This window comes from Marmota monax, unplaced genomic scaffold (genome assembly GCF_021218885.2).
Source record: "Marmota monax isolate L192 unplaced genomic scaffold, Marmota_monax_Labrador192_F-V1.1 WCK01_AAM20220418_F8-fsc00260, whole genome shotgun sequence".
Classification (NCBI taxonomy): Eukaryota; Metazoa; Chordata; class Mammalia; order Rodentia; family Sciuridae; genus Marmota; species Marmota monax.
Window position 1 is genome coordinate 634,731 of NW_026694062.1, and position 72,089 is coordinate 706,819.

General features: G+C 36.8%; 2 protein-coding genes and 2 pseudogenes across 2 annotated transcripts; 2 read left to right on the forward strand and 2 right to left on the reverse strand.

The window, feature by feature from the left end:
• Positions 1 to 659: 659 nt before the first annotated feature.
• Positions 660 to 36,604, forward strand: LOC124106576 (U2 small nuclear ribonucleoprotein auxiliary factor 35 kDa subunit-related protein 2). The gene is made up of 10 exons (XM_046464254.2): positions 660 to 1,032; positions 1,493 to 1,572; positions 2,772 to 2,847; positions 5,228 to 5,336; positions 5,662 to 5,745; positions 10,115 to 10,233; positions 12,962 to 13,175; positions 15,335 to 15,390; positions 16,135 to 16,244; positions 35,372 to 36,604. The coding sequence occupies exons 1-10, from the start codon at positions 992 to 994 to the stop codon at positions 35,839 to 35,841; spliced, it is 1,359 nt and encodes a 452-aa protein (XP_046320210.1). The 5' UTR covers positions 660 to 991; the 3' UTR covers positions 35,842 to 36,604.
• On the reverse strand, positions 29,443 to 32,074 carry LOC124106575 (zinc finger and BTB domain-containing protein 44-like). The gene has a single exon (XM_046464253.2). It carries the CDS (start codon positions 32,005 to 32,007, stop codon positions 30,646 to 30,648), a length of 1,362 nt encoding a protein of 453 aa, XP_046320209.1. The 5' UTR covers positions 32,008 to 32,074; the 3' UTR covers positions 29,443 to 30,645.
• Positions 36,605 to 48,746: 12,142 nt separating the features above from the next.
• Positions 48,747 to 50,474, forward strand: LOC124106567 (transcription factor 24-like; annotated as a pseudogene).
• Positions 50,475 to 64,213: 13,739 nt separating this feature from the next.
• On the reverse strand, positions 64,214 to 64,934 carry LOC124106585 (glycerol-3-phosphate dehydrogenase 1-like protein; annotated as a pseudogene).
• Between the last annotated feature and the right edge of the window lie 7,155 nt (positions 64,935 to 72,089).

Sequence of the window (72,089 nt, forward strand, 5' to 3'; positions counted from 1 at the left end):
ATGATCTTGACATATCATACATTTGAATCAGATGGGATATAATTTCTCATTTTCTGGTTTTATTTCTTATCTAGCATTATTTTTTAATCATTTACACAACCCAAAAGAATTATTAAACATTTTACTATCAAAGGTCACCTCCTAAAAGCTTTCAATGTTTCCCTTCTTAGCTGTTTCCCCTCTTAGCTATCGAAAATTCAGTTCTCTTAAAAAGATGTACCAAGCTTTCATCCATAACCTAGCCCTACTTCATTTGTACAGCTATATTCCTTGAGATTTTTTTTTAATGACACATGAAGCTTTATTGTCAAAGTCCTTGCTATTCCGGGCAGATTCCATTAACTATCTTGTGCTTTGAAATACAGGCAACCTGTTTCCTACCATTCTCCACTCAGATATCTGTCTTCCCTCAGTCTAGGCTGAAAGGATTATGTTAGGAACAAACCTTTCCGCAAACCATATTATCTATATAAGCACTTCTTCTCTGCTTCTCAATTGTAAACTTGTTGGAGACAAAGGTTCTAATTTAGCATCTCCCGGGGTTAAGGTGGTTTTACAGGAGACTACTGGAGCAAAGAGAAGGAGGTGGAATCTGGAGCTTTGTCCGAGTAGCTGATAGGTGGAGCAGAAGGAGGAGGCGGAGTTTGGACAAATCTAAAGGGTGTCAGTCCCTCTAATGGTGGAGTTTTCGTGAATAAACGAGATTAGGGGAGAAATAGGACTTTAACCTCCTGCTAAACAGCCTACTAGAGAGTGAAGGAATATAGTAATACGCTGAGAAATCATTGAGGACTAAAGGATTACTTTTGGAGTGCAATAAACGGAGTCTGGCGGAATTACGGTTTTGCCAGATGCCAGCGGAATCTCCGACTACTGGCCTTTGCTTCCACCCGGGCTGAGACCTTGAAGCGCCAGCTTTTCCGTTCTCCAGCTTCTCTCTTAATCCCACCTCTTCAGGCCACATCCTGGTTTCCTAAACCGTGTGTGTCTAATGGCGGCGTTGGTGAAGATGATTTTTCCTGAGAAAAAGAGGTAAGAAATGAGGTAGATGATTTGGTGAGAATGGTGGTCGGAATAGACTGAGCATATATTTGGAGAATGCGTAGGCAGGAAAGAAAGAGAAAGCAGGTAACTATGAGCAAGTTTCTCACAACACGTCCTTTGCGCCCAGATTTTACCGGGATCTCTGCCCTCCTTGTTGGAAGGAAACGTTGGAGTTGGCTTGCCCTGGGCGTGGGTGGGTGAAGCGATATTAGGTAGGTGCATTGTAATCAAAACATTAGAGATCATATTTCCCTCCTGAGCACCCCAGTGATTTCCTAAGAGGCGCCGAGAGGGAAGCTCCGGGGAACAGTGTGGTAGGTATGGCCACTTGGTAATGGAGATATGTCACCACTATTAATCTGTTAATTTATTAACGTTAATCTAATTAGTGGTGATATCACCATTATTTTATATCTCATATATATGCGTGTGTGTGTAATCTTTCCAGCCATAAAAAATACAGAGCTTCCCTGAAGAAACAGAAACGAAAAAAACGTCGACAGGAGCTCGCTCGATTGAGAGATTCAGGTAATTCATTGCTTATCTAACTGTGTGTGTGCCCTCTTACTCTTTGGAATTTCAGGTCCAGAGTCAGAAGTAGTCAAATAAGTATCTGATGAAGAATAGATGAGGCTTCTCAATCCTAAATAAACCCAAGAAACGATTGCCACAGAAAGAAAGTCAGGATGATTCATCCATGCATCGTTCATACCTATTCGTAATGTATCTAATGTTTTAAATGCAAGTAATATAGAGCTAACACTCTGTCATAGAACATATTTATGAATGTTTTCCTTTGTAAAACTAGCACTGGTTGTGCGTTTTCTCAGGTAAAATGCAGGAAAGCAGGGAGCTAAAACTCCAAACCTGAGTTTTTGTGTTCCCACCAAAGAAAAATTAAATGCAGACACTGAAAGTCATGCAAAAGCACTCTGGAGAGAGAATGAGTCATCTCCAAGCAGAGAATATCAAAGGTGACAGAACTGTCTCCAAATTTATTATTGTTTGATATTTACCAGGAAAACTGGGGACAATCTTCCATACTCTGCCAATTCAGGTGTTCAGTTCCTCCAGAAGGCCTTTATTGATCATCTCTGGAATTGTCACATGCACATTCTATTCAGGGAACTTCATCTACAAGTCAGTCCCATGTTAATGTGGGCACTGATCAGAAGTTACCTTACTCTACCAGCACTGGTAAAGGAATCTTCCTTCTCGATCAATTGGAGAGCTTATACCCATAATTCCTAACTTCACATGAACTTCAATGGACACTATCAATAATTAGTCTTGTTTATTCTTTTTCTCTTGGCATGTTTTACAAATAGCTGTCTCCTTTTTTTTTTCTGCAGATTATCACCATTTGATTTCTTAAGATGGTTTAAAGAAGGACCCTAAAGTAATTTAAAGAACACTTTATGATGTTACCTACATTTTACTGCTAATTGCTAGCTGCTACCTAACAGTGTGGATGTTGTATGTTTACTCACATGGCAATATGTGTTAAGGTTTAAGTATAAGCCAGCATGACATTTAGTTTACTATAAAACAATATATCTACAAATAAGATCAAATTTGATATTTGGAGAATTTAATCTTAAGGAGCAAATTTAGAAAAGTTTTTATCATCGTTGTAGAGAATAACAAGTTTATGTGTTAAGTATTTGAATACTGAAATATTCAAAATTTTGCAGCATTTGGTTTAATAAACCTTTAAATTCTCTCAGAATGGTTAAAAACAGAAGAGGAAGAGGAAGTCTTTATTGAAAAGCAAGGAGAAGAAGAACTATTGGACGCAGAAAGGTTAGCACTGATTCAAAAATTAACCATCTAAGGTATTTTATTTGAATTTTGTGGAGTTTTTTAATTAAACATTTGAACAGTTTGAGGAAAGTGAAGAGTAGGGGGTTTACAAGCATGGGTAAATCTAAATTGATGCTCATTTTTTTCCTCAAAATACTATATAAATAATTGTTTTAAGGGAAATGAGCTTAATGAAAGAACTGTTCTCTTTTAATACTAAACAACAGCTGAGTCACACCACTTAAGTTCAATGAGGATTGAGTGAATAATGTAAGAATAGGCCACAAGAAGTCATTATTTAGATGAGACCTTGATAAATTTACTTATTTATACATAGTGATAAGACTGTCTTTGGTATAAATCATATAAGTAAATCATACAAGTCAAAGTAAATGATTTGACTGTTTAATGCTTGTCTTCATCTTCTCTAAAATGAAGAATCATATGTAATTGTTTTTTTATAAGTTTATTATATGCCTCTGAATTATTTCTAGGTACTGTATTTACTAATTTTCTCTCAAAGGTTTTTTTTCCTCTTATTAATGATGAATTAATGATATTATGTTTCAATTTATGTTGTAACTTTGAAAAATCAACTTGGTATAAAAAAAAGTGTACAAAACATGTTGCTCATTCTGCACAACATCAAGTATTTATATTTCTAGCTAATAGGCTAATAGTAGATGTTATTATTTACCCAAAGTATAAATGCTTTGTAAAGAGTGGTTCTACCCTGGTTTAGGAAATAATGACAGGAAAAAAGTACATACTTTTCAAGAGTAAATACACAGTATATTTTTTTCAAATTTTTTTCTGTCTGCAGTTAATTGAAACCAAAAAACAGTATTTAAATACTATGGAAAGGGCTGGGGCTATGGCTCAAGCGGTAGCGCGCTGGCCTGGCATGCGTGTGGCCCGGGTTCGATCCTCAGCACCACATACAAACAAAGATGTTGTGTCCGCCGAGAACTGAAAAATAAATATTAAAAAAAAATTCTCTCTCTCTCTCTCTCTCTCTCTCTCTCTCTCTCTCACATCTCTCTCTAAAATATATATATATATATATATATATATATATATATATATATATATATAATGCACAAGGCCCTGGGTTTGATTGAAAAAAAAAATGATAGCATGGCTATATAAATAATCAGACAATTAGATTTTAAAAATAAATAAATAAATACTATGGAAAGATAGGTAAATTGTCTGAAAATATCTAGACTTAATGTACTATTTTAAAGTGAAATTGCATTTTAGTTTTTAATATTGTATTTTTTGTAGTCTAAAATTTATGTACAATGAATGTATATAAACTTTGAATTCAAGTTCTACAAATTAAATCCCTATGTGTTCTGTAGGTACTGCATGTATGCACATGAACATGTTACATTTAGTGATCTAGCTTATGCCATGGCTAAAACATGAGTTCTTGGCATTCACAGTTGGAAATTGTAGTTCCTCCTAATACATTTCTCTATATTCCTAAGCTAGACATTAAATCTTATTTTAATGAATAATATTACTAGTAATATTAGAGTTGTTATTAGTATTGAAAATAATTTAAAACACTTTATATTTATTGCCATCTTACTTATTCAGTGGAAAAATCCTTTCTAGATTCTAAATACTTACTGGTAAATAAAATTTTGAAGTATAACCTATGTTCAGAGTTAAGATTTACAATATTGTTGTCTTGGCCCTTACTATAAGTAATATCCCTTTTTATAATATATTATTTTTTACAAAAGGCACACTTGGTTGATTTTTATAACTTGATATCTTAAGACCTATAGCATTCCTTATTTTTAAAAAAGCATGACCACAGTATACCTTTATTTTCCTTGTTTCAGCAGATGAAGTATTTGGAAGCAAACTACAGGAGTCCCTTTTACTATGAAATTAGTAATTTAAAGCCCATTGCAAAAGAGTCAGATTTTTTTTCATAGGACTATAGTCCTAAAATTAAGACTTTAAAGACTTTAAATACATATTCAATAAGAAGTGTACTGTTTCTGAATGTGGAAACCTAGGTGTTCTTCTGAAACTCAATACCCACATTATTGCCATCCAAATATTCGTATGAATGGATGAAAAGAAGTGATAGTGTTATTTTTTGAAATTTGAACAGTACTGTAGCACATAAACATTTGAACCGAGTAATGATTTTAAATTACTATCCTCTATGAAGTTAGATTTATTTATGGTTCTTCCAAGAGTTCTATTTATGTTTGTTAGTTGTTTTTATTCTTACTTAACCATTCAAAGTGTTTTAATCACTTCCAAAATGTGACATATCGCTATTATGTGTGTTTATGTATATTTTTAAATTAATGACTATTTTTTAGATTATTTGATATTATTGTTACATTGATAGGCAAAACTTACATGAGGAATGGTTGTTAAGGGAACAGAAAGCACAAGAAGAATTCAAAATAAAGAAGGAAAAGGAAGAGGCAGCTAGAAAACAGCAAGAAGAACAAGAGGTATACCACCAAATTTATTTGCCAGTTAACTAAAGTCATTTCTAATTAATGTTCACAATGACCTTACCACATTCAAAATTGAATGTGTTAGGGCTAGGGAAGTAGCTTAGTGATAAAGTGTTTACCTAATATAGGAGTTTAATTACTAGTACCAAAAAATTGAACAAATAAATAAAATAAAAATGGAATATCTTGAACTTTTTTTAAAAAAATCAAAAACTAATGTTATGATTACTACTGTTACATTTAAATTTTAAATTTATTTGTTCTATAAATTAAATGTTAATAGTGAATCTGAAAAAACTTTTTTTGTTTCCATTTGGAGAGAAAAATGAAAGAATTGGAAGAACAGCTGAGAAAAGAGAGAGAAGAGGAAGAGCAAAAACTACAGGAGAAAAGAAAAAGAGAGGTGATTGCTCTCACAGGAACAGACACACTGCGTATCTCAGAGTGTGCAGTTGTCTGTGTTGATGAATCTGAAGCTATAGGCATGTGAATGCTGGCAAATTTTGTCCTTTGTTCTATTTTGTTTTTACGTATTTTTAGTATTCTAATCTTGACTTTCTTTCCAATCTGTAATTAACAAATAATCACATTTAAGAAAATTATCTGTAAGTTGTCCATATGTTATTTTTCATATCCTTCAGGATTCCAGGGTTGATATGGCATATTTTCCCATGTCCTTATGGAATATCTATTTTTTATCAATGTATTGTAGTTTCACATAACATTGGGTTTCATTATAATCATATGAACATGGATTATAATTTGCTTCAATTCAGTCCCCTGTATACCCCTTTTTCTTCTCTGCTTCCTTCCCATTTTCCTTCCTCTGCTCCAATGGTCTTCCTACTATTTATTTAATTTTCAAAAATTAGTTCTTTACCAACATACATAAAGATGAAATTCACTGTGGTATATTCATAAATGTACATAATTTAGTTTAGTCAGTTTCAATCCAGTGTTCCTGCCTTTTCTGGTCCCTTCTCTTTTCTCATCTATCCCCTGTCTCTGCTCTACTAATTTGCCTTCTATTTTCGTTGGGTTCCAATCCCCAATCTTCCCACATCTTTTTTTTTTGGTCTAGTTTCAATAGATGACAGAAAACATTAAAACCTTGACTTTCTGAGTCTGACTTATTTCATTTGATAACATGTTCTCCAATTTCATCCAGGTATCATAATTTTATTCTTCATTATAGCTGAGTAAAACTCTGTTGTTTATATATACCACATTTTCTTTATCTTAATGATCTATTTCTTTCAGAAATATCACGGTTCATCTTTCTAATTAGTTTGTAGTTTCTTCTTAGTGGCTTATTTTGAATTAATTAATTTTATGATTAACTATGTCAGATTAGTTTCTTTAATATTGTTTTCTGTAATATTTTCAGAAATATGTTTTCTTATAATATTTTTAAGTTTGAATACTGCCAAGTTTCAAGGATATCACAAGCCATCTTTCTTGACTCATTCATCAGGATGTAGCTTTATTATAAATTACTAAGTTTGACTACTGCTAAATTGAACAAAATTTTTAAGTTAACCATCTTAGTGGGAAAAATGCATTTTATTGCGGTGTAGTCATGACAAGTTTTAAGCAGCTTCATGAAATTTTTTGTTGTTGTTGTTACATGGATTCATTAATTTCAAAGCAAATTTTGGGCACCCTTATTTTCCAGATGAGGCAAAAACAACAAAGTTTTTTTAAAAACCAAAAAGTTTTTTGGAAAAATCTCATTTTTACTAAAAAGGAATCAGTTCCCATCTTAACAGAAAAATGTTCTTCAACTGAAAACTTTCAGGTGTTCCTATCTTAACAGAAAAATGTTCTCCAACTGAAACTTTAAATGCTTTATTTAAGAAGTCTGGTGAGACATGAAGTAGTAGATAAAATGAAATGAATTCAAGGTATGTATAATGTGTGCTTCTGCTGTGTGCTTGTGAGTCCTCTGAGTTAGCTTTCTAGAGTCAAAAAACAGATCATTTTAAATGATGTTAAGAGGTGTAACAAATAAATAGAAGATGATAGGATAAGATTGATGGGCCAAATAATTCTTTTCCTAGGAGATGATTTGAGCTCACACTCAAGTTCAAACATACGGAAGAGGTCAAACTGTGGAAGCCAAAAGAATGCCAGGGTGCTGAAACCTAGAAACCAAAATAGAAAGGGCAGTGGCATAGAAGGAAATCAAGAAGGGAAAGCAGGGTCAGATTATGCAGTGTTCTTGGTATTTGAAGGAAGAGTTTGGATTTTATGTAAGTGTGAAGAGAAACCATTGTCTAATTTTTATATAGGAATGGGAAGTGATAATCAAATCATTTATGCAGGAGTGTAAATATGATCACTTAAGTGAAAACTGTTGCAGGTAGAAGAAAATAGATTCTTCATAGAGTAGTGCTCAATATTAAAATAAGTGCACATATTTGGCATATATTGAAACAGAGCTAGTATGATTCTAGGTGTGAGTTAAGGGACATTAGAAGGAACAGAGACCAAAAAAAAATTGTACTCTTAGGTTGTTAGTATGAAAAAAAATGAGCAAATGGCAACCACATTTAATCATTGGGGCATGTGGGTAAGAAAAGAAGCAAGAATAAGAATTCTGTTTTAAGTACATTAAGTTACAAAGGATTCTTAGGTAACCAGAAGAACTGTTCGGTCTTTTATTTAATATATGTTTTAAGCGGGTATATAAAGGTAAATTTCTTTAACATAATTTAAAATGTTGAAATGTCAGGTAGAATATTACTGGCAGATGGCAGAATTCCTTTGCCTTATGAAAAACTTTTAAATAATCTCATAAACCGTAATTACTACTGTTCATACCACATTTTAACTTCTGTTAAATGTTAATTATGCTCTAATTAACCCTGCATTTTATAGTATTCACTAGTATGTCATCTACAATATTGTTTTAATTGCTGTGGACATTGAACATTTTTTTTTATTTATTCATGGACCATTGTATTTCTTATTTTGAAAATTTTCTGTTTGGCTCTTTTGCTCATTTGTTTTTGTGTGTGTATGTTAAGTTTTTTGAGTTCTTTGTATAGAATGATGGCATTTATTGGTAGAGATTTTCTCCCATTCTTTAGACTCTTTTCACACTCTTTGTTTCCTTTGCTCTGCAGAAGCTTTGTCTTTATGGCATCCCACTACTTGATTTATTTCATTTTTGTTTTTTTAAAATTTCTTGAGCTTATAAGTCTCATTAAGGAAGTTGATTCCTATGCCAATATATTTCTTTTTTAAAGAAAACTGTGTTTTCTTTAAGTTATTTGGGGTTTCTGGTTTAATTCCTAAGCCTTTGATTCACTTAAGTTGGATTTTGTGGAAGTTATAAGAAGGGATTAAATTTGATTCTTCTACGCATGAATTTCCAGTTTTCCTAGCACTGTTACTCATCCATAAAGAAATGAAATGGCATTTGTCATGAAAAGGATGGAACTAGAGAATATCATGCTAAGTGAAACAGCCAGTCCCCACAAGTTAAAAATAGAATATTTTCTCTTGCTATGTAAAGATAATACAAAATAAAGAATTGGGAAAAGAAAAATAGACGGAAGATCACTAGAAAAATAGACGGAAGATCTTCTCTTCTCATTAGAAGAGAAGAATTCAAGGAGGGAGGAAGGATGGAATAAAGAACAGTAGAATGAATCTGACCTAATTTTCCTGTATACATATGTGAATACACCTTAGTGAGACTCACCATCATGTTCTCTACAACACACTAATCAAAAGCATAAATAAAAAAATAAACTTAGTAAATAGCAAAAAGATCAATAGAATAGAGTGAAGGAATAGGAAGTACCAAGGCTGAATTAGAAAAAGTTATAATCCCTTCTTATTTTTATAGGAATTAATCCTATTATTGTTTTAACTAGAAAGAACCATTAAAAAGAAAAAAATGAGAATGTGGTATTTATGCTTACATACATATATACTGTAACTGAAGTGGTTTGGGATTGTAATTAAAATTTGTAAGGTGTGCTTCTTTCCATTTTTATTTGGATAAAAATTGTCAGCTACTTACTCTTTTTGGAAGCTTATAGGAAGATCTGTGCTATAGAAAGAAAATTAAAACCAAAGCGTTATAGGTGCAGGGTTTTCAACATTGTTATACATGTGATTCTTAATGTGATAAACTTTCACTAAAGTGTCCTTTAGTCTTATGTTTATGCCATTTGTAAGAAGCTATGCAAAGATGTTGGAACAAGCTAAAATGAGGTATTTTAAATACCTGCCATTAAAATTTTAGACAGATTACTGTTTTTTGGGGGGACATGGCAGTTCCAATAATGTTTGTTTTATGATATACTATTTAGATCATGTCATCATATCTGGAATTAATTTTATGGCTTTTGAATTTATACAACTACCACCACAAAAGCTTATGGGTAAACAAAAACAAATGATACTGAATGCTTAAACTATTTGTTAGCAATATCATATACTAATAATCCAAAGTGGTCAGTAGCTCTGATTCTGGATAACTTCTTTTTTCAGTTGTCCTTGGGCACTTTTCAGAATGGATGGACAGAAGGGAAACTTTGGTGATTTTCCTGGTTGCCTAATAAAAGAAAGTGACCTGAAACCAAAGTAGAAATACAGCTCTTATGTTTATGAAATATTCATTGCCTGTTGTAACCTAAATGTGGATGTTTTTAAATGAAACCATTTTTATTTTTGACAAAAGCTATTTGCTTTGATTAGAAACATTTAGTCTTTCATGGGTTTTTAAACAATCAGTAAAATTATGATGTTTTCAACAGATGGAAAATAGTGACACATGGCAAAACCCAGAACCACCCACCAATTTGAGATCAATGGAAAAAGATCAAGCTATTTGTCCATTTTATAGTAAAACAGGAGCCTGCAGATTTGGAGATAGGTAAGTAATTTTGTTTTATCACAACAGAATGATGTGATTCAAAATATTGGGGGTTTTGAGTTCTCTTTTGAGAAAGATACTTCTTGTTAAAATGGCTTATCAGACTTTTCAGGTATTATATCTGATTTTCAGGTCCAGGAATGAATGCTTCTGTTTTCCATCACAGGAAATTTCACCATCACAATAAAAAAGTATGAAAGCAGTTTGAGTTTTTTGTCATTTAGGTGATGTGTTGTGAATTACAATTCCTTGACATTAGCAGTTAGGAAATCCAACATCATTCCTTCAGATAAGTACACTGTTCAGTGACTACCTGCAAATAATTTCTGGTTGTACATTTTGTAGCCTTCACATTGGTCATGCAGTAATATATATGCATAAAGTAATAATGTCTGTAATTCCATTATCCTTCCTATCCCCACATCTCCTCCTCTCTCCTCAGAGACTAGAACACTTTTAACTTGGGATTTTTAATGTTCTCAGGCAGATAATGATTGTTTCTTACCAAAAAGAATGAGTGATAAAATTCTGGCAATAGATTTTAAATGTTTCTCCTATGGAAATTGTATAAAGACATTGAGTAAGAAGGTGGTTATTATCTTTGAGAGATGTTTTACAGCCGTGGGATATATACCTTTCATGAGATTATTTCTTACACAGAACCTCACTTGTAACCTAACCTTAGTATGCAGCAAGGTGATTATTTAAAGGACAAAGTAGTGAGTACTTCCCTCAAAAAGAAGAAAAGGAGAATAGTTAGCTATACCTGAGGTGTCATTTGAATACCCATATCATTTACTGGCAGCTGTGGGTGAAGATGATATCCAACTATGTGTTTTTTGCAGAATGATTTGATTGTATATTTAGAGTATAGACAAATATCATGCTCTAAACCAGTGGTTCCCAAACATGGTTTACCATCAGGACTGAGAAATCACTTCGATAATGTGGGTTTCCTATATGTCTGATCACAGTCTATCTAATTTTAGTCTAAGAATCCAAGAAACCTCCATTTTTCTCAAGAATCCCATGGGCTTAGTCCCAAATGAAAGCTTTTGATTGTCTTCCCAGGTATCTCTCCTCTTAGCTGAAATTTTTCATAGGATCCCTGCAGTTGGCCTTTTGAATACAGTAAGATTATTAGTTCTAGCTATGGTCAAGTAGAAATTTTCCATAGAAAGGAACTTTGTCTCTCCTATAAAATTTGACACCTTACAGACAAAGATCAAATTAATTCTTAGTAAGAATTCTGCAAGCAGAATTTTAACCCTATTAAAATGGTTATTTGTTTTATATTGTACATGGTACTTTTACTATTTCACTTCATAGCAAACACAGTCAAATAAGGTGACTCCTCATTCTTCATTCTTTCCTGGGGTTTGCTATTCCTGAGAAGATTGTTCACAATTTTTAGTAATATATCTTAGAAGTCATTTGGAAAGAGGAAATTTTACATCATAGACATTGAACATTTCTGAAGTAGGCATAGTATAGGCAAGCATTTTGTATGCATTATCTCAGTAAATACATTAGTATACATTACAGACATGGGTATGAATTAAAACATTTCAGAATCATTGTTTTTGCAACACTTGCCCTTTATTGCTTCTAGGTTTTTTCCTTCCTAAATTATATGGATGTTTTTTCCTGAAGTTTTTGTCTTACCAGTTATTTTATTATATTTTAAAATAACTTACCAGTTATTTTATTATATTTTTAATCAAGGAAGAAAAGCACATAACATAAAATATTCTGTCTTAACTATTTTTTAAGTATATAGCTCAATAGTAAATATAGTCACATAATTGGGCAACTAATATTTCAAGCTGTTTTATATCACAAAATCAAAACTCTGCACCCATTTAACAATTTTCTATCCTTCCTCATCCTGTCCTGCAACATGTTTAACGAGAAGACTAATCAGAAATTTTTTATTTTCTTGGAAGTTTAAACTACTTTTTTTCCTCATTTTATTTTAGGAAGAGAAACATATTTTTAAAATAAGCTCATGTCATGAATAATTTTAATTCCTGCATAGCTGAATTAGCTCAGACTAGATACAACTGAAATTATGAAAATTGTTCTTCATAATGTTTAGCTATTTTTATTAAATTCAAAATGTGTTTTATACCCTGTATTGTATATTAACTTTAGTCTCTTAAAATCTGGCTCTTCCCCTAATTCTTGGTTAGTTATGCATTTCAAGGCCTCACCTTTCTTCTTTCAAAGTGGGATAAGTATTAGCACTCAAACTGTCCTAACATCTCAGAAATATCAGAGGAAAAGAAATGTAAAAATTCACGATAACTATTAAATATTGAATATAAGATTAAAATACCAAGTGTTTTCTAGATTGTCTTCTAAGTATGTAAGTTAATTGAACATTGCATAGAATCAGGATTGTATTATTAGTTCTCAGTTTCTTCCCAAGAGCCCAATACGTGACTCCACAATCAGGTAATACAATGTATTTTTTTCCTCCCTGTAGTTCAACATATATAAAACTTGCTGAACTTCATTCAGTAATAACTGAATAATAAATGAACTTAGTTTTCATTGCCAACTTGTCATTTTGACTAGAATAAAGTGTTGAAATTTGGCATCTGAGCATAGTTATTGTAAGATCAGAAGAGCCGAATTATTTAAATTTTTATCTCAAAATGTAATGCAAGTTTGTGTGTGATTTTTAAATACTGGACTAGTGAATTAGGTTTTTGTTCATATGCAGATGCTCACGTAAACATAACTACCCTGCAACAAGTTCCACCCTTCTTATTAAAAGCATGTTTACAACATTTGAAATGGAACAGTGTAGTAGGGATGACTATGACCCTGATGCAAGTCTGGAGTACAGTGAAGAGGAAACATACCAGCAGTTCCTTGACTTCTGTGATGACGTGCTACCTGAGTTCAAGAATGTGGGAAAAGTGATCCAGTTCAAGGTGGGCATATGCATGGAGTGGATTCATATGCCTCACCCTAAAGTAACTCAGTGCACAGAGTTGGGTGCTGTTTAACTGGGTATAGCTAGCTATGTGCTAATATGTGCCTAGCCAAGGGTCGGCACTCAGGTACTCAGTAAGTATTACTTCTTTCTTCTTTTCTTCCTCCATTCTAGCTTATAATGTATAAGTACGTGAAATCACAAATGTATATTAGCATCTTCCTAAATGCTAAGGTCTGGATTGGAAATGACCTTTCATTTATTTAAGACCTTTGTGCTTCATCTCTCAGCTTTTGAATTATCTTCAACAGGTCTTCTGCACATAGTCATTCGAGTCTTTACTTAGATACTGTACATGACAGGGAGCTTCCTTTCTTCTTCTGTAGGTGCCTCACCTACAGCTTTGGTATTTGAATTGTGACTCTACTTTACTCAGTTTGTTAGTTCTAGTTAATAATGTATGCCTACCAGTCCTACCCAAAGTGCATGTCTTTCTTGTAGAACCAAAACAGAACATAATCTTATTTTTCTTTTATTTATTTTCCATATTGAACACAGTGTCTCAAAATTATCCTGGCTTGTGATACTTGCTAAAAGGGAGATATCTAAATTACATATGACTGTTTTAAAATGATGTCTAAAGCTGGGTTAAGCCATATCAAATACCTGTTTCTCTAGGAACCATTATTTGAATCTTAAGATAGTCAAACCTCTTGGGGCTGGGAATACAGCTCAGTTGCTAGAGTGCTTGCCTCACATGCACGAGGCCCTGAGTTCAATCGCTATACACAAAAAAAAAGATAGTTAAACTTCTTAATCTTGTCTAGGATTTGGTCAGATCTGAACGTAATTGATTTTATATTAGGAAAGGAAGAAAGTGTCATTTAATTGGGAGAAAAAAGAACTAAAGCTATAAAATATTTTTCTGCTATTTGGAAATGACTGTAGAAATTTGAAATAATCAAAACAGGAACTGATAATTCAGTTTTTAAGAGACTCTCACATTCAAGTTTGTTCTACTGATTTTAAGAAGTTTAAAACTTCTTTTATATGAAGTTATTCTTTTCTCCTAATCTTTTGTTCTCTCATATCTGCCTGCCTTAATGCTGCTTCTAAGCACAAATGAAAACCACACTAGAAGGGTCTAATCACACAAAACATAATACCACTGAATTGACTATCCTATGCTGTCAAATGTCATTTCTATCTATTTCTTATCCAGAAAGATTACAACAATGGTCTCCTTCAGGTATCCTGGTTCTTCAGAGTGGTATTACTGGTACTTTCAAAGCTTAGGCTTGATTAAAATTTGCAGTTTTGTCCAATACTATTTTGTATTTTTTCTTTTGGTTAGAATCCTATGAGCTCTTTAATGTTATTTGCTAAATGTGTAGAGATTGGCAGCTATAAATTGAAGTCTTCTATATTTAATAAATTTTTAATTGGAAAAATTAGCCATGGAAAATTAATATTGGGCCCTTTTTCTCACAGCACTGTTTATTCATTAGGGTGGGAAAAAAAACTGAGTGCATGTTAGAAGAGAAAATATTATATATTGATAATTTGATGCATCCACTAGAAACTAGGTAAAATTCTTTTGAAAAGAATGTAAATACCATTAGTAAAATCTTAAGATATATAAATAATACTATATATTAAGGAGTTATTATACTTACACATTATAAATATACAGATATAGAGATATATATAGCTTATACAATGTATAATTTATATATAATGTATAATTTATGCCTATTTCAGTGTGCATGAATGTATTTGTGTCTTATCTAGTTACATGTATGTTTACATATGTATGTGTGTTTGTGTTTGGAATTGAAGGTAACTCTTACCTCAAAATGGAAAATGTTGGTGATAAATCTGGCATGCATATGAATTTATTTGTATTCACTGTGTGTGTGAAACATTAAGTTTTATTTAAAAATTAATGCAGTAAACAAAGATCAGGCAGGTGGGTCTGTAGTTCTACTGTACAGTAATGTGTGACAAATGTTAATGTTTGAGGTATGTGATATCTTTTTTATAATTTTTAATTGATAAGTACCTTGTGGAATGTTAGTCTGGAAAAAGTGCATTTGATAAATTTATAGTTTATTTTCCTTAGTTTTTAATGATGGAATATTTCACATTACTTCTTAGGTCAGCTGCAATTTGGAACCTCATCTGAGGGGAAATGTTTATGTTCAATATCAATTGTAAGTATGCTGAGCATAAATTTCTTTGTTTTCTCAAGGTAGTGTTTTATCTATTTTTGTTAACTTTTGGAATTTTTTTATTGGATATATGACTTTCTTAAGCACAGTTTTTTCAAATGCAAATATCAAGAGTTGATAGAAAAATGTATTTCATTTTTTGTGGATTTAAATAGCTTTAAATCTAATTCAGCATTCAATTATTATTTATATAATTTTAATAATCAAAATACAGAGCTGATCAAAGGTAACCAGAATACAGAATATAGAAGTACAAGTTAAAAGAGATTAAAGCTTAAAATAAGTGTTAGTGTTTCTTTGATCAGATAAGAGGACAATTTATGTATTATTGCTTTTAACTTGAACTTCTGTATTCTGTATTCTAGTTATTCTATACCACTCAATGGCAAACACATTTCTTGGCCACTTGATAAGAATAGTAATCCTGAGAAGTGCAAGTTCTAACAATGAAAAACACACGTCTGTAGTTTTGTTTGTTGACTATTTTTTACTAAAAAGAAAGTTTTCATTCATAAACCTGTTTGATGCTGGAATTTATGCAGAATTAGATGAAAAGGATCACTAAGTCAGTGTTGCATGTAACAGCTTTAGTGCTCTAACAGAATTTCCTACAATGTGCAAAAATCATTGGCTTAAAATAAATTAATAAAATAATTAGTAATAAAATTAGTTTATATCTTAGAACATTAAGATTTTTTATTTTTTTATTTTTTTTTTGCTTCAAAGAGAAGAAGAATGCCAAGCAGCCCTTTCTCTGTTTAATGGACGATGGTATGCAGGAAGACAGCTTCAGTGCGAATTCTGCCCAGTGACCCAGTGGAAAACGGCGATTTGTGGTAAAACACAACATGATGATTTTTTTCTAATTTGTTTCACTGTTGTAGAAAGGTGGAAAATGGTGATATGTGATAAATTATAACATCATGACTTTTTCCTAATTTATTCCACTAGTTTTCGTAGGGACAAAAAACAAATTTTTTTAATGAGGTATTTTTTTTTAAATTCCAAATTAATTATACATAGCTTTGGCTTCACTGTAAGCAGAAATCATATAAAAATCATCACTTTTTTTTTAACCTATATCAGATCTTGTGTGTCATTTTATGTAAGAAGTGACTGAGGCCAGTGTATTGATGATGGACCATGGCTGTCATTCTTATACCTAGCTCTTAGTGCTATATTTCAGAAAGCCCAACAAGCCACATTATTATAGTTCTAAAGGCTCCCACTACTTGGGCTGTTTTTGTTTTTGTTTTTCCCATAACCACCTTATCCTTAGTATGTGTTCTGTCATTACTACAGACAAGAAAGCGTAGTAACATTTCTACCCCAGTCAACACTGACTCATCAAACAGTGGCAGTCATATCATAAAATGAAACAATTCTTTGCTGATAGCATCCAGCAATTTTGATGTTCTGATTTTTAAATTTCTGTCAGGCCAGTACCCATGATGGGAAGAGATGAAGCTCTGAATGTCTTAGGGGATCTTCTCTAAAATTTCTCTTTTGTTTCTTTGCTTTATGCTCCTCTTCTTAAACTCTGAATCATATCTGGGGTTTAGCATCTTGTCTTAATAGATATTGCCATTTTAAAAGCATTTTTTAAAGGGGAAGGAGGAAAATTTTAACAGGAAAACCTTAAGAAACCATTTCAATTTAAGTTTAAAGACTTGAGGTTGAAAGGAAAAGATCTGTTTTATTCCATCTTTTGTCAATTATTAGTTCCATGTGATATCAACAAGAAGCTTTTTGGTTGTTACTTTGACTCCCTCAAACGAGATTATTTCTTTTTTTTTTAATTTTTTTTTTTTTTTAGTTGAAGATGGACACAAGATGGACACACATTTATTTAATTTATTTATTCATTTTTATGTGGTGCTGAGGATCAAACCCAGGGCCTCACATGTGCTAAGCAAGCATTCTACTGCTAAGCCACAACCCCCACCTCACTTTTTATTTTTCACTTTTTATTTATTTATAAACTGCTTTTTAGTGATAAATCATCTAAACACTTTTTAAATGTGTAAGTCTTAGAGCTTTGAATTACAGTCAGAGTTGTGTAAGCTAGTGTTGGCTAGCTTCACTCTATTAAAATATTTTTATCTATACCTTTTTTCAATTACTCTTTATTGTCCACCCACACACATCCCTCAGCAACCACTAATTCACAAAGTATCCCTGTGATATACTTTGGTGAACATTTCATATCAACTGAGTGATGTAATTTTTTTAATAGCATCTTTCATTTGTATTTTTTTAATCAAGTTTCATCTATTTTGCAGCATGTATCAGTACTCATTTCTTCTTAGGTAAAATTATGATACATTGTTTGGATTAACATTTTGTTTATCCATTTGTCAATTGAATGTTTTGATTGTTTTCCTCTTTGTTACATGTAATGCTTCTAAAACAAATCATGTACAAGCTTTTATATGAATATGTATATTTCAATTTTATTGAATATATTCCTAAAAGTGGGTCATATGGTAACTCAGTGTTTAACCTTTGGAATTGCCAAGCTGCTTTCCAAAACTACTTAATCATTTTATACTTCTACCAGAATTCTAGTTTTTCTTTGTTGTCACAGTGCACTTGTGATATCTCAATTTGCATTTTCGTAGTGACCAATGATGTTGAACACCTTTCTTGGGCATATTTGGCTATTTCTATATTTTTGGAGAAATATGTGTTCAAGTTTTTTGCTAATTTTTGTTTTGTTTTTTTAATTTTTATTTTTTTTAATCATACATGACAGTAGAATGTAATTTGACATATAATACATACATGGAATGTACATACATCAATCATATTATCTATTCTATTCTGCTGCCCTTCCTATCCTCCCTACTCCTCCCCTCCTCTCCCATCCTTTCTCTCTATCCAATCTAATGTGACACACTTTTTTTTTCTTTTTCTCATTACAACATCATATATGTATTCCGTATAACAATGAGGTTCTCCTTCCATCTTCCATGCAACTCCCCTTCTCCCTCTTTTTCCCTCCCACCTCTCTTCCCTATTTAGTGGTAGTCTTCTTCTCATGCTCTTCCTCCCTATTCCATTTTGAGTCACCCCCCATATCAGAGAAGACATTCGGCATTTGTTTTTTAGGGGTTGGCTAACTTCACTTAGCATAATCTGCTCTAATGCCATCCATTTGCCTGCAAATGCCATGATTTTATTATTTTTTAGTGCTGAGTAATATTCCATTGTGTATAAATGCCATATTTTATTAATCCATTCATCTATTGAAGGGCATCTAGGTTGGTTCCACATTCTAGCTATTGTGAAATGTGCTGCTATAAATATTGATGTGGCTGTGTCCCTGTAGTATACTCTTCTTAGGTCTTTTGGGTATAGTCCGAGAATGAGAATAGCTGGGTCAAATGGTGGTTCCATTCCCAGCTTTCCAAGGAATCTCCATACTGCTTTCCAAATTGGCTGCACCAATTTGCAGTCCCACCAGCAATGTATGAGTATACCTTTTTCCCCACATCCTCGCCAGCACTTATTGTTGTTTGACTTCATAATGGCTGCCATTCTTATTGGAGTGAGATGGTACCTTAGAGTAGTTTTAATGTGCATTTCTCTGATTGCTAGAGATGGTGAGCATTTTTTCATGTATTTGTTGATTGATTGTATATCCTCTTCTGAGAAGTTTCTGTTCAAGTCCTTGGCCCATTTGTTTATTGGGTTATTTGCTTTTTTGTTGTTTAACTTTTTGAGATCTTTGTATACTCTAGAGATTAGAGTATACAAAGAGCTCTACCTGATGTTTGAGAGGTAAAAATTTGTTCCCAGGATGTAGGCTCCCTATTCACCTCGCATATTATTTCTCTTACTAAGAAAAAACTTTTTAGTTTGAATTCGTCCCATTTGTTGATTCTTGGTTTTAACTCTTGTGCTATAGATGTCTAATTAAGAAATTTGGGGCTTGCCCCCACATGAGGAAGATTAGGACCAACTTTGTATTCTATTAGACGCAGAGTCTCTGGTCTGATTCCTAGCTCCTTGTTCCATTTTGAGTTGACTTTTGTGCATGGTCAGAGAAAGGGATTCAATTTAATTTTGTTGCATATGGATTTCCAGTTCTCCCAGCATCATTTGTTGAAGATGCTATCCTTTCTCCATTGCATGGTTTTTAGCACCTTTGTCTAATATAAGGTAGTTGTAATTTTGTGGATTTGTCTCTGTGTCCTCTATTTTGTACCATTGTTGGTCTACCAGCCTGTTTTGGTGCCAGTACCATGCTGTTTTTGTTACTATTGCTCTATAGTATAGTTTAAAATCTGAAATCACAATACCACCGATTTCACTCTTCCTGCTTAGAATTACTTTAGCTATTCTGGGTCTCTTGTTTTTCCAGATGAATTTCATGATTGCTTTTCCTATTTCTGCAAGGAATGTCATGGGGATTTTGATGGGAATTGCATTTAATCTGTAAAGTGCTTTTGGTAGTATGGCCATCTTAATAATATTAATTATACCAATCCATGAGCAAGGTAAATCCTTCCATCTTCTAAGGTCTTCTTCTATTTCTTTCCTCAGGGTTCTGTAGTTTTCATTGTATAGCTCTTTCACCTCTTTTGTTAAGTTGATTCCCAGGTATTTTATTTTTTTTGAAGATATTGTGAATGGAGTAGTTGTCCTCATTTCCATTTCAGAGAATTTGTCATTGATATACAGGAATGCCTTTGATTTTTTGGTATTGATTTTATATCTTACCACTATGCTGAATTCATTTACTAGTTCTAGAAGTTTCTTGGTTAAATTTTTTGGGTCTGCAAGGTATAGGATCATGTCATCGGCAAATAGTGCTAAGTTAAGTTCTTCTTTTCCTAAATTTATGCCTTTAATTTCTTTCATCTGTCTAATTGCTCTGGCCAGTGTTTCAAGAACTATGTTGAATAGAAGTGGTGAGAGAGGACATCCCTGTCTTGTTCCAGATTTTAAAGGGAATGCCTTCAATTTTTCTCCATTTAGAATGATGCTGGCCTGAGGCTTAGCATATATAGCTTTCACCATTTTGAGGTAATTTCCTGTTATCCCTAATTTTTCTAGAGTTTTGAACATAAAGGGATGCTGTATTTTGTCGAATGCTTTTTCAGCATCTATCGAGATGATCATGTGGTTCTTATCTTTAAGACTATTGATTTAATGAATTACATTTATTGATTTCCGTTTATTGAACCAGCCTTGCATCCCACTGATGAATCCCACTTGGTCATGGTGCATGATCTTTTTGATATGTTTTTGTATCTGATTTGCCAGATTTTATTGAGGATTTTTGCATCTAAATTCATTAGGGATATTGGTCTGTAGTTTTCTTTCTTTGAAGTGTCTTTATCTGGTTTGGGAATCAGGGTGATACTGGCCTCATAGAATGAATTTGGAAGTACTCCCTGTTTTTCTATCTCTTGAAATAGATTGTAGAGTATTGGTATTAGTTCTTCTTTAAAGTTCTTGTAAAACTCTGCTGTATATCCGTCCGGTCCTGGGCTTTTCTTGGTTGGTAGTCTTTTGATGGCTTCTTCTATTTCCTCACTTGATATTGGTCTATTTAGGTTGTTTATATCATCCTGACTCAATCTGGGTAGTTCATATGCCTTAAGGAATTAACCGATGCCTTCACTATCCTCTATTTTATAAGAGTATGGGGTTTTTAAATAATTTCTAATTATCTTCTGTATTTCTGAAGTGTCTGTTGTGATGTTGCCTTTTTCAACCCGTAAGCTAGTAATTTGGGTTCTCTCTCTTCTTCTCTTTGTTAGCGTGGCTAGTGGTCTATCAATCTTATTCATTTTTTCAAAGAACCAACTTTTAGTTTTGTCAATTTTTTCCATTGTTTCTTTTGTTTTGATTTCAATGATTTAAGCTCTGATTTTAATTATTTCTTGCCTTCTACTGTATTTGCTGCTGATTTGTTCTTCTTTTTCTAAGGCTTCAAGGTGTAGTGTAAGGTCATTTATTTGTTGGCTTTTCCTTCTTTTAAGGAATGAACTCCATGAAATGTATTTTCCTCTTAGTACTTCTTTCATAGTGTCCCAGAGATTTCGATATGTTGTGTCTGAGTTTTCATTTACCTCTAAGAATTTTTTTTTTTTTTTTATTTTTATTTTTTTTTTTTTTTAATTTTTTATTGTGGGTTGTTCAAAACATTACAAATTTCTTGACATATCATATTCCACACTTTGATTCTAGTGGGTTATGAACTCCCACCTTCACCCCATACACAGATTGCAGATTCACATCAGTTACACATCCATTGATTTACAAATTGCCATACTAGTGTCTGTTGTGCTCCGCTGCCTTTCCCATCCTCCACCATCCCCCCTCCCCACCTCTCCCCTCCCCTCCCCTCCTCTCTCTCTACCCCCTCCACTGTATAACCCTGAGGGTCTCCTTCCATTACCGTGCAATTTACCTTCTCTCTCCCTTTCCCTCCCACCTCTCATCCCTGTTAAATGTTAATCTTCTTCTCCTGTTCTTCGTCCCTACTCTGTTCTTAGTTACTTTCCTTATATCAAAGAAGACATTTGGCATTTGTTTTTTAGGGATTGGCTAGCTTCACTTAGCATAATCTGCTCTAATGCCATCCATTTCCCTGTAAATTCTATGATTTTGTCATTTTTTAATGCAGAGTAATACTCCATTGTGTATAAATGCCACATTTTTTTTATCCATTCGTCTATTGAAGGGCATCTAGGTTGGTTCCACAGTCTTGCTATTGTGAACTGTGCTGCTATGAACATCGATGTAGCAGTGTCCCTGTAGCATGCTCTTTTTAGGTCTTTAGGGAATAGACCAAGAAGGGGAATAGCTGGGTCAAATGGTGGCTCCATTCCCAGCTTTCCAAGAAATCTCCATACTGCTTTCCAAATTGGCTGCACCAATCTGCAGTCCCACCAGCAATGTACAAGTGTACCCTTTTCCCCACATCCTCGCCAGCACTTGTTGTTGTTTGACTTCCTAATGGCTGCCAATCTTACTGGAGTGAGATGGTATCTTAGGGTGGTTTTGATTTGCATTTCTCTGACAGCTAGAGATGTTGAGCATTTTTTCATGTACTTGTTGATTGACTGTATGTCCTCCTCTGTGAAGTGTCTGTTCAGGTCCTTGGCCCATTTGTTGATTGGGTTGTTTGTTCTCTTATTGTCTAATTTTTTGAGTTCTTTGTATACTCTGGATATTAGGGCTCTATCTGAAGTGTGAGGAGTAAAGATTTGTTCCCAGGATGTAGGCTCCCTATTTACCTCTCTTATTGTTTCTTTTGCTGAGAAAAAACTTCTTAGTTTGAGTAAGTCCCATTTGTTGATTCTAGTTATTAACTTTTGTGCTATGGGTGTCCTATTGAGGAATTTGGAGCCCGACCCCACCGACTGTAGATCGTAGCCAACTTTTTCTTCTATCAGACGGCGCGTCTCTGATTTGATATCAAGTTCCTTGATCCATTTTGAATTCACTTTTGTGCATGGCGAGAGAAAGGGATTCAGTTTCATTTTGTTGCATATGGATTTCCAGTTTTCCCAGCACCATTTGTTGAAGATGCTATCCTTCCTCCATTGCATGCTTTTAGCCCCTTTATCAAATATAAGATAGTTGTAGTTTTGTGGATTGGTTTCTGTGTCCTCTATTCTGTACCATTGGTCCACACGCCTGTTTTGGTACCAGTACCATGCTGTTTTTGTTACTATTGCTCTGTAGTATAGTTTGAAGTCTGGTATCGCTATACCGCCTGATTCACACTTCTTGCTTAGCATTGTTTTTGCTATTCTGGGTCTTTTATTTTTCCATATGAATTTCATGATTGCTTTCTCTATTTCTACAAGAAATGCCATTGGGATTTTGATTGGCATTGCATTAAACCTATAGAGAACTTTTGGTAATATCGCCATTTTGATGATGTTAGTTCTGCCTATCCATGAACAGGGTATATTTTTCCATCTTCTAAGATCTTCTTCTATTTCTCTCTTTAGGGTTCTGTAGTTTTCATTGTATAAGTCTTTCACCTCTTTTGTTAGGTTGATTCCCAAGTATTTTATTTTTTTTGAAGATATTTTGAATGGAGTGGTTGTCCTCATTTCCATTTCAGAGGATTTGTCGCTGATATACAGGAATGCCTTTGATTTATGCGTGTTGATTTTAAATCCTGCCACTTTGCTGAATTCATTTATTAGCTCTAATAGTTTCTTTGTAGAGCCTTTTGGGTCTGCTAGATATAGAATCATATCATCTGCAAATAGTGATAATTTAATTTCTTCTTTTCCTATTTTTATGCCTTTAATTTCTTTCGTCTGTCTAATTGCTCTGGCCAGTGTTTCGAGAACTATGTTGAAGAGAAGTGGAGAGAGAGGGCATCCCTGTCTTGTTCCAGATTTTAGAGGGAATGCCTTCAGTTTTTCTCCATTCAGAATAATGCTAGCCTGAGGCTTAGCATAGATTGCTTTTACAATATTGAGGTATGTTCCTGTTATCCCTAGTTTTTCTAGAGTTTTGAACATAAAGGGATGCTGTACTTTGTCAAATGCTTTTTCCGCATCTATCGAGATGATCATATGGTTCTTATTTTTAAGTCTATTGATGTGGTGAATAACATTTATTGATTTCCGTATATTGAACCAGCCTTGCATCCCAGGGATGAATCCTACTTGATCATGGTGTACAATTTTTTTTATATGTTTTTGTATCCGATTCGCCAGAATTTTATTGAGGATTTTTGCATCTAGGTTCATTAGAGATATTGGTCTGTAGTTTTCTTTCTTTGAAGTGTCTTTGTCTGGTTTAGGTATCAGGGTGATGTTGGCCTCATAGAATGAATTTGGAAGTTCTCCCTCTTTTTCTATTTCCTGAAGTAGCTTGAAAAGTATTGGTATTAGTTCTTCTTTAAAGGTTTTGTAAAATTCTGCTGTATACCCATCGGGACCTGGGCTTTTCTTAGTTGGTAGTCTTTTGATGGTTTCTTCTATCTCCTCAATTGATATTGGTCTGTTTAGGTTTTCTATATCCTCCTGACTCAATCTGGGCAGATCATATGACTTAAGAAATTTATCTATGCCTTCACTATCTTCTAATTTATTGGAGTATAAGGATTCAAAATAGTTTTTGATTATCTTCTGTATTTCTGAAGTGTCTGTTGTGATATTGCCTTTTTCATCCCGTATGCTAGTAATTTGAGTTCTCTCTCTTCTTCTCTTCACTAGCATCGCTAAGGGTCTGTCGATTTTGTTTATTTTTTCAAAGAACCAACTTTTAGTTTTGTCAATTTTTTCAATTGTTTCTTTTGTTTCGATTTCATTAATTTCAGCTCTGATTTTAATTATTTCTTGCCTTCTACTTCTTTTGCTGTTGTTTTGCTCTTCTTTTTCAAGGATTTTGAGATGAAGTATGAGATCATTTATTTGTTGGTTTTTTCTTTTTTTAAGGAATGAACTCCAAGCAATGAATTTTCCTCTTAGAACTGCTTTCAATGTGTCCCATAGATTCCGATATGTTGTGTCTGTGTTTTCATTTATCTCTAAGAATTTTTTAATTTCCTTCTTGATGTCTTCTATAACCCATTGATCATTCAGTAACCTATTGTTCATTCTCCAAGTGATGTATGCTTTTTCCTTCGTTCTTTTATCGTTGATTTTCAGTTTCATTCCATTATGATCAGATAAGATGCATGGTAATATCTCTACTCCTTTATATTGTCTAAGAGTTGCCCTGTGACATAATATATGATCTATTTTTGAGAAGGATCCATGTGCTGCTGAGAAAAAAGTGTAACTGCTTGATGTTGGGTGGTATACTCTATATATGTCAATTAGGTCTAGGTTATTAATAGTGTTATTGAGTTCTATAGTTTCCTTATTCAACTTTTGTTTGGAAGATCTGTCCAGTGGCGAGAGAGGTGTGTTGAAGTCTCCCATGATTATGGTGTGGTGGTCTATTAGACTCTTGAACTTGAGAAGAGTTTGTTTGACGAACATAGCTGCACCATTGTTTGGGGCATAAATATTTATGATTGTTATGTCTTGTTGGTGTATGGTTCCCTTAAGCAGTATGTAGTGTCCCTCTTTATCTCTTTTGATTAACTTTGGCTTGAAATCTATTTTATTTGATATGAGTATGGACACGCCTGCTTGTTTCCGAAGTCCATATGAGTGATATGATTTTTCCCAACCTTTCACCTTCAGCCTATGTATGTCTTTTCCTATCAAATGCGTCTCCTGTAGGCAGCATATTGTTGGGTCTTGTTTTGTGATCCATTCTACTAGCCTGTGTCTCTTAATTGGTGAGTTTAAGCCATTAACATTTAGGGTTATTATTGAGATATGGGTTGTTCTTCCAGCCATATTTGTTTATTTCTGTTACTAAACATTGTTTGTTTTCCTCTTTGATTGTTTCCCCCCCCCCTTTTGTGTCCTACCTCCCACTGTTGGTTTTCATTGTTATTTTCCATTTCCTCTTCCTGTAATACTTTGGCTAGGATGTTTTGAAGAGATGGTTTTCTAGCTGCGAATTCTTTAAACTTTTGTTTATCGTGGAAGGTTTTAATTTCATTCTCCATCCTGAAGCTTAATTTCGCTGGATACACAATTCTTGGTTGGAACCCATTATCTTTCAGTGTTTGAAATATGTTATTCCAGGATCTTCTAGCTTTCAGAGTCTGTGTTGAAAGATCAGCTGTTATCCTGATTGGCTTGCCCCTAAATGTAATCTGCTTCCTTTCTCTTGTAGCTTTTAAAATTCTCTCCTTATTCTGTATGTTGGGCATCTTCATTATAATGTGTCTAGGTGTGGATCTCTTATGATTTTGCACATTCGGCGTCCTGTAGGCTTCTAGGATTTGGGATTCTGTCTCATTCTTCAAGTCTGGGAAGTTTTCTTGTATTATTTCATTGAATAGACTGCTCATTCCTTTGGTTTGGAGCTCTGTACCTTCCTGTATCCCAATGACTCTTAAGTTTGGTCTCTTAATGTTATCCCATATTTCTTGGATGTTCTGCTCATGGTTTCTTAACAGTCTTGCTGAGCTGTCTATGTTCTTTTCCAGTTGAAATACTTTGTCTTCATTGTCTGATGTTCTATCTTCTAAGTGTTCTACTCTGTTGGTAGTATTCTCCATTGAGTTTTTAAGTTGGTTTATTGCTTCCTGCATTTCTAGGATTTCTGATTGCTTGTTTTTTATAACCTCTATCTCCCTGTATAGTTGATCCTTTGCTTCCTGGATTTGTTTGCGTAATTCGTTGTCGAAGTGATCTTTCATTGTCTGATTTTGCTGTTTAATGTCTTCCTTGATACTCCAGATTATCTGAAGCATGTATATCCTGAATTCTTTATCTGACATTCCATCTGCTGCAGCTGTTACCTCTTCTAAAGTTGCGTTGACCTGCATTCCTTGTGGTCCTTTCTTTCCTTGTCTTTTCATACTGCTTGCGTATCTTTCCTGCAGGTGCGGGCGGCGGCTCTGCTCTCTCCTTATTCCAGTTGGGGTGTCGTGGCTACCACGCCGGCAGGTCACTGGGCCTGTTCTGGGAGCTGGTGGCGGCTCTGTTCTGCCCCTACTCCAATTGGGGTGACGTGTCTGTCGTACCAGAAGGCCACTGGGCCTGTCCTGCTGGTCGGTCGCAGATCTGCCCACCTTTCGGGCACGAGTGGAGGCTCTGCTTTGCCCCTACTCCAATTGGGGTGTCGTGACTACCCCGCCTGCAGGATGCTGGGTCTGTTCCTGGCAAGGGAGGCGACTCTGCTCTGTCACTACTCCAATTAGGGTGGTGTTTGTACCCCGCCGGCAGGCTCCTGGGCCTGATCCGCCGGTCTGTTGTAGGTCTGCCTACCTTAAAGGCGCGGGCGGCGGATCTGCCCTGCCCCTCCTACCACGCCTGCGGACCCCTGGGCCTGATCTGCAGGTTGATCACTGGTCTGCTCACCCTGCGGGCACGGGTGGCGGTTCCGCTCCACCCCCACTCCAATTGGGGTCACGTGACCACCACACTGGCAGGGCCTGATCCGGGCGTGGGATAAGGATCTGCTCTGCCCCTACTCGAGTTGGGGTGACGTGTGTACCACACTGGCAGGCCACTGGGCCTGACCCGCCAGGCTGTCACAGGTCTGTTTACCTTGCAAGCGCGAAGGGCGGCTCTGCCCTGCCCCTCCTACCACGCCCATGTACTACTGGGTCGTGGGTCTGCCCACCTGGCGGGTGTGGGTGGCGGCTCTGCTCCGCCCCCTCTCCAATTGGGGTCACGCGGTCACCACGCTGGCGAGCCGCTGGGCCTGCTCCGGGGGCTGGCGGCGGCCCGGCTCCTTCCCTCTGGCTCGAGGACAAATTGAGGAGACTCGGGTGACTGAGCCTCACCCCCCTTACCAGGAGACCAACTGCTTATGTCACCGCTGGTATTGATGAAGATCTCTCCTCCACCGCTTTCTGCTGACATCAGATCTCTGCCATGTTGGTATCCTATGCGAATGGCAGCATTTCGTTCCCCTTGCCAGGCAACCCAAGCAATGGGTGAGTCCTGACCTGCCCTCAGCAGGACCCGGACCGAGACACAGTTTCCGCGGGCTCCTAGCCCCGGTCCAGGGAAGTTCCGGGAGCCGGAACTCGGCCGCTCCGTGCTCGGTGTAAGCTCCTATAAGTGTAGGCTCCAAGAAGCAGCCCCCGCGGGCTCAGTTCCGGGAGCCGGAATTCGGCCGCTTAGTGTTTGGTGTATGCTCTGATAGTAGCAGGGTCCAAGAAGCAGCCTCCGCGGGCTCCGCAGCCCTGAGCCAGGGCAGTTCCGGGACGGTTCCGGGAGCCGGAACTCGGCCGCTCTGTGCTCGGTGTAAGCTCCTCTAAGTGTAAGCTCCAAGAAGCAGTCCCCGCGGGCTCAGTTCCGGGAGCTGGAATTCGGCTTCTTGGTGTTTCGTGTTTGCTCTGATATTAGCAGGGTCCAAGAAGCAGCCTCCGCAGGCTCCGCAGCCCGGAGCCAGGGCGGTTCCGGGACGGTTCCGGGAGCCGGGACTCGGCCGCCCCGCGCTCCGCTCCGTGTTCACTCCGATAAGATCAGATTTTAAGAAGCCCCCAGGCGCTGAACCCTAGCAATCTGTCTGCAAGCCGCAGGCGAATTGCAGCCTGAAATTACCTGTTCTATGGCTGAATGAGCTGCGGTCAGTCAAAAACAGGTGTGGTGACGTCAGTTTACCAACATGGTGGCTGCTGGCCTCCTCTGTGGTCTGACCGGTGTGGAGAACCGAGATGGACCGCTTCCTTCCCCGTCTCGAACCCAGAATTCAGCCCTGAGTGCGGTGCTTGCGCGTCTGGCAGAAACTGCAGCGCTGTATCCCTGCGTCTCTATCCCAGCGCGCCTTGCAGACTCTACCTCTAAGAATTTTTAAATTTCCTCTTTGATGTCTTCTATAACCCTTTGTTCATTCAGTAGCATATTGTTTATTCTCCATGTGATGTAGGATTTTTTCTTTCTTATTTTATTATTGATTTCCAATTTCATTCTGTTATGATCAGATAAAATGCATGGTAGTATCTCTACTCCTTTGTAATTGCTAAGATTTGCCCTGTGACATAATATATGGTCTATATTTGAGAAGGATCCATGTGCTGCTGAGAAGAAAGTGTATCCGCTTGATGTTGGGTGGTATATTCTGTATATATCAATTAAGTCTAAGTTATTAATTGTATTATTGAGCTCTATGGTTTCTTTATTCAACTTTTGTTTGGAAGATCTGTCCAGTGGTGAGAGAGGTGTGTTAAAATCTCCCATGATTATTGTGTTGTGGTCTATTTGACTCTTGAACTTGAGAAGAGTTTTTTTGATGAATGTAGCTGCACCATTGTTTGGGGCATATATATTAATGATCATTAAGTCTTGTTGGTATATGGTTCCCTTGAGCAGTATGTAGTGTCCTTGTTTATCTCTTTTGATTAACTTTGGCTTGAAGTTTATTTTATTTGATACAAGTATGGACACCCCTGCTTGCTTCCGGGGTCCATATGAGTAGTATGTTTTTTCCTACCTTTCTTTTTTTTTTTTTTTTTTTTTTTTAAGAACGTAGCCTCAACACAGAATTCTTTATTTTGTCCAAAACAGCACAGTAAAAACATCCCCACCAATACATAAACCTATATATAAAACATAGAATATCTTCAATATTTTTCCTTTATATGGTAGCATACCAGTATATGCAAGAGAAAGTATTGATGATGGGGCAAAGGGAAAATTGATTGGGGCAATGACCTAGTTAGCCGGGCATTAACATTCAAAAACCAGGTAAACATCAATTTTAGTTAGAAAAGCAGTATTAAAATAGTTTCTATGAAGCAGGGATTTACATGCTTCATTCTACATTCCTGATAGCCTGACTTTTCTTAATCATGGTTCTTTACCTTTGGAGTGGTACTATAAAGGTACAGAGAATGCCTACCTAATACCAAATTTTCACCATGAAAAATCATAATAGAAATGACAAAGCTTAAAAAAAAAGTATGCTGGATTTCAAAAGTATTTACCTTAATAATTTTTAAGAAGGCTTACCATAAATATTTCCAAAACAATAGGCTTTACAACTTCCTGTGTATAGGAGCAAACATCTACTTGAGCCATTTGTCAAATTCTGTTTAATAATTACTCAAGTACCCTTTCATCTCAGAAGGATCAACAGTCATCTGATTTCTTCTTTACCTAATGATCCGTTGTCAGCCTACTTTTAACAATGGAAGAAAAAACTGGTATATAGTTTAAGTCAACTGGTTTTCCTTAAGTATCATAGTTCCTATTATGTTTCCACATCATGTTGCTGTGTACTTACAGAAGCAATCTTTCTCTTAGTTATGAAAAATAAAACATTAGTCAAAGGGCTTACAAAGTGAAAAGGGAAGTTCTTTCCCAAACCCTTTCTTGTTTAAAAAATTAAATTAACTTTAAATGTACAAGACCAAGCACAGGCACTTTCCAAAAACCAAAAATGAAGCCAAATCACAAAATTACTCAATAGTTATAGAAGACAGCTCTGATTTTGGGGGGTCATCTCTGGTAGCCTCAGTACAAGCACTGGTCTTTGGCTGCTCTGGCATTTCTTCCTCTTTTTCTGCCAGCCCACCAAGAGACCCCAAGGGAAAAGTGCTTTCACAATTCTGGGTCGAGGAGACCTGTGAAATTACAGGCATTTGAACAGAGGAGTTGCTTTCAAAACCGTGTTCTCCAAGATCATACTGAACAAGGGTCTCTTCTTGCTCCTGGTTTAAGTAGTCCGGTACTAGGAAATCACTTCATGCTTTAGGCGATGCATCTTTAGCGAGTAAGCCCTGGTGAACTTTTTCCCACAGCGGTCACACTGAAATGGTTTAATTCCTGAGTGGATGAGCATGTGCTGTTTTAGGTTCTGAATACGGGTGAATCGCACCCCACAGGTTGGACATTGAAAAGGTCTGTCTGGACCATTTGGACTTGGTCGTTCTGTACTGCTGGTGGAAGGAGCAATGTAGAGTTGGTAGGGATACTGAACACTTTCCAATCGATCATCATCATCCGCATGAGCATTAGTACTAGAAGTGCTTTGAAGTGTAGGCAACCCCTCAGTAACGCCTTCATCTACTGAGCCTATAGAGGAAGACTGTGGACTAATCAGAAGGTCCTCTTGGACTTGTTCACTTCCTGGCACTGTTTGCTGATCACTCAGTGAACTCTGAGATGCACTGACAGGCTGAGACACTTCTTCATGGACCTCCTCATCACTTAACCTTTCTACTTTGACCCGGACATCTTCTTCGGTACCCAGAGGAAGGGTAGCTTTTGTGCTCTCACAAGTCACATAGTCAGCCATTCTTCTACCTGCCTCAGATGGGCCAGGTAACTCTAAAGTCCGGGTATTTTCTGCTTGCTTAGCCTTTTCAGGTTGAATCCTTCGATCAATTCCAAAAGGAAAAGTCCAGGGAAAAGATAATGAAGAGTCAACTGGTTGATTTCTATTTTCTGTGTAGGAAGCTGAAGAGTTTAATACTTGGGGTGAACTTGTTTGTGTGCTACACTTTACAGGACTCTCAGGAGACATAACAGTGTAACTTTTGCGTTTTCTCCGGGACTCTCGGCAGACAGGAATGGTTCTTTCCACCACACTGCATTCTGAAGACACTGGGGAAATGCTTCCATCTCGAGTAGTAAAATTGCAGGTAGAATTACTTTCTTGTCCAGCATCTAGACCCTTTTCTGGCTGGCTATTGGGTGTATTCCATAAAATACTTGATTTCATGAACTCTGAGCAGGTGCTAGCAACACTAAACATTTGCATATAGCTGGCTGCAGCTAGAACATCAATAATATTTTCTGTGTTAATTGAAAGAGTAGCTGTGTAAGCATATTCTAAAAGGGGTATAAAGCCAGTCACTGTAACATGATGCAGATCCAACACATTCTTGTTCTCATCCTCTGCTTGGCCTACAAGTTTGGTGCGAAAGAAATCACTGCAAGCTGCTAGTACCACCTTATGTGCCCGGAAGATTTTGTCCTGGACACGAATAGTGATATCACAAAAATGTCCATCATTTCGCAGCATGTTTAGTTTTCCAAGCATTTCCTGGCTGTGGGAAGAGGAGCTATGAGTAAATGTTTTCACACCCATCTTTTCCTTCCTCTTCTACAGATGCTCTTCAAGGATGCAAATGAATCACAAATGTCCTGCGGGTGGCGGTGCCCCCGGAGGCCTGCTGCTGCTCCTCCCCACCAGGCTGAGGCGGCGAGGTGGCGGCGGCGGCGACAGCCCAGGGGGAGGGGGCGGAGCGCGCGGCTGGCTCCCTCTCCTCCCCCGGGAGGCTCAGGGCACCCTATCTCGGGCCGCCGCGCCTAGGCCCGTGAGCAGCCTGTGGCTGGGGCATGGCGGCAGAGCCCACCGGCGTGCCTGCGAGGTGGGAGAGCGCGAGGCGGAGACGAGGAAAGCACCTCCGGCTCCCGGAGGGGCCTAAGGGGAGGAGCGAGGGGGCGCGGGTAGCTGCGCGCGGGCGGCCGTTGGGGCGGTTGGCCGAGGGCAGGCGGCGGTTTGGGGAGCGCGGCGACGGCTCGCGTTTTCCCGGCGGGGCGGGGTGGGGAAGGGGAAGGGGAGTGAGGGAAGGGGAGGGGAAGGTTGGGAGGGAGCCGCCGCCGCGCGCGTGCGGGCCCGGCGCCGCCGCCGTTGCCCTTTTTCCTACCTTTCACCTTTAGTCTGTGTATGTCTTTTCCTATCAGATGAGTCTCCTGTAGGCAGCATATTGTTGGATCTTTTTTTTTAATCCAGTCTACTAGCCTATGTCTTTTGATTGGTGTGTTTAAGCCATTAACATTTAGAGTTACTATTGAGATATGGTTTGTACTTCCAGCCATATTTTATTATGTATGTTACTTAACAAAATTTGTTTTTCCTCTTTGATTAGTTTTTCCTTTACTTTACTACCTCCCGCTGTTGGTTTTCATTATTATTTTTCATTTCCTCTTCCTCTCATATTTTGCCAAGGATGTTTTGAAGAGCTGGTTTTCTAGCTGCAGATTCTTTTAACTTTTGTTTATTGTGGAAGATTTTTATTTCATCTTCAATCCTGAAGCTTAATTTCACTGGATACATGATTCTTGGTTGGAACCCTTTTTCTTTCAGCATTTGAAATATGTTGTTCCAGGATCTTCTAGCTTTCAGAGTCTGTGTTGAAAGATCAGCTGTTATCCTGATTGGTTTACCCCTAAATGTAATCTGCTTCCTTTCTCTTGTGGCTTTTAAGATTCTCTCCTTATTCTGTATGTTGGGCATCTTCATTGTTATGTGTCTTGGTGTGGATCTCTTATGATTTTGTACATTCAGTGTCCTGTAGGCTTCTAGTATTTGAATTTCTTTAAGTCTGGGAAGTTTTCTAGTATTAACATTTCAGTGAATAGATTGCTCATTCCTTCGGTTTGGACCTCTATACCCTCTTGTATCCCAATAACTCTTAAGTTTGGTTTCTTTATGTTATCCCATAATTCTTGGATGTTCTGCTCATGGTTTCTTAACAGTCTCGCTGAGCTGTCTATGTTCTTTTCAAGTTGAAAAACTTTTTCTTCGTTGTCTGAAGTTCTATCTTCTAAGTGTTCTACTCTGCTGGTAATACTCTCATTTGAGTTTTTAATTTGGTTTATTGTTTCCTGCATTTCCAGGATTTCTGTTCGTTTGTTTTTTATATCCTCTATCTCCCTATAGAGTTGATCTTTTGCTTCTTGGATTTGTTTATGTAATTCATTGTCAAAGTGATCTTTCATTGTCTGAATTTGCTGTGTAATGTCTTCTTTGAGACTCCAGATCATCTGAAGCATGTATATCCTGAACTCTTTATCTGACATTCCATCAGCTGCAGATATTACCTCATCTAATGTTGAATTGACCTGCATTGTTTGTGGTCCTTTCTTTCCTTGTCTTTTCATCCTGCTCATGTTTCTTTATAGCTTTGTGAAACTGTTGTGCTAATGGTTTTCCCCTTATATATTTATATTGTTCTTGTATAGCTCCAAAATTCCTCTTTTGCAGAGAAAGACAATGTTAACAGTTCCCAATATCAACAATACATCATCTAAGCACAAGTTTTCATTATTAATACATTTATAGCTAGATTCTAAGTCTATAGATATTGGTTTTAATTATTATTTAAGAATGTAGTCATTAGTTTCATATAAGGCATACCATATCTGGTGGCATATAGAAAACTTAATTTCAGACGAAGGATGTTATACTTAGAGGGAAAGGAGTGAGGGTATGAGGTTAAACTAACTTAGCAACTTTGGAGAACTCTAACCAATAGACTGGTAATTAATGGAAGAATGTATAGACTCAATCTCCTATCTGTATTTAGATAGTTACCCTGTGTATAGATAGTAAAAGTTAGGAGTTGAAAGTGGGATAGAGGGAATACGAATGAAGAAAAGAAAAAAAAATAACAAGGAAGAAAAGAGAAATAAGAGAGAAGGAAAAAGAAAGTTCAATAGAAATAAAGAAAAAAATAGGGGGAAGGTGGGGTATATGCAATTCCTCTATATTATAGTATTTTGGTGATTCTGTTGTTCATGCACAGTTCTTGGTTTCACATATGTTGAGGTTGTGAAAGAGAAGAAAAGAGAGAAAGAGAAAAAAAAAGTCTCTCAGAACTCTGTTTTCCTTGCTTCCAGTAGGTGGCGTTGTCTATTCCTAGCTTGAGCCTCTGTGTTCAGTGTGGTGGATATAGCCAGTGTGAAAGGATATGAGCATCCACCTATATCTTCCCTACTCTAGTCTCTGAGGTGGAAACCAAGTGCCTATTCAGTTGTTGTTTTGCTTATTACCCACCACCAAGAATATTTACTTATATGTCTTTTATCTCAGGTTTAATTAGATCCATTTGAGATAGTTTCTATAGATAGTGTCAGGTGCAGAGGTATTTCACCATTTGGGAAATTCAGTGCTTTTAAAATTTTTGAAAAACCTAACAATATTATTCAAATACATTTGAATTAGGTAAGAATCTTTTTCATATTAAATGCTGTTGGTAAATTTAAATTTAGAACAAATTTTTGTGTTGATTTTTGAAATCTAAAAAATGTAGGCTCTTCTTTCTATAATAGAACATTTCTTTTAAATAGTAGTTCTGTCCCACTACCATATTACCTCATAGCAGTCACTGGTTCTTCTGTGTTAATTAGGGATCTATATTGTCAATCATTGAATAATATAACCTTGGGGGAAAAAAATGTAACATAGTCACTGTTCACTCAGTTGCACTGGCAATCATAGGGTATTCTGATAAACCAAATTTTTATTATTTAGAGTGTCATTTGTTAAAGCATTTTGAGTTTCAAGTTTGATGAACAGACTTAAGACTTCAATTTATGTAAATCCCCTTTTTTAAAATAGCATGAAAATATCCAAATCTGTGAAATTTTTCTTTAAAAAGGATAAGGTGCCATTTTGTAAGTATAAAATAGTAATTGCTGTTTTATCACTGTGCATTTGTTTACAGGTTTATTTGAAATACAACAGTGTCCAAGAGGAAATCACTGCAACTTTCTTCATGTGTTCAGAAATCCCAACAATGTATTATGGGAAGCAAATAGAGACATGTCTCCAGGTTGGACTAACTCCTCCTTTAGTAATAACTTGGAGAAGAAAGAGAGAATCATCTACTATGGCAAATACTATGGTAAGCCAAGGAGAAGAAGCAACCCTAGTCCAGATCATTTCTACAAGAGAAATAGAGAGCCTGCGAGGAAGAGGAGAAGTAATCACATGGCAAAGAAATCTCAAGAATACATAACAAAGAGTGATGAGAGACCCAATTCACAAAGTGGAGGAAGAAAAGGGGCCCCTAGTCACAATAGCAGAAGCCACCTGAGAAGGACCCAGAGCCAGAGCTGGTCTGGTTCCAAGAGTCATTGCAGTAGGTGTTCAGATAGTAGAGACCATACTATTCAGAGACTCAAATTCAAATAAATCTATTTGCTAGAAATGGTGATATCTTATTGTGGCTGCTCATATTTGGATAGAGGGCTATGAGTTCAGATAGTCATAAGTCTGGCTGACTCCCTGTATAAAAGATCTCATTTAAAAATACATTTTTTTCTCTGAAAATCAAAAGTTACATGTTTAGATACGGAAAACTTAAGATAATAAAATGCATAAACCACAACAAGAAAATTTTTTGTAATTCTATCTTGGGAAATAATCATCTCTGGAAATCTTTTCCCTATTATTTTTAAGCAAGTGGACTTTTTTTATATAATGTAAAAATCATACACGACTAGAACTAATATGCTATATCTTTTCATCCATATTACCTTGTCATATTTCATCAAGCCCTGATTTTTATGTAATTGTTTTTCAGGTATATAAAATTATCAATTTAATTAAAATTTACATCTGATTTCACATTATTAATGAATTTGGTGTGCAAATTAAAACTCCTATAGTAGAATTCATTAAAAAATTATACAGCATTTCTTTAGTGAGAGGACAAGTGAATGGAGTACTTCATACATAGCATATGTTAAGAGCAGTGAGTGGCAGACTGGTAGGCACAGCCCTCAGCATGAGGCCATGTGTTGCGGTCCCTGTGCTTGCTCTACAGCTCACTCCTCAATTGGTTGCTGCAAGGGCAGTTAGCAAAAATTGCATTGGTGGCTACTTGTAATCTGCTTAACTACTGCCTGAGTATATATTCATGGTAACTGCGCAATAAAATCAGATCTGCTTCCTACTTGGTCCCTGGAGGTCTTGATTAGCAACTCTGCAGCAATAATTTCCTCTACCCTATTCTGTGGACATGCAACAGGCACCTGATCAAGGACCTGAGATAAAACAGGTGTGGCCCCTCACAGAGCAGTGAGGAAGGGGAAATTGGGAATCTAATGAATTTTACTGAAGACTTGGAGCTGCAAGTATTATGGACTGTCTTGGATACTAGAGGTTTAACCCTGAATAAGAGAGAAGCCCAGAAGTTCTGGGATATAATAATAAACACCTATGGATTGATGCTGCTGATATCTTTGATCCTATAATATGGGACAAGATAATGACAAATGTGCAAGCAAGCTGAAGTAAGATGGGATATACTTTACTGCTACATTGTTTTCCTATTGTGACAGCTATTCAAGAAAGTTTTAGGGGACCCTGCAACAAGACCCTTGTCATATAAGATGGCCCTGAGGGAAGATGAAACTGTAAAGATGAGGGGGGAAAAAATGGGTGAAAATCTACTTCAAAGCAAGCAACCACAGTAGGCACAAGAAAGCTGGGGCTAGAATCTAGTTTAAATCAAGCAACCACAACAGAAGCAGGAGGGAGAGAGAGAGAAATTGGTACTGGTAGCCTTCGTGGTGTAGATGAGCTGACCACAAATGGCACAAGTGTGCCTTTTATTCACAGGCAAAGATTATATATGTCCTTCCCTGAGTCAGTGGCAAATGCTTCCTTATGAGAAAACATCAAAGCCAGCAAGGCACTATAGAAATGACCAGGCCATCAGATAGGCCCCAAGTCCTAGTCTTCCAGAAAACCCATTCTAGGATATCAGAAATCTTTTTGAAGATCTCTGTAAGGTAAGGGATGAAAGGTGGGGTAAGGAAGTTCAAGCCTTCCCAGTTAACATATCCCCAATACCACAGTGCCCTGCCACTTGGTATCCACACACATTGGATAGCCTGAAAGAGTTGAAGAAGGCAATAAAAGAGGATAGACCCAGGGGGCCATTTGCAGAGGAAATGCTCAAATCATTCAGTCTTGAACTTAACTGCCCTCAAAACTGGAAAGACCTAGCCAGAGCAGCTTTTGAGCCTTCAACATTTTTGAAGTGGAAGGCATTTTTCAATGATGAATGTGAACAGCAGGGAGATTGCAACCACACCACAAATGTTAACCTCCCACCTGAATGATTGCAGGGAGAAGGAATCTACATTTCCCTTCAGTATAAACTACAGGGCCACCGAATTATTTCAGGTGAGGCTCTTTGCTCTAAGAGCCTGGAGGAAGTTGCCAGCTCTGGGAGGTACAGTTTTTATACAAGACTTAAGGAAGAAAACCACAAGACTTGCCACAGTTTATTGACAGAGTAAACAAGGCGGGAAAGGTGTCTCACGAAGGCGCCTGGGTGGCCTTAGCCAAGAAATTGATCTGGGATGGACTAAATAAAGAGCTTAGAGCAGCAGTTGTACCACTAGGCAATGGCACTCTGGATGACCAGATTTTGGCCACTCAGGATATAGGAACACAGGCAGCTCAAAGCCTCTGCTGGCCTCAGCCATGGACATTGCATAAAAGCAGGACTAAGGAGAGTTGCAGACAGCTAGTCAGAGACTGCAAAGAATGTGCACCCTTTCTCCTCACTGGCCCTTTACAACGTGCTGGAGTGAATCCCCAAGAGTTAAAATCTAATGCTTTATGGCAAATGGATGTCACTCATTATGCACCTTTTGGAAATTTAAAATAAATTCATGTAATCATTGATATCTATTCAGGCTATGTTATGGCCACAGCAAAAAAGGTCCTCTCCCATCTACTTAAATGTTTTGGAATTGTGGATGTTTCCATGTCAATTAAAACTGACAATGGGCCAGCCTATCTGGCAAGACATTTCATGCAGATTTCAATGATTTGCATATACAGCACTTCACTGGGATCCCCTGCAACCCTTATACTCAGTGCTTCCTAGAAAGAACAAACAAGGAATTAAAGACAATGCTATAAACAGGGAGAAACTATACCAATCCCTTAGTGATACCTTGAACAAAAACTTATTTGCTTTAAATTTTCTTCCAATTTCAAAATTTTCTACAGACACAGCAGCCCATAAACATTGGGCCTCAGTCTACCTATGGATTCTCATGGAAGGATCCCATAACAAATGCATGGGATGGTCCAGGGCCCCTACTAACCATGGATCAAGGATTTACATACCACATCTGGGTGCCTACCAGAAAGTCATTTTTTTTCTTAGCTTTAGGAGTCCTATTGTAAACTATTGCCTATACCTACATATTAGAATTTGTCCACAGAGTGTCTTCTAGTTGCATAGTTTCTGATCTAATTCCCAGGTCTTTGATCCATTTTGAGTTAATTCTTGTGCAAGTGAGAGATAGGGTCAAGTTTCATTCTAATAAAATGTGGATAATCAGTTTTCCCACACTGTTAGTCTTTTCTCCAATGTATGTTTTTGGCACCTTTACCAAAGACTAGATGACTACAAATGTGTTTTGTGTTTTCTAGTCTGTATCATTGGTCTGTGTGTCTCTTTTTAATCTAGTAGCATGCAGGTTTTACTACTATACATCTAGTATAATATAAAGTCAGCTACTGTGATGCCTACAGTGTTGCTTTTTTCTTAAAATTGCTTTGCCTCTTCTGGGTCTGTTATTGTTCCAAATGAATGTTAAAACTATGCAGAATTAGAAAATGGTTCTGTGAAGAGTTTCATGGGTATTTTGATAAGAATTGTGTTTTACAATTCCGCTGTCATTTTTTAAAAATCAATTTTAAAAAGCTAACTGCTTCAATACCTGACACAATAAAAAAGAAGGAGGAGGAGGAGGACGAGGAGGAGAATTGTGTTTTTATCTATGTATTGCTTTCAGTAATATGGCCATCTTTTCAGTAATATGGCCATATTAATTTTGCCTCTCCAAGAACTTGGGAGGTCATTCCATCTTCTGAGATCTTTAGTTTCTTTCCTTAGTGTTCTATAGTTTCCATTGTAAAGCACTTTCACTGTCTAAGTTAGATTTATTCCTAGGTTTTTACTATCTGTTGATTTATTATTGATACTAATGTGAATGGAATTGTTTTCTCGATTTGTTTCTCAAAATATTTATTATTGATTTATAGGAAAATTATCAATTTTTGTTTGCTGATTTGTAGCCTACTACTTTGCAGGATTTCTTTATTAGCTCAAACAGTCTTTTGGTGAACTTTTTTGATATTTCTAGGTATAGAATTTTAATCATCTGCAAACAATGATAATTTGACTTTTTATCTTCCTATTTTGAATTCCTTTTATTTCCTTTTCTTGTCTGATTGCTCTGGCTAGAATTTATAGAACTACATCAAATAGGAATGGTGATAGTGGATATACTGTGTTGTACCAGATTTTAAAGAAATTGCTTTTTCGCCATGTACTATGAGGTTGACTGCATTTTTTATATAGAGAGTTTATGATGTTGACGTAGGTTGTTTCTGTTACTACTTGCTTCAGTGGGTAGCCATGTCATCCATAATTCCGATTAAGTAATGAATTATATTTGTTGATTTGCAAGTTAAATCATCCTTGCATATCTATGATAAAACCAGCTTGGTTGTGATGTATGATCTTAATATGCTTTTGAATATGATTTGCTAATATTTTATAAGTAATTTTACATCTAAGTTCATCAGAGGTGTCGTCTATAGTTTTCTTGATGTGTTACCTGATTTTGGTGTGAGTGTGATACCGGCAAAATCAAATGAATTTAGAAATGTCACCAAATTTTGTTTTATGTAGTTAGTATTTATAATAGAGCTTTTAAGATCTGGTAAAATTTAATTGAGAATCCATCTGATCCTAGGCTTGCTTTTATTGAAAGAGTTTTATTACTGCTCATTTATAACTTCTCATTATAATTTGTTGGTATGTTAAGGTTTTCTGTGTCTATATTAAGTTTTAGCAGATTATATGCATATAGAAATGTATCAATTTCTTCTGTTTTCATCAGTATTATTCATCAGTATTACTTATTATATATTTTCAAAATAGTCCCAGAATGCTCTAGATTTCTGTGATATCTATGATGATTTCTCCTTTGCATTCTAATTTTTATTAAGTTTCTTTTGGCTAAGGGCTTATCTTATTTATCTTTTCAACAAACCATATCTTTTGTTGTTGATTCTTTGTATTTTTTGCTTATTTTTTCTCAGTTTTATTGATTTTGGTTTTAATTATTTGGTTTTAATTATTTTTTCAACTTATACTGGTTTGGGAATTAGTTTGTTCTTTTACAAGGGCCTTTAGATGCATCATTACATTGTTTATTTGATTTTCTTTCTGATTTTCTTAGGTAAGCCCTTATAGCTATAAAATTTCTGCTTATCACTGACTTCTGAATGTCCAGAGGTTCTGATATATTGTATCACTACTCCAATTTGAGTCTGAGAATTTTTTTAACTTTTTACTTTATTCCTTTTATCAACTATTCATCAGAGTAAGTTTCAATTTTCATAAATTTGTATGTGGTCTGCTAAGATGCAAGGAAATTTTTGTGTGTTTGTGAAGAAATTCCTTGTGGCCTAGAATATGGTCTTATTTTGGAGACGGTTTTATGAGCCATTGGGGATCCAGGGAATGTATTCAGCTGTTGTTGCATGAAATATTCTTTTGACGTGTGTTAAAAACTGATTTGTAAATTTTTCACATCCAGTTTTCACTGAGTTTATGCACTGTTGACCTCTTAATTGTGATAGAAATGTTGAAATCACTCAATTTTATCATAATGGGGTCTCAGACTAATTTGAGTAGTGTCTCTTTTATGTATTTGTGTGCACCCACATTTTGAGCATAAATATTTATTGTTGTTATATATTCTTTATAGACTGTTACCTTTGTCAGCATGAAGTGACATTCTTTGTCACTTCTGATTAATTTTGGCTTGCAGTCTGCTTTTTCAGATATAGGAGTTGCTACTCCTGCTTGATTTTGGTCTGTATTCACATCATATTCAATTTCCATCCTTCAACTTGTAATTCATGACTTTTTGTCAGCAGGGTGGGTCTCTTGCAAACAGCATATAACATAATAGAGTCTTGGTTTTTTAATCCATTCTGCCAGCCTGTGTCTTATAATTAGAGAGTTAGGATCATTTACATCCTGTGTTATTATAGAGGGATGTTTATTAATTGCTGACATATTTATCTATTTATAATATTTTAATTTGTCCTTTTTCATTTGCATAGCTACTCTACAAATGAGATTTGTTCATTTGTGAGGCTTGAGGTGAGTTTTTTATTTCTTCAGTTCTTTAAGTTCTCGTGCCAACTTAGTAGTCAGGAAATCTTTGTTTCTGTTTACCTTGCAAGTGTTTTTATTTCTCATTTTGAAGGAAAGCATTGCTGGATATTGCACTCTTAGTTGGCAGTTGTTGTCTTTGAGGACTTGTAACTCATCATTCTAAGCCTCCTGGCTTTTAAGAGTTTGTGCTAAATATTGGAAGTAATTCTGATTGTCTTGCCTCTAGATGTGACCTTACACTTTTATGTTGAGGCTTTAAAATTCTATCTTTGTTCTGTATGTTAAGTATTTGAATTATAATTTGTCATGGAAAGGTTAATTTTAATTTGTTTGTATATATTATATTTCAGTCCCCACTATTTCCTCTCCTTTTTTCCTCCTCACTTCTCCTGTTCCCTCTCTGCTGATCTTTCTGCTGTTTATCTTTTTTTTTTCTTTTTTAATTAGTGCCTTGTAGATGTTCATGATGGTGTATTCATGTACCATATTTCTATTCACTGGAGTATATTCATATACATATATAGAAAAGTTAGGTCAGACTCATTCCATCTCTATCCCTATCGCATTTCTCTGCCCTTTTCTTCATTCCTCTTTGGCTACACCATTGGTTTTTCTTTTATTATTATTTTTTAATACATGCTTTTATTTTATTTATTTTTATGTGGTGCTGAGAATGGAACCCAGGGCCTCCCACGTGCTAGGCGAGTGCTCTCCTCCTAAGCCACAACTCTAACTCTTATTATTCTTTTTTATCTCTCCACCCCTGTACCTCATGGAGATAACTTCAAAATTATGTCGATAATGACACAAAGAAAAACTTCCTGTGGAATCATTTAAACCATAAGTGACCTGAGCTTTCTTAAGTCTGGTCCTTCATCCTTTTATTATATCAGCAAGCAATCCAAATTGCCAGCAAGCAGAAACTATTTTTATCAGCCTAATATGTTATTATTCTGTGTATGGCAAACTTTCTCTATATAATGTTTTATCTCCCAGGGATGTTCTGTTTGTAGAACATAAATCTTTGTGCAGTAGCTTCCTTAACTTGGGAAATAAATTTTTGCTATGTACCACATAGTTAATGTGTGTAACAAATTCCTTAACTTGGTGTGCCGCAGTCTGGCTGGGCACAATTCAGAGCCACTTGTCAAGCAGGAACGAACTTTATTTTTAGAATGCACTCCATACCACTGCAAGCTCTCCAGGAATTCCCTCAGAGCCCAACTGCCACCACGGGCTCCTCTGGCAAGCCTCTCAACCGGCAGTCTTCCAGCTCTTGAGGCCGATTGGCTGGGTTGCATGGGCGGAGCCAAAAGAGTCTCCCAATGACAGCTCCTTAGTCGGAAAGGGCAGGGAAACAGCCCAATGAGCATCACCACAGAGGAGCCAATCAGCTGGAAGTTTGCTGGGGCCACTTTGGCTGTGGCTCTCAACAGTTATTATTTGGTACCAGGAATTGAACTCAGGACTACTCACTGAGCCCCATCTCCATTCTTATTTTGTATTTTATTTAGAGATAGGATCTCACTAAGTAGCTTAGGGCCTTGCTGTTGTTGAGGTTGCCTTTGAACTCTTGATCTTCCTGCCTCAGCCTCCCAAACTGCTGGGATTAAAGGCATGTGCCACTGTGCCCTGCTTGAATCATTTTTAATAGTTATTTAAAAGTGTTTTAAAAGATGGCTTATTGAATGGAGCATGGTGAAATAAAATTTCCCTTGTGTGACTCAGCAAGAGACAAGTCAATGAAACAAAATAGAATTGTATTCTTTGTAGATAAAGAAACAAAAGCTCTGAGAATCATTATAAAACTGATATATATATATATATATATATATATGAAAGATATGAAGAATATATTCATATATATGAAAGATATAAAAGAATTGAAAACTATGTGACAAATTAAAATGGTCTACTTCCTAGGTGAGAGAAGGGAAACCAGATATCATAAACACAGTAGACTAAGAGTACCTTTAATCACAATACTATATGCAGATCAGTGGTTCTAATTGCAGAGTCAATACAAGGTTCATTCTAGCTTTAAATCCACTTCAGGAATTTTGTCTGAGGAGGTTCCCTCCTACACAATGATAACTTTAGAGAAGAAAGTATTAAATTCTTCATCAAATTCTCATTGCTATAACTAGAAAACATTTTTAGACGGGTCTTTATGGTAGGGACTGGACTGGGGGTCAGCAAACAGCAATAATAATTTTGGATCTCTGTGTAGAACCAACAAGCAATAGATGGGTGAGAAACAAATACAAGATTGCTATAACTGGGACTCGTAGGATATGAAACTTCTGAGGGGTATGAGTCACAGAGCATGTGAGCTGGGTTGATGAGTAAAGATCAGTGGTTGGTGGTCCTATCCTCTATAAAACTTGTGGTAAGTGGTTTGGTAAAGAGCCAGGTTTGAGGACAATGGAACAAAAACGAACAATATTTTCAGTTCTCGAGCCTTTACATCCAGCACAAAACTCACAGAATCATCTAAATTGAAGGAAGTATCCAGACTACAAGCCCCAGCTCAGAGATTTGTCATAAAGGTATGCAGAATTAAGTCTGTGAGGCTAAATGTAGACCTAACTTGTATGACTCACAAAATGGCAAGCTTCACTGGTGAGAAATGTTTAATTCAGTTAAATTCTAATAAGTATAATCAAGCAGAATCAAAATTTCAGCCCTAAAGAATAAGCATATGAAATTCAAAATTCAGGTAGAGATTTTTAAAAAAAGAAACTAAGGTCAACTATGATCAGAATATAGAAGCACTCCCAAACAATCTTAAGACACCTAAGTAAAGACTTATAATCTTGAAGAAGAAATAGATATATAGGCTAATGGCACTTATATTCCATTCAGTTAAATAATAGGATAAAAAAATCCTAATTGTTGGTAATGAGATGGATATTCACATACTGACAGCATTTAAACTTCAGGTAGACAAGAACTCTCCATGAGTTGCTAATGAAAAATTCAGAACAAAGACTAAAAACTGTCAGATACAAATGTAATCACTTATATAGGCAAATGCATCTTATAGTAACATCAGATTTCTAACATCTAATGAAATAAATTACAGAAATTTAAGACCACCAGAACAGCATTGCAGAAGATACTTAAAGGAATTTTACATAAAAAGGAGATAAAAAGCAAGAGTTCAAAAAATAATAAATCTCATTAGAAGAATATATAAGTAAGTACAGAATCAGGATCTAATCAAATATTAGAAATAAAAAGGTCAGGAAGCTTTATATACCTGTCTGTATGAAAAACTGAAAGCAAATAATCTCATTTATTCAATGAAGGACATGGAGTAGCAGGTTTAATTTACAAATAAGACCTAACTTTTTGTTCTGTAAAAGAAATATAACTCACTGATAAAAATATCACTGAAATTAAAAGAATGGAAAATGATTTTTCCATGCAAATCAAGCAGGGGTGGCAACTCTCACATTCAACAAAGCAGACTTCAAGTCAAAATAATAAGAAGAGAAAAAGAAGTTTAGTATATATGGTCAAAGGATTTATTCATTGAGAAGGCATAATCATGGCAATCATCAGTGCATCTAATTTCATAAAAAAATCATTTTGCATGACAGGCCTCAGCTAGATCCCAATTAAATAATGTGGGTGATTTTCACTCTCCCTGATAGAGTGGATATTTCTCTCATTAACAAGTCATCTAAACATAAAATTAATAAAGGTGGTATAGAGTGAAAATATACTACAGATCAATGGGCTTAACAGACATATTTGACTCAACCACAGCTGAAAGTATTTTATATTCAGTTGTTCATGGAAATTTCTGCAAAATAGATTACATTTTAGGTTGCAGATCCAGTATTATCAAATATAAAAAATTGAAATAATTTCTTATATAGTTTCAGATCATAATGGAAAGAAATTAGAAATATCTAATTTCTTTTCATAATGGAAAGAAACTAGAAATCATTATCAAGAAAAAACTATAAAAACTAGATAAACAGATACAAAATGAATTAGGAAAACTAATCCACTCACAATAGCCTCAAACAACGACAACAAAAACAACCAACCAAACTAACTAACAACAAAAGAAAGAAAAAAGGAAGGAAGGAAGGAAGGAAGGGAGGGAGGGAGGGAGGAAGAAGGAAGGAAGGAAGAAAGAAACGAACGAACCTGGGAATCAATCTAACAAAAGAGGTAAAAGACCTCTATAATGAAAACTACAGAACACTAATTTGAAGAAAACCTCATAAGATAGAAAGGTTTTCCATGCATTATACAGATTTAATGAAATTCCTATTAAAATACCAATGGCATTCTTCATTGAAATAAAAAAAAAATCGTAAAATTTATTTGGAAAAATAAGAGACTCAGAATAGCTAAAGCAATTCTTAGCAAAAAAAAAAAGTGGAGCAGGAGGCATCACAATACCAGACCATAAACTGTACTACAGAGCTATAGTAATAAAAATGGCATGGTTTTGGAACCAAAACAGACTTGTAAGACCAATGGTACAGAATAGAGGACACAGAGACTAACCCATGTAAATATGGTTATGTCATACTAGACAAAGGTACCAAAACATTCACTGAAGAAAAAGCCTATTCAACAATGGTGCTGATAAAACTGGAAATCCATATGTAGCAAAATGAAATTAAATCTCTGTTTCTTACCCTGCACAAAAATTAACTCAAAGTGGATCAAAGACTTAGGCACTAGAACAAAGACCCTGTGGCTAAGAGAAGAAAAACTAGGCCTAAATCTTCACTACATTGGCCTAGGATCTGATTTCCTTAAAAGACTCCTAAAGTATAAAAAGTAAAATCAAGAATTAATAAATGGGATGGATTCGAATTTAAAAGCTTTCCCAGCAAAGGAAACAATACAGTGAGGAGAGTGCCTACAGATTGGGAGAATATCTTCACCACATGTACCTCTGATAATGCATTATTCTCTAGAACATATTAAAAAAAACTCAAAAACTTTATACCAAAACCCCCCAAATAACCCAATAAATAAATGGGCTAATGAACTGAATAGACACTTCACAGAAGAAGAAATACAATTGATCAACAAACATGAAAAAGTGTTCAACATTTCTAACAATTAGAGAAATGAAAATCAAAACTACTCTAAGACTTCATCTTACTCCTGTCAGAGTGGCAATCATCAAGAATACAGGCAACAATAAATGTTGGTGAGGATGTGGTGAAAAAGTTACTCTCATATAAGTTGCTGGTGGGACTGCAAATTGGTGCAACCACTATAGAAAGCAGTATAGAGATTCCTCAGAAAATTGTGAATGAAACCACCATTTGACCAGTTATCCCATACTATAGTGACATAGCCACATCAATGTTTATAGCAGCTCAATTCACAATAGCTACACTATGGAACTAACTTAGGTGTCCCTCAATAGATGAATGGATAAAGAAAATGTGGCATATATACTTGATGGAATATTACTCAGCTTTAAAGAAGATTAAAATTATGTCATTTGCTGATAAATGGTTGGAGAATATCATACTAAGTGAAATAAGCTAATCCCACAAAACCAAAGACTAAATGTTTTCTCTAATATGATGATGCTAATTTACAATAAGTTGGGGAGCACTAGGGAAGAATTAGCATTACCTTAGATTAGGTAGAGGGAAGTGATAGGAGGGAAAAGAAGGGGTTGTGGGGATAGGAAAGATAGTAGAATGAAACGGACATTATTATTGTATATATGTATATGTGACTGCATGATCAACATGAGTCTGCAACATGTATACTCAGAAAGATGAGAAATTATATCCCATCTATGTCTGACATATCAAAGTGCATAAATGCATTCTACAATCATGTATAACTAAAACAAATTAAAAAATTAAATATTATATATGTATACAAACACTAAAAACAATACAAAATTTTTCATCAAAATATGTGCAAATCAAAGTCAGTAACACATTAAATATTATACAATATGATCAAATTGATTTTATCCTAGAAATGTAAGAATAGTTCAATATGGCAAATTAATAATGTCATATACCATATAAATAAAATCAAGGCAAACATCACTTGATTATCTCAATAGATGCGGGGGAAAAAAACCTCTCCTCAACTTTATCTTTGGTTCATGATAAAAACCCTGGAGAATCTAAAGATGAAAATAATTTACTCAATATTGTAAAGCATATATTAAGGAAAAGAGAGTCAATGTAATTTTAAATTGGGAAACACTGAGATAATTTCTTCTAAATTCACAAACAAGACAAGATTGGCTGCTATTACAATCTTATTCAACTGAAATGTCAAAATTTTATCCAGATCAATTACATAAGAGAAAAAAATAAATGAAAGATAAATAAGAGAATAAGATAGTAGAAAATAAAAGTTACCCCTATTTGAAAAAAAACAAACAAATTGTCCATATTTGCAAATAATATAGTTCTATACTTTTACTGAATGCCTCTACCAAAAGACTTCCAGGAATGATAAAATATTTAACAAAATAGAATAAATCAACATGCAAAAACAAGGGCTTCTCTATACATTAGAACCCACTGTGGAAAAAACTAAGGGGGAATAATTGTATTCACTATAGCCTAAAAAGTTTAAATAAGAGCCCGTAGAGTTACCCCTGCATGGGCGCAGGCCTCCGCCCCACGGGCTGTCGCGGTGGAGGTACGTACTCATGGCCTCAGGGATCCCTACATAAAAGGCGTGACCAGAAGAAGCTGAAAGCAGCCTTTGGCTTTGGCTGGACAAGATGGAGTGACCCACGCAGCCCTGTCTACTCAGACCCGGCTTGACGTACCTGTCCCCTTACCCAGCAGATCCAAGACCCGCAAGGCGGCTTCAGGAAAGCGCGCGCTGTGCGCAGGAATCCACCATGGACCGCGGCCGTCTGGTGAACAGCCCCGAGAGCGCCAGTGCTGAGCCCAGGCCCCTGGCCACTGTCACCCTCGACTCAAGCCCGGGGCGTATTGGGATCGGAGCGCGCTCAGGAGGCGGCCGGCAGGCCGCGACGAACGCGGCGCGGGAGCGCAGCCGCGTGCAAACCCTGAGGCACGCCTTCCTGGAGCTCCAGCGCACGCTGCAGTCGGTACCATCCGACACAAAGCTATCCAAGCTGGACGTGCTGCTGCTGGCCACCACTTACATAGCGCACCTTACCCGCAGCCTGCAAGAGGACGCCGAGGCTGCGAGGCTGCGGCGGATCCTGGTCTGGGAGCTTTGAGTGGCGATGGCTACCTGCACCCAGTCAAGAAATGGCCCATGCGATCAAGATTATACATTGGTGCTACTGGTCAGTTTCTGAAGCGTTCCGTCTCTGGAGAAAAAGCAAATCATAGCAACACTCCAACAGACTCACAGCCGTAGGGACTCTCATGGTGTTAGCTGATAGAAGTGGTGTCTATGGTTTTTAAATACTATGAAAGAATTATAATTTATTACATCAAACATAACAAACATCATTTCTGAAAGTTTACATTGGAGCCCATAGTTTGATGTCCAGATTTATCTGTCTAAAGGTAGAATGAGGTAATCAATCTTATATAAAACATATTGCTTATCTATTCATTGTGAGAGTGATAGCTATACAGTACAAGAGAAATTAGTAGGAAAATACACACAAAAGGAAACAATTATGTATATATCCAAAGAAGGCACACATTTTCTGTAGTATATCTATTGTAAATGTAAAAGCCAATATCTATCAGTATAGTCTTTGTAGCTTAAAAAAAAAAAATCCGTGTTTGTGATATGTCAGTATTCTATCTTTGTGAAGACCGAGAATGCATTTCAACTATCAGATTCAAGACCATTTATTTAGTTTGGCTTTATATATGCATAAAGTCTGTTGCAGTAGCTTCTATCACTAGTGATTTTCCCTGTTAGAAGATTTGTTTGGAGTATCAGAAATAATTTGCTCTATAGGAAATGCCCACCTTTCAAAAGGGTTAGTCAGTATTCGGACATGACTTACATGTTTCCAGATTGTGAAAGGCACTAGGAATACAGGCAGCCAGTATGAAAAAGAGTCCGGGTGTCACTGGACAGCACTATCATCACACTTTCTCCTGGTCACACCATATCACTGCTTCTTTCAGGTTCTGAGCTAGGTGACCAAGTTCAGCTGTAGCCATTTTGGAGACAGTCGCCTTTTCAGGCCTTGTAGAGCCGTCAGTGAATCCCCCTGACCTTCCTCAGCCAGTGGTGGAGTCAGGTCCCTTCTCCCATCCAAGTACTAGCTGGGCTCCACCCTGCTTAGCTTCAGAGATCAGATGAGATCCGGCTGTTCAAGGTGGTATGGCCATAGATGTCAGATCCCTTCTCACATCAGCTCTTCATAATCTACCTTCATAATCATAATTTGGCCATTACAAAATGGGGAAAATCCTGTCTGATTTGGGAATTCTGGCACTGATGTGTACCTTGAGGGGGATCTAAGGATACAGTGAGTGTCCTGAGTTAAATTCAGGCTGGAGCAGACCACTCCTGAATCTGCCCTAATATGAACTTGTAGCAGTAGGCCTCCCACTGCACTGTACGTCGTGAAGTGCTCAGGGAACAATGGATCTGACTGATCACACTAGTGGCTTTAGTTTGCAATAGGAACCTCCTGAAATTTGTGTTAAATAAAGGAGCTTTGCCTCTGGAAAAAAAAAAAAAAAGAAAAGAAAAAAAAAGTTTAAATAAAACAAAACAAAAGGACCTAAGTTAAGTCTATCCAAGGAGACAAAAGACTCTACAAGAAGAATTACAGAACACTGAACAGAGAAATAGAAGAACAAAAGAAGGAAAGACTTTTCATGTTCATGCAAAGGCAGAATTAATAATGTCAAAGGCCACATTATCAAAATCACTTTACAAAATCAATACAATTTCTGTAAAAATACCAATGATGTTCTTCACAGAATTAGAGAAAAATACTAAAATTCACATAGAAGAGCAAAAGACTTGGCATAGGCAAAGCAATTCCATGCTTAAAAAACAATGCTGAGGGCATCATAATATATAATTTTTGAATTATTCTATAGTGTTATAGTAATAAATAAGTGCATATTCCTGTTCTAAAAATAAACATGTAGATCATTGAAACAGAAGACAAACATAGGTTCACACAGCAAATCTCTGATTCTTGACAAAGGTGTCTAAAATACAAATTGGGGAAATGCAGTCTTTTGAACAACTAGGCAAAAACTGAATGTCCGTTTATGGAGGAATAAAAATAGATCTCTATTTCACATCATATGGAAATGTCAGTTCAAAATGTATCAAGGGTCTAGGAATATGAACAGAAACTTTGCAAATGCCAGAGGGTACGAGGAAAATGTAGCATGAAGCATAGAAATGATTTCCCTAATCAAGATTTTTAAGATTGAGATAATAATCTTGAGAATCAATAAAAGGGATGACAAACTAAAAAGTTAATCCACTGCAAATGAAAAATTAACACTATGAATTAAGAGCCTACAAAATCAAAGAATATCTCTGTCATCTAGTCTTCCAATGGATAGCTAATGAACAAAGAGAAGGAATCAAACAAAAACAAACCCTGCCCACCCACCCCCCAAAAAACAAAACAAAACAAAAAAACACCTTAACACCAACCCTTTCAAAAAATGGGCATGAACTAAAACAGCAGAAAAAAAGTACTTCTTCTCTAATAGTCTTCAAATTTGTGAAAAGGGTCTGACATTTTCAGCAATAATGAAAATTCAAATTAAAACTACATTGAAATTTCATCTCAGTCCAATTAAAATTGCAGCCATCCTAAATACAAATAATAAAAAATGAGGAAGATGATGTGTGTAATAGGAAATACTAATACCTGTGATATGATTTGTAAATTTGTACATCCACTATGGGTGCATGTATGGAGCTTTCTGAAAAAAAATCAAAATATAAATACCATACGACTGAGATATATCATGACTTTGTATTTATCTAAAAAATTAAATTCCAGGTACTATAGTGATACATACATAATCATATTTACAGCATTGTAACTCAAGATAGTCAAGGGATAGAACCAGACCAGGTGTCTGTCAACAAATAAATGAAAAGAACATTATTTGTCAACAAATAAATGAAAAGAACATTATCTTGTCTTTATTTAAGGCAGAATAAAATAAATAATATTTATTTATTAATACTCTTAAATAAAGACAAGATAATGTTCTTTTCAGGAAAATGGTTGGAACTGGAGACCCTCAAGTTCACTGTAATAAGAAAGACAAGTTTCATATGTTTTCTCCCTGCAAGAGAGCTCTTTTCTTCTCACTTAAATTCTACTCTCTTACATTCATTCTTGTGTGTGAATTTCATGCTTCAAATTTACAAGACAAGAAACTGTGAAGAAATTGGCAATGAGTTGTTGAAATCTACTGTGACACCAAGAGGAGATGCAACATACCACTTGCTAGTCATTGGGGAAAAAAATCCAACTTTGCCAGCTGTGACCCTCAAAACTAACAGTGGCAGGCATTCCCTATCTTGATTAGCTACCAAAATTTAAATGGATTTTCATGGCTGCAGAGGCCAATTTACACAGATCATAGCTGCAAGCAAAAACAGAGAAACTGATTTCACTGCTATGTTGCTAAGTTTGCTTTCTAGATCTAGGAGTGTTCTGGTGATGCATTTGGGATCTTGTAAACATAGGGTCATTTCATTTGCAAAGAGTGACATTTTTACTTCTTTACTCTTTATTTTTATCCATCTTTAAAAAAAATTTTTCTCTAATTGTTCTGGATAGAGTTTCAATCATATATTATAATTAATTATTAAGAATGGGCATCATTTTCTTATTCTATATTTTAGTGGGGATGCTTTCAGCATTGTCCCATTAACAATGATGCAGGCTTTGAATTTATTATACATAACTTTTATAATGTTGACTTAAGTTCCTTATATCCTTAGTTTCCATAGTGTTTTCATTTTGAATGTGTGCTGGATTTTATAGAAGGCTTTTTCTGAGATGACTGGTTTTGTCCTTAATGCTATTTATATGGTACATTGTATTCATTGATTTGCACATGTTGAACCAATCTTGTATTCCTGGACTCTAATGAATTTGATTCTGACGTAAAATCTTCACAATTTGTTATAGAATAAGATTTGCTACTATTTTATAAAAGACTGTTAAGGATTTTTAAGAAATATCAATCTGAAATTTTCTCTTCTTGATGAATTCTAATCTGGTTTTGGTATTAGATAATATATTGGCTACATAAATTTGAAAGTGCCCAACCTCTTTATATTTTGTTGAATAATATGATAAGCACAGACATTCAATTTTTGAATTCTACAGGTCTTGTAGAGTTCTGCTGAGAATCTATCTGGTCTATTTTTATTATCAAATTTGTTAATTTTGAATCTGGTCTAAATTATTTCCTTCTTTTTGCTGGTTTTGGAATTGATTTTGCTTGCTTTTCTAAGGCCTGAATTTCTTCTAACATAGGAATTCAGCTCTTGTTTAATAAAATATTCTATATGTGCCTGTTAAGTCCATTTGACTTCTAATATTTCTTAGATCTAAAGAATTTTTATCGAGTTTGTATGAGGATAGACAATCTATTGGTTATTAGGTTTTGTTGAAATCCTAGTAATATTGTACCAGGATGTATCTGAACCTTTGTGTTGGATAGTGTCAGTTTTAAGTAATTAGGTGTACAAATATTTGGGACATACTGTTATAGGGAGCCACTTAAGAACACTCAAAGTCCAAATTTAAAATAACTTAGAGTTTTAATTACCTGCCAGGGACCGTTACCTGCAGAGACTGAACCTCTGTGGGAGAACAGCACCCATTGACCTATTTGGAAATTATCAAAGAAAGAATTTTTCAGTAAGCAAGAAAGTGAATTATAGAAGCTGAAAAAGTAGTTAGCTTGAGCAACTTAGAGAACTGCATCTTGGGTCTGAGCAGGTGTTAGTGGGGGTGAGAATCTACTTCAGAGTCACGTAGAACACCAAATGTTCTCAAACCAGGATGTACTTTACTGTATTCTGAGTTCAAGCAGGTGGTTAGTGGGGGTAAGAATCTACTTCAAAGTCATGTAGACTTCCAAATGTTCTCAAACTCAGGATGTAGTTTACCAAGGCCATCATGTCCTGAGTTCAGTATATTCTGTGGAGTACAAAGAACAGAAAACAACATATTTTTGAATGTAGCAGAAGACAGCTATCATTTTATTTTCTCAGAAATAGGTCACACAGCAACCCTCTCACAAGTGCAGTGACATAAAGAAACTAAGATGAAGTCTGGAACACCTAACATGGAGTCCTTATGGCATACGTATTTACTCATATAGCTATAGTGACTCCATCCTTGCTACTCCAGCAAGGAGGTGTGGTAAGCCATTCTTATAGACCGTGGCCGCCATTAGAAGATGGCGCCGGCTTCCACTGTGGCCTGTGATAAACAACTCCTTTTTTGGAGAGTTGGCACGCAATCCCTTACCACCCTATGAGAGAGATCCACGTGGCAGCTTGGGATTGGTATGCGGGAGGCTTTATTAGGCTGTGCTTGGGCGCTCGGCAGGGGGGTCATTAGAAGATGATACATGAAACAAGGCCTGAATAAACTGCTGAAAGAAGAATCCTGTGTCATGTTTTCCCTTGCCGGCGAGGGGTCGCGACAATTGGTGGCCCGGACGGGGAATTATATTCCTCGAACCCAGGATCCAGAACTTTCAGCAGTCAGGGTAGTGCACCGGTAAGTTCCCAGGTAAAGTGGGAATCCGCAAGCAAATAGCGGGACGCTCCCCTGTAAAAGGAAGAGAGCGGGAAATTCATAAAAAAGGGACGCTCCCCTGTAAAAGGAAGAGAGCGGGAAATTCATAAAAAGGGACGCTCCCCTGTAAAAGGAAGAGAGCGGGGACTTTTGTACTTTCACTTTCTTCATAGTTCTAAAAACATTATGGGCATTGCTTCTTCAAGCCCAATTTTGTTGGCCCTAGATGGGTTGTTACATTCAAAAGGACTTAAGATAAAGCAGAGTACTTTGCAGATGTTTTTAAGAGAAGCTGATATAGCGGCTCCTTGGTTTGCTTTTTCAGGGAGTCTTACGATTCCTAGCTGGGACAAATTAGGGAAAGATCTAGATTTCGCTCATGAGCAAGGCACCTTAGAGGGTGGCGTTATACCACTTTGGAAGTTAGTTAGAGGATGTATAACAGATGGTAAATGCCAGGAAGCTGTGAGTGAGGGTCAAGCTATTCTTGAGCAACTGCATGAGGAAAAATCTGAAGGATCATGTAGTGAAGTGGCAGAGAGTATTAAAAGTAACAGTAGTGAGAAGGCAAAAGAGCCTGAAGATAAAAACAGGAGAAGGCTCTACCCAGACTTGACCGAATTAAAAACGCCTGAGAACACAAGCGACTCAGAGAGTTCTGAGGACCTTGATATATTGTTACAACAACTACATAAGATAAAAATGAAAAAGAAGAAAAAGGAGACACAGGGCACGCAGGCCTACTGTAAGAAGGGGAAGGGAGTTAACATCGGTCAACAAAACTCTGAGGAGGAGGAGGTAGAATATCTAGAAGGAGATATGGTGCCAATTGCCCCACCCCCGTATGTGGGGGGGAGCCAAGGTTCCGGGAGATCTTTTCATGCACAAGTTTGGAGGACAGTTAATACAGATATGGGACTTGCATACCCTGTATTTCAGGACAATAACAGGGGAAGATATCATGCGCCTTTAGACTTTAAGATAATTAAAACCTTGGCAGAATCTGTCCGCACTTATGGCATAGATGCCGCTTTCACTCTCACTCAGGTGGAGGGACTTACTAGATTTTGCATGACTCCCTCAGATTGGGCTAGTCTAGTCCGCGCTTGTGTTTCCCCAGGGAAATATTAGGAGTCCAAAGTTGGCTGTTTAATGTTTCTGACAGTACCCAAGACTCGGAGCGAGGTAGGAGACTTAAAATTACTTCACACAATTCACAATTGTTTAATGCTACATTACCCTCCACAGCAGTCTGTCTCCAATCTCCGTTCCTGTTTCTTTTGGCTAATGTTACATCACAGGGGATGCTTAATTGTTCTAATATTACCTGTTATTTGTCTGAGTGTTGGAATGGCTCCTGGACTACGGCAGTGATTATGAAAATTCCAACTTTTGTCCCGATCCCGGTTACTGCAGATCCAGAGTCTTTTCCTATTGTTGAACTGATTAGAGCCCATAGAGATTTTGGAATTACGGCAACTATAGTGACAGCTGTGGCGGTATCTGCTGCTGCAGCAGTTACAGCTGGAGTAGCCATGGCCAGCCAGGTTCAAACTGCTGCCACTATTAATCAGGTTATTCAACAAACATCCACCATACTTGAATCTCAAAGTAGAATTAATCAGCACATTTTATCTGGGATTCTGGCTGCTAATCAAAGGATAGATCTGCTTCAAGCTCAAGTTGAGGAATTGTCTGACCTAGTACATTTGGGTTGTGTTGATGAACGTGCACATTTATGTATAACCTCTGTCAGATTTTATGATTCCAGAAATGCCTCCGGCATCATCGGGGAATATCTATCCGGAACCTGGTCCATGGAAGCAGAAAACTTGATCCAGTCTCAACTAACTCAGATTGCTGTTCTGAATAGCACCCGTGTCGAACCAGTGACTTTGGGTCAATTCACCCGTTGGCTATCCTCTGCCTTTTCCTTTTGTAAGGAATGGGTGGGAGTGGGCATTTTTGGTGCTATGTGTTGCTTCAGTGTTGTGCTTTGTTTGTGGCTTCTCTGTCGCCTTAAAACTCGCCATGCGCAAGAGAAGGCTATGATCGTACAGGCTCTTGCGGCCTTAGAAAATGGCATTTCTCCACAAATCTGGCTTGCACATCTTAAACAGTGATTTCTGGGCATGGCCATTGCACCCCAAGTTAGTTTCACATTGCACTGGGATTGGCATGTCCTCTTCCTTATTCTCTCCCAGTGCTGAATAGCCCTTGCACTCTGCAGGTCTTGTTACCATTGCACACAGATGGGTTTCAGGACTGGTCTTTCTTCTCGGCTACAGACTCTTTACCTTCCTCTGGGGTTTAGGGATTGTGTTGCCAACTTAAATTTTGTCATTACTACCAGGCTACTTGTGTTATCCTACTTCTCGCCGTCATCACGATGCAGGATGCGAGGCAAGGCACTGCACTTGAGTGATCCCTCAACAGACCTCAAGGAAAGCATGTCCTATTGCATGCGGGTTTGACGTCCACACCCCGCCCTACAAAAAAAGGCGTCGGCTGATATGGGACCAGGTCTAGGGAAGGGCCCTCCTTAGGACTGAACCATACATTGCAGCCACTTCTGCACAGTGGGATAGGACCTCTACTTTCGCCTGCATTGTTTTATAAAATAGAAGGGGGAACTGTGGTAAGCCATTCTTATAAACCGTGGCCGCCATTAGAAGATGGCGCCGGCTTCCACTGTGGCCTGTGATAAACAACTCCTTTTTTGGAGAGTTGGCACGCAATCCCTTACCACCCTATGAGAGAGATCCACGTGGCAGCTTGGGATTGGTATGCAGGAGGCTTTATTAGGCTGTGCTTGGGCGCTCGGTGGGGGGGTCACTAGAAGATGATACATGAAACAAGGCCTGAATAAACTGCTGAAAGAAGAATCCTGTGTCGTGTTTTCCCTTGCCGGCGAGGGGTCGCGACAAGGAGGGAAACTTTATAAGTGATCAAGAACTTTTACCAAAGCAATTGCCTTACACAACCAGTATTAGTAACTTATTTAATGCTTACTTAAGACTACAGTTAACTTATGACTTACCAACATTTTTACCTATCATTTTACTACTAATATCTTTAAACCTTATGTCCTTATCCTATAGTTATATGATCATGCTAATATATTTGTTTATGGCTACACTGAATTAACCTTATCTATGCCTATGTTAACTTCTTGACTATAATTTATCTGTAACTGGTTTTAACTTAGTATCTTACACTTATCATCCTACCTAATTTCCTATGGCATAAATCCTATGTCTTACAGTTGCTTATTTCTGTTATCTTATTCTTCTTATTTCTATGTATTGTGCTCCATTTGCACTAAACATTTTTCAATCCTTCTAACTTTCATCCTGTGGATATCTTTGCTTATAGGTTGATTACCTTGCAATAGTTTTTTAACCCCCAGTTCTACTGGCCTGTCTTTTAATGGAAAGTTGAGACCATTTACATTCAGTTATAATGGAGAAATATTTATGAATTACTGTCAGTTTGATATACTTCTAATGTTTAATTTGGTCCCAAATCTCATTCAGTTATTATTCTTCAAATGAGCTTTGATCATTTGTGAGTCCTAGAATTTTTTAAAAGTTTTTTTCCGTCAATAGGATTTCTTTATTTTCTGTGGTACCAGCTTAATATTTGTGAATTTTTTTAGTTGTTGCTTCCATAGAAGATTTTTTATTTCTTCTTCAATTCTAAATGATAGCTTTGCTGAACATTGCAGCCTTAATTGGCAACTGTTTACTTTCAGAGTCTGGACTATTTTATTTCAAGTCTTAGATTTAATAGTCTGATCCAAAAAGTCAGAATTTTTTCTATGACTTAATATTCCTTAATCTCTATGTTTAGTATTTTTATTGTTTTGTGTTGGAAAGACTCTTTATTGATCTTCTCTACTTGAGGTTATAAATGCTAACTACATACGAATATCCCTTTGAGTCCCAAGGTTGGAAATTTTTTTCTGTCATTTTACTGATGAGTTTCTTAGTGCCATTAGCCTGTAGCTCTATGCCATCTTCAACCTTAATGACTCTTAAGGTTAGTATGTTAATCAAAATGTGTTGTACATTCTGATCATGGTCTTCTTTGTCTTACTATTCACTGAAAGTTCAAGTTCCAATATACTGTCTTTGAGGCCTGAGGTTCTTTTCTCTATGTATTCTAATTTGTTGCTGAGAGTTGAACTAAATTTTTATTTGATTTATTATGATTTAATTTATTTATTATGTTCTTCATTTTCTAGGTGTTCTCATTTGATTCTTCTCAGTATCTCTCTCTTTTTATTCAATAGTCTTTTCTCTCTTCATTTTTTTATATCTTTAGCTCTTTAATCCTGTAATAATCAACTTTTTATGGTCTTTTTGCTTGTAATATCATCCCCTTTGCTATCTGTTCATTCTTGGGAGATTGCACAACTGGAGGAGGAAACTTGTTTTCCTTGTTTCATCATGCTTTCAGAGGTCATAAATGTGTATCTGTGGAGATGAATTCCTCTTCCTTTTTTATGAAGGAGTATTTGGGTAAATAATTATCCCTTTTGTAATAAGCCCTTTGCTATTGGCATATCTTGCTTCAAAACCCAGACTTGTGAAATTCTAAGTGCTATTTTGAACATTTGAAGCCATTCACTTGTCACTACATTAAATTAAATGTTCAATTAATTTATTCTTGGAGAGCTGATATAACACTGTGAATTTCTTTGTGTTATGTATGACCTTGGAACTTCTGTTTTTGCTGTTGGAGTGAATGGCATGAGTGGGATTTGAACTCCCCAAATCCATTTCTAGTAGTAACCTGGACATTGATTTTTTTCTCTTCCATATGCTATGTACTAAATACTGTTGAAGTTTAAATGTGGTAAGTTTGTGTGTGTAACAAGGTGCACTGTATCTTGGTTGGGTTGTGAAACACAACTCAGAATTTTCACCCTAATACCTTAAAGTGTCCCAGCATAGTCCTTTTTATGAAGGACCTCATAAAAAAACGAGGAAATAAACAACAATGATAACATTGAACTGTATACAGAATTTAAAAAAACCCTAGGATCTACTGTACCATCTGCAACTCTCATTACTATAAAAAGGAGGACTGTCAGGACCAGATATTAATAACAGCAGCTGCTATAAATCAATCAAAAACTAGACCTAACTTTAAATCGAACAACATCATAAATGACACCATTCACAGTACTAATCACCACAGAAATGAATGGTGGGAGCAGAAATTATATAAAGGAAACCGTTCTAAAGATTAAAAATTACAGCTCATTGAGAGATAGTAAAGTAGGATAGGAAGGAAAAAAAGAATGTTAGACCATTCCAAATGCTAAAAGAGAAAGTGGAAGAGAGGTAGTGAATGATGACTATAAGGAAGAAAGAAAAAAATAAAAGAAACAAAAAGAGGGAGAAAAAGAGGGGACTAGGCATTTAAATACTATAGTGAGAAAATAGATAAGCAAAAACAAACAGAAACCCCTCAACCCTCAAAAAAGACAGACAAAAAAAATTTTTGATGAAAAACAAAAAGATTATTTCTGCTAAGTAGTAAAATCTATCAACAGGATGGATGTTCATTGCTTATTTCAGATTGCTCTTCTTGCCTTTGTTTTTGGTTGCATGTGTCTTAGAACAATATTGGGAGTTTGCTAAACTAATGCCTCTTTTTATGTTGTTCACAAAACTGCCAGCTGGAATTGAAGCTGTTTAAAATAGCTCTTAGCTTCTCTTTTCACCAATACCAACATAGGACAGGTTGGGAATTACTGTCAACTGGATCATTTCCCAAACAGACTAGATCCATGAACTCTCAGGTGGGACTTATGTAGAACAGAGAAATTACAGTGTTTGGGGTTTACCTCTTATCAGAAATTCAGATATTTATTAATGGCATCTCCTAAGATTAGGCAGATGTCAATCTCTACTGTGCACCTAGATCTCAGGGACTTCCTGAGAACTCCACTCATATGGTGGGGTAACCAACTTTTCACATGTCTTACACATTCCACTGCCCAGTAATGTGAACTTTTTAGGCTTATCTCTAAGTGCAATAATGCCCAGTTTCAGGGCTCTCTTCTACTGTTCTTGTATGTTGCCACAATCCAAGGTAAGTGACCTGCACAGTCTTTCATACCCCTAACTTGAATCCCCTGAGAACAATCTTATCTGGGCCCATTTCCTTCACACTGTGACTAGATAAACTGCAGGCCATGCCATAGTATTTGCTGGGCAGGATGACAATATTTGCTGTGAAATTCTGTGTTCCCACAGCAGTAATATGAAGAACAATTTCTGAAAAATGTCTCCATGACTAAGCTTTCCACTTGCCTGCTGAAAAACATGGAACAATTTTCAAACACTAGCTTGCTGTGCAGCCTCTTGTTAGCTAAGTTCAGATTGATTTTTTTTCTATTCTATAGGATTTCCCATGCTAAATTGTCCACTGTTTCTTTCCTTCTTTCTGTTGGTGTAATTCCTCCCCTTTGTAGTGAACTGGGACTACTCAAGCCTTGGTTTGACTCCAATGTATTTCATTTTTTTGTTTTTGTTTTTTAGATATTACTTTATAGTAGAGTGTATTTTGACTTGCTATACATATGTTCTATCCTAATTTGAAAAAGTTATACTCCAATGAATTCTTTTTTGTCCTTAGTTTGAAGCATATGAATTTCTGTATCTCTATTGCTCTGTGAATTTATGACATTGAATTTTATTTTCCTGCCACCTACCTTGCTGAGGCTCAGTATCCCCCTGCTTTTTTTTCTGAGCCAAGGAACTCATGGAGATATAAAGTGCGTCTTCTAATCTTCCATCTTTGATCTTCTTCAATACAGTTTTAATTTGCATTTTATTGATTGCTAAAGATGCTTAGTATTTTAAATATATTCCTAGCCATTTGAATATCACCTTTTGAGAAATGTCTATTTAGTTTATTTTCCATTCATTTACTATTTGAGAAAAATTTTAAATATATTTTTTTAGTTGTGAGCAAACATAATATCTTTATTTTGTTTATTTATTTTTATGTGGAGCTGAGGATGGAATTCAATGCCTCACACATGCAAGGCAAGCGCTCTACTGTTAAGCTCCAGCCCTGGCTCTTTTTGACTATTTTTAATTAATTAATTGATTAATTTTTGGAAAGATTAAATGTTTATTAAACCAGGGTTTAAATTTGCATCCACCTACAGTCTGTAAACAAATATAGTACATGTGTAAGTAAATGGGCAGAAAATCAGAACCAGCAGAAAAACTAAAATTCCCTTTGCACACTGGCACCTCACCAGAACACCCTCTGCAGGCAAACACCACAGGACTATGCTGGAGTTAAGGGTAAAATGAAAGAACCAGAGAGTTGGCTCCACTCCATCCTGAGGGTGGGTGTCAGGACAGGCATCTGTTCCACACCAGGCAGGGTGGACCACAGGAAGGCAACAGGGTAGTTCACAAATTGGCTGGAATAGTATAAATTAACTTCCTAATGTAGGTGTCTCCCTCCCTATCACCACCATTAGTAAGAAGTGTGAATTAAAATAAATGACAGACCACAGGTGGTTACAAAAATAGATGACCTGTAGAATAATAAATATTGAATAAACTTATATAAAATTTACCTTTTCCCATATGTGCAGATTTATTATAAGTATGTTGAGAGATGCAGTCAGCATAATTCAGAGTGGTAAGAAGGGATTTTTTTTTTTTTTTTTTGAACCAGGGAGTGTACTCAGGTGCACTTAACCACTGAGCTACATCCCTAGTCCTTTTTATACATTTTATTTAGAGACACCATCTTGCTAAGTTGCTTAGGGCCTTGCTAAGTGCTGAGGCTGGCTTTGAACTCATGACCCTCCTGCCTCAGCCTCCCAAGCTGCTGGAATGATAGGCATGTGCCATAATGCCCAGTTCTAGTAAGAAGGGATTTGGAAAGAAAAAACATTCAGGTTCAAAACCCAGAAGAGGGTGAAGGCAGATGGGAAAACATAAAATCCCAATTCCTCCCAGCACATGATTCTACTAGTAGGTACCACAGTTAGCTTACAACCATTTTATATCTTAAAAAGTAACTCCTTGTTACATATCGACAAAGTTTAAAAAATATTTATCAGGAGACCCCAAAATTGATTTAACAGCAGCACCAAAACTGCTGAAACTTGTAGCACTGCATGGGCTTCCATGTACTTCTGGGTATGAGGCTTAAAAAGGCCCCAGAAATGTTTTAGATATTTTTTAGAATTCCCACAAAAATCAAAATCATTTCAGTTAAAGAAGAACAAAAGAAAGAAGGGAAAAATAACTCCTCAAACTAGGGTTGGGGTTGGGTGGGGTAGGGTAAAATCTCACAAAGTAACTAAAAATTCATGAATATATATATGACATTCATATGTTCTTTTAATACTTATGGAATGCTATATAAGGTAACTGTGGGGTGGTATTCTGAATCCAAACTCATTTTAAGGAGTACAGTCATTCCATTCTAATTCTAAAATTAAAAGCACTTATTCCACATAACGTGGGTTTCAGTGAGCCTGACAAGTAGACTTGGTTATAGTTAACAGTGTCACCTTAAAGCTTCATAAAAGATTCATGGCTGATCTGAACTGCAAAAGTTCAGAACTCACAATTCCACAGATTGCTATTTATGCTAATTTCTTGCAGGAAGCTGTCTTAAAGTCACCTCAGCCTACAACAGTGTTCCTTGGTAACTTTGGCAAGTTTCCTTGCTAAAACATCTCCCTAAACCTCAGGTGTTTGGGACTTGCTGGGTTAAGCAAACAACTTCACTGGACACTAACATACATTTTACCCCTTCAAGAGGAATGGACGAATGCAGCTTTCCCCAAGACTCCTGTATTCCTGGAACAACCCCTGGAGTCTATGTAGTATGCTTGCTTCCTGTAGAGCACAATGTGTGACAGGTCAGGATAAAGTAAGTTTTTGAAAGTAGTAGTTCTCAAATTAGAGTAAGCATTAGAAATACACAGAAGGTGTGCTGAAGCAGAGATTGACCTCATGGGTCCAGGGCAAGGCCTGAGAAACTGGATTCCAAAAATGAAGCAGATATTACCTGATTGTGGACCACTGGTGTGGCAATCATCAAGACCCTGACCCCCACACACCTCAGTGGCAGGATGTCTTCCTGTGACCTTAGGAAAGGTTGCACAGGACAGTTGTCACAATCAAGTAGCTGAAGGCCAGAAAAGCCCAGTACTATCTTAAAACCTCCCACATGTTGGTTGGTGGAGAGTGCCACACTCCATTCCTGACTCTGTTCCTATACTCCCTGTTAGAGTTCATAAACAAGTCTGGATGGCGCCTGGCAAAATGCCAGAGGGAGTGGTTTGAGAAGTGACAAAAGCGAGCCATTAAGTGTGGAGATTCCTGATTGGTTGACTGCTGTATCTAGTTTATGCTAATTAGATAAGCTCTGTGGAATGTATAAATACTGCTCCTGTCCTGCAATAAACGGCTCCTACTCCTGCTGTATCAAGTACACAAGTTATTCGTCACCCCCGGGTTTTCTGCTGCAGCCGGACTGCGGCAACTCCCAGATGACCAGGTATAGCAACTGCAGCACTTTCTGCCCTGTACAGCTTAGCTAACCAACTGCCTCTCTAATTAAAAACTGAACCTGTTACAATTCATACATGTCTGTGTTGGGAGCACGATCAGGCAAATCTCTTGTTGCCAAGTGCTGGTTTCCACATGAACCCAAAAAACTGGCGGGAGAGGCAGAACTCTCCCCAGCCCATTATGTGATTCCTGGTAGTTGTGCTCTGGATGGCTCTGGAGACAGGACAGCATCTCTGAGACAGGTCGGCCTTCATAGTAGATCTGATACACGGAGGTAAACAATGGAAACTTGTCCATGAGTCCTTTCTGTTTGAGAATGCGGTATACTTCAGCAGAAGTCTGAGGTCCTTGGAGCTTCTGCCCACTCAGCATCTCCTTCTCCAATTCTTCAATGGTCTTCCTAGTTCTGGAGAATGCCTCTGCCACCCTGCAGTTCCGCCCTCCATAGCAGGCGGTTATCAGGTCAGCCACCCCGCAGCTCTGCAAGAAAGTGGCTGTGGACACCTGGCCCTTGCAGAAGATCCTGGCGAAACCAATCATTTCCATGAGGCCAAGGCGGATGATGGCGGCTTTGGTGTTGTTTCCAAAGCGGAGGCTATGGCAGAACCCAGATCCCAAGGCCACGATGTTCTTAAGAGCACTACAAAGTTCAACAGTCTCTGCATCTTCAACCAGTTATTCAAAAACCAGGGGTTTGCAAAAGTTTTTTGAAGAGAAGGCTCTTCTCCATGACTTTGCTGCCAATGCTGGCAATTATTTCTCCCATTCTGCAAGTTGTTTTCACAATCTTAATTTATTTTGTTGTGTAAATGATTTTTAATTTAATTCATCCCATTTAATAATCACTGGTATTATCCTATGAGATTTAGGAATCCTATTGAGAAAGTCATTGTATACAACTATGTTGGGATGTTTTCCAACATTTCCCTCTTCTAGCAGTTTCAAAATTTCTTCTCCAATTACAAGGTCTTTAATTCATTTAAATCTTACATTTGAAGATTATGCTAAGTGAAGCTAGCCAATCCCTAAAAAACAAATGCCAAATGTCTTCTTTGATATAAGGAGAGTAGGGACGAAGAGCAGGAGAAGAAGATTAACATTTAACAGGGATGAGAGGTGGGAGGGAAAGGGAGAGAGAAGGGAAATTGCAAGGTAATGGAAGGAGACCCTCAGGGTTATACAGTGGAGGGGGTAGAGAGAGAGGAGGGGAGGGGAGGGGAGAGGTGGGGAGGGGGGAGCGTGGAGGATGGGAAAGGCAGCGGAGCACAACAGACACTAGTATGGCAATATGTAAATCAATGGATGTGTAACTGATGTGATTCTGCAATCTGTGTATGGGGTGAAGGTGGGAGTTCATAACCCACTTGAATCAAAGTGTGGAATATGATATGTCAAGAAATTTGTAATGTTTTGAACAACCCACAATAAAAAATTTAAAAAAAAAATAAATAAAATTAAATTAAATAAATAAATAAATAAATCTTACATTTGAATGGGGTCAGTGAAACATATGACTATATCTGTGAAGCTTTATTTTTGTGTCATCTCTACCTTTTTTATACCAGAACCATGGTATTTTTGTTTCTATATGTAAGAAATCTCTCAATTTTCTAGTGTCTTTTTAAATTGCATTTTACACTGTCCTATAATATTCCTTGTAGGGGTCTTTCAGTAATTTGGTAGACTTCCTTTCAGGCATATAATTTTTTGAGTTTTTTTAAAATGATTTTATTTTATTTTTTAAATACACAACAATAGTGGAATGCATCACAATCCTTATTACACACATAGAGTACAATTTTTCGTATCTCTGTATATAAAGTATGTACATGCCAATTTATGCCATTATACATGTACTTTTTTGCATTACAATTCTTAATACACATATGTACCACAAATTTTCATATCTCTATATATAAGGTATGTTGACACCCAATTCAAGTCTTCACACATGTACTTTGTATAATGATGACCATCACATTCCACCATCCTTGCTAATCCCCTTCCCCTTCCCTTTCCCTCCCACCCCTCTTCCCTATCTAGAATTAATCTAATCTTTCCATGTTCTCCCTCTCTACCCCACTATGAGTCATCCCCCTTATATCAGAGAAAACATTCAGCATTTGTTTTTTTTGGGTGGGGGGGATTGGCTGACTTCACTTAACATTTCCTTCGCCAACATCATCCATTTACCTGCAAACGCCATGATTTTGTCCTTTTTTAATGCTGCGTAATATTCCATTGCGTATAAATGCCACTTTTTTAAATCCATTCATTCACTGAAGGACATCTAGGTTGCCTCCACAGTCTAGCTATTGTGAATTGTGCTGCTATAAACATTGATGTGGCTGTGACCCTGTAGTATGCTGTTTTTAAGTCCTTTGGGTATAGTCTGAGAAGAGGAATAGTTGGGTCAAATGGTGATTCCATTCCCAGATTTCCAAGGAATCTCCATATTGCTTTCCAAATTCGCTACTCCAATTTGCAGTCCCATCAGTAATTTATGAGTGTACTTTTCCCCCAACATCATTGTCAGCACTTGTTGTTGTCTTCATAATAGCTGCCATTCTGACTGGAGTGAGATGAATGAACAATGAGGGTATCCTTCCATTTCCATGCAATTTCCCTTTCATCTCCCTGCCCCTCCCACCTCGTGTCTCTGTTTAATGTTAATCTTTTCCTCCTGCTCTTCCTCCCTGCTCTGTTCTTAGTTGCTCTCATTATATCAAAGAAGACATTCGGCATTTGTTTTTTAGGGATTGGCTAGCTTCACTTAGCATAATCTGCTCTAATGCCATCCATTTCCCTGCAAATTCCATGATTTTGTCATTTTTTAGCGCTGCGTAGTACTCCATTGTGTAAAAATGCCACATTTTTTTTATCCATTCATCTATTGAAGGGCATCTGGGTTGGTTCAACAGTCTAGCTATTGTGAATTGTGCTGCTATGAACATCAATGTGGCAGTATCCCTGTAGTTGTGGGTTTTTCCATGGCTTCTGTGGCACAGAAGTATTCTCCCACTTTACTTTGCTTTTTTGGTTACTGTAGTGAAGGGATTCAGGTCATTCACCTGGACTCTAGTTTTCCACTACCGCAAGTTGTGAATGGCTGATGCTGATTCCCTCGTTTTACTGTGTCTGATGTAAAGTCTTGCCAGTATCCAAACAATGTCCTTTCATTCACCAGTTCTGATCATGAGTCAGACTGGGTGCCAGTCAATGCTTGGAGAAGACAATTTCTATTGTCTTGACTTTGATTATTTTCCATCCTAAGTGATCTCCTTCTGTCTATCTTTGAAGGTTTCTTTATATTAGGTTTACTGAGGTCTTTAGATTAGGTTTACTGAGGTATTTAGGGAATGTATTCTGGCAGCCTCCTGTTTGTGGGGTCACCATCTGGCAACCAGATTTCTATGTCCCTGCAAGTTTTAACAACATACATTTGGTGGATTTCTATGATCCCAAGAACCATTCCTAGGCTTCTCATGGAGCCTCCCTGCAGTGTGAGTAGTTGAGGCCTTATGAATCATTTTTCTCTGTTCAGGGACAAAACTACATTGTTTCTCTGAGTGAAGAAGACACCAGGCAGAGCTTTTTGCTCTTACCTGGGTTATAAAGGCTGAGCACTGTTAGCTGCATTTCCCATCATCATTATTCATGATGATGAGGAGGAAAAGTGTGTTTCAATAAAGTTTGACTAATAGTGGTTCTCCTATAAGTTCTTTCTGGCCATATTCATAAGAGGTGGGTAACAAAATAAAACTTTTGGATACTAATCTGATGTCAACATATCAATATAAATTTCAGTTCCCCCTGGTTTGATTTACAACAGTCTGGGCATGGGAAGACACTGTATTGACTTAAGAGGGTGACTGGTCAGCTGAGGTCTCCACAAAAATGACTGGGGGCCATTTTATAATTTTATTTTAAGCTGTTTTCTGTGATTTAAGGACCCTCTGTTGTCATCAAACTCTATTTTTTTCCTGTCTTTCAATATGTTTTTAATTGTGTGAACTTTAGAGTTTTTCCATGCCCCTCTATTTCTTCTCTCTGTTGTCCTACCCACATTCCCATGGCCTGTTTGGGTTCAGGGTTGGGGGATTTTAAACTTATTTTCTACTCTGGCAACATATTTTGCATACTCTTCAGGTCTCGGATTTTGTAATATTGAAACTTTTATTTTGTTACCCTTTTCTCAGTTCTGCTTTTTTCTTCACTGCTTACATTCTGTGTTGTGAGGAGATATGGATTTGCTGTGTATCTCTACCATATTTGGACTCCCCCAATATTATTTATTGATCAAATGATATTAAATACATCAATATAAGGATGATAAGACCAGACCACCATAAACTATTTTGTAATTAGCAGACTTCTGCTATCCCCAATAACTTTTTATAATCATTCTTTTAAAAGACAAGTCCAAGATCCCAAATCTCTCTCACACTCAAGACAGCCAACATTGTACCTTGGATGTGAATGTTATCTTCAACAACTGTTGTTTTTTTTAAACAATAAATCTCTTTTTGTGTCTCTGATACATTTTTAAATTAATTTCCCTGACTCTTATCAAAAGAAATTTGACATTGTGAGTTGAGATCCCTCTCTCAAGGACCTTTTTAGACCACTTCTGGCAATATTTAGATTTTACTTGGTTAAAAAATTAAAACTTGGATACTTATCTGATATCAACATATCAATATAAATTTCAGGTTTAAAGGTTTACAATAACAAAAAAAATTAAACCTGTTGGACAACAGATTACAGAATAAAGAAAGGGTGTGATTTCAGTTGTTTCATGTTCGGGGATTCAAGATATGGGAATACTGCTTTCCAGTGAGGTGGGTAATAAGAGGATACAGCAAATATCAATATCAGCATTAAAGTGCCAGAAATTCAGATGCTTTTAGGATACAGTAGAAAAAATAGCTTGGAATTTTTGCCAGCTTATATTGTTGTGGCACTGGTCTACCATGGAGGGGAGGGAGCAACTGAAGTAGCAAAAATGACTAAATTTGTGAAGATGGTTTATTAGAGAAAAACCATCGAACAGAGAGGCATCTTGAATTTAAATGACCCAGAGGTAGCACAAGGAGTCAGTATGTAAAGGATATTTCTTGACTAGAGAGTGGAGAGCTGATATAGGATATCATGATGGGGCAACTGGGGTGTAGCTTTCCAATTCAATTCCCATGGTATGAGCCAAGGAGTTCATTCATAACTATCACTAAGTAACAGTCCTGCAACGAGTTCTAGAGTTCAAAAGTCCTCCTGGCAGAAAATGATGGAAGGGGACACAGTTACATCTGAGAAGACTCAGACTTGGAATTTGGAGCAGAGTACTTTTCACTTTCCCTTACATGTTTGGTGGCTGGTGGGATTTGCTCCGAGGTTACAGAGGATGGACAGATACGTGAATTTCTGACTGGAAAGACCACATTTAAGGATGTTGAAATATACAAAACAATGGAAAATGGTTACTCTGCCCCCAGAGTGAAGGTTTCAGGTCCCTTCTACCCCTTTCCCAACTTAGCATCTCTCCAGAAAGTGTGGATGGAACTACCTTCTCCAGGTATATCTCTAGATACCACATGAAAGTTGAACAGAAAAAAGTCCAGTTGCTTGAATTTCATATTTAGGACTCTGCATCAGCCCCAAAATGTGAGGACATGTACATCAATTAGACTGGCCCCACAACTTCAATTGTCACTACTTCTTATTCCCTCCTAACTCAAACTGGCAATAGGGAAGGGAAGTTGAGGTTCAACATAACCAATTACAGTTCCTTGTCACTTCAGCTAACAGTTAGTGAGCAACTTAAAAAAGAGAATTTTGTAACCCTTAGCCCTTGCTCTAAGGTTGCACAGCACAAAGAGAAATGTTTATTTCTTCTACTTCAAGGATGTTTCTCCTGCCTCTACCACCACTTCCTCCTCTTGTCTTCCCCCTCTTCTTCCTTTTCTCCTTTTCCCATTGAGCATGAATGTCAATGGCTATATTTGTGGCTATTCATGTGTTCTAGGAATGTTGATTTGCTTGTGGATACACACACACACACACACACACACACACAAACACACAATCATTTTCCTCTTTTTTTCTTCCTTTTTCATTTTTGACACTTTCCTTTTCTCAATTGCTTACTATTACACTTTATTTTTGTCCTTGGGTAAATTTTTTTTCGAAATTATGTTTTGGGGGCTGGGGATGTGGCTCAAGCGGTAGCGCGCTCGCCTGGCATGCGTGCGGCCCAGGTTTGACGCTCAGCACCACATACAAACAAAGATGTTGTGTCCGCCGAAAATTTAAAAATAAATATTAAAATTCTCTCTCTCTCTCTCTCTCTCTCTCTATTAAAAAAAAAGAAATTATGTTTTGGGTGTTTATTGTTTTTGTTTGTTGACTTTCATTCTTAGTTTTGCTTTTCTTAGTACTCTGTTGCTCATCCTTTCCTTCCTTCAATAGCCATATTCACATCTCATTATTTGTTTTAATTTTTAAGTTATTTTTGTGGCTTCTTTATAACCATCACTTGTTATCTCTCTCTTGTGGTACCTCTGCTTACTTTTTAAATATTTTAAACTTTCTTTTACCTCACTACCCCATTTTATTTCCTTTTAATGAATTATTATATATTATATATATATGCACACATATATACATATTTGTTATTGTCTAGTTTTACATGACATTAGAGATTATTTTGATATAATTATATGACCATGGAATGTTTCTTATTCTAATTTGGATCCCAGTCTTGTGGATAAATGTATATCATGGTGAGATTCACTGTAGTTATTTGTATAAATACATAGGAAATTTTGACAGATTCATTTCAATGTCTTTCCTTTTCTTAATCTCCCCCATCCTTCCCTTCATTTCCCTTTGTCTATTCCATGGATATTGTTACTGCCTGTTGCAGTTATTGGTACTTGGGAGGGCATAGTTCACATCTATTATACTTTAATGTTAGATCAATTCATGGCAACTTATTATTGTTACTGTTGTTTAATGCTGACCATGCTACTTTTCATTTGTGGATATTAACAGTATATATGCCACTGTAGGCATCAGACATTCTAAAGCTGTATATTGATCACTATGGTTGCTACAAATGCTTGTTTCTCACTAAGAAGAACTGGGAAGTGACTAGTATAGTATGAATTCAAAGGGTAGAGAATGAGAATCAATCCATGGTTGTCATACCCTCAAGTCAGCAAAATTATAATGAAATTTCCTTTATGCACAAACCAATCCCATTAAAACTTTCAATAATGTTTTAATACTTAGAATAGAGAGGACCAAACTCCCCAAACAATGACTAAGTCCCACGTAGGAATAGCAGAGATGTCAGATGCCATGTTGAGACTACTTCTACAGTAAAATCAGAAAAAGAGAAGAAAAAGAATAGCCAAAAGTGTTACAGATCTAGAAGAGGTCTAGAAGAGTGAATCCATTAAGCAAATGTGCAGTGGAAAACGGAAAGAATTGATGATTGAACACTCACTGTTATGTTTTACGTTTAAGTCCCTCCTTGCAAACGCATATGTGCAATTAACTCAGAAATTTTGAGGTGAAAATATTGGGTTATGAAATCTTTAAACTAATCAGCCAATTAATCCACTGTTATGGAGTAAGTGGGTGGTAATTGTAGGCCAGTAGGGTGTTACTTGAAGAAGTACATCACTGGGAGCATACGGGATTCTGGGATTTGTTTTGTTCCTTGTGAGGAAAGCTTTCCTTGCTTCTTCATTGCCATTTCCAGAGCTCTATCATACTCTATCATACTCTTCCACCATGAATTTCTTCCTTACCTCAGGCCAGAGCAATGAAGAAGGCTGACCATGCACTGAACCTCTGAGTCAATGAACCAAAATAGACTTTTTCTTCTCTATGTTGTCCTTGTCATGTTATTTGGTGG

Coding starts and splice junctions, on each gene's coding strand:
- LOC124106576 (XM_046464254.2), top strand. CDS start 992: ATGGCGGCGTTGGTGAAGATGATTTTTCCTGAGAAAAAGAG. Junction 2,848..5,227: donor GAACTATTGGACGCAGAAAG/GTTAGCACTGAT, acceptor TTACATTGATAG/GCAAAACTTACATGAGGAAT. Junction 5,337..5,661: donor AACAGCAAGAAGAACAAGAG/GTATACCACCAA, acceptor TTCCATTTGGAG/AGAAAAATGAAAGAATTGGA.
- LOC124106575 (XM_046464253.2), bottom strand. CDS start 32,007: ATGGGTGTGAAAACATTTACTCATAGCTCCTCTTCCCACAGCCAGGAA.